General features: G+C 47.8%; 1 protein-coding gene across 1 annotated transcript; it reads right to left on the bottom strand.

Annotated features, from left to right (window-relative positions):
- Nucleotides 1-510: 510 nt before the first annotated feature.
- Nucleotides 511-29,735, bottom strand: ACADM (acyl-CoA dehydrogenase medium chain). The gene is made up of 12 exons (XM_020968534.2): nucleotides 29,626-29,735; nucleotides 28,748-28,823; nucleotides 25,284-25,381; nucleotides 25,111-25,180; nucleotides 21,379-21,479; nucleotides 20,317-20,397; nucleotides 10,312-10,442; nucleotides 9,663-9,771; nucleotides 7,486-7,626; nucleotides 6,110-6,205; nucleotides 5,014-5,262; nucleotides 511-800 (listed from the first exon to the last, which is right to left on the bottom strand). The coding sequence occupies exons 1-12, from the start codon at nucleotides 29,656-29,658 to the stop codon at nucleotides 729-731; spliced, it is 1,257 nt and encodes a 418-aa protein (XP_020824193.1). The 5' UTR covers nucleotides 29,659-29,735; the 3' UTR covers nucleotides 511-728.
- Nucleotides 29,736-60,948: the final 31,213 nt, after the last annotated feature.

Here is a 60,948-nt window from a genome sequence, read left to right as displayed (position 1 = left end):
GTGCAAATAAAGACTGCACAGAAGTCATCAGGAGACCAACGTAGTCTCATATGTAGATTTCTTTACCCTGTTCCCTCCCAAAAAAGGCATTGGTTGGGCACTGCGCCAGATTTCCTCCTGCTTCTAGGGACTGGCGCTCGGGGTGCCATCGACAGAATTCCCATGCCCAGGGCTGATGGGCGGCCCCATTCCAATCACAGCCTAACAGACAAACAATGGGTTCCTGGGGAGGCTGGAAGGTGTTGAACGGACACTGACCAATTATATGCTAGGATCGGGCAATCACACTGCCTGCTTTGCCAATCTTAGGTAAAAAGACTGCACCTCTGAATGTCACAATTAGGCATCTCAGGGAGCAGCGTAAGCCTTGCTGCCTGAGAAATGGGCCAAAAGAAGGTGAGAAGCCCTAATGCTGGGAGATCCCCTTCCCTTGTTTCAAAGTCTACTGCTAGAAACCCCACAAGCTTTTGGTATTGTGGTTTTTAAAATGACCATTTCCACATAATCAACTCTTTTTCTTGATGCTTTATGATTCCAGTACAAGTGCTGTTGAAGAATACACAAGTATTTTAATGATGTTAAACAGAGTGTAAAACTACCATCGTAATGTCTTACTCATTTCTAATTGTCTTCATTTCACCAGCTGATCCATCCAAGCGTCCTCCCTTTGCCGTCTTCTCCTGGGCAGGCGCGCAGCCGAGGGCTGCGGGCCAGGGAGCGCTTCTCAGTTACTTCTTGTACTTGCCGATGTGCTCACGAGCTATGATCAGCCTCTGGATCTGAGCGGTCCCTTCGTAAATCTGAAGGCATTGTAAGCACATCAGTGACTACAGTTATTGGATGTTCCATGAAATATCATTTTCCCATTTTAATGAGCAATCCTACGGTCAACAGATAAAGTCCACTGCAGAAGATTACTGAAAGCCTGTATGTACTTTATGCTTGACAAGCAGTTTGAAAACAAGCCAGACTAAAATCAAACCCTGACTGGAACACTAATGCATTGTTGGTGGAGTTGTGAAATGATCCAACCATTCTGGAGAGCAATTTGGAACTATACCCAAAGGGCTGTAAAAATGTGCAGACCCTTTAACCCAGCAATAGCACTTCTAGGGCTGTATCCCAAAGAGATCATACAAATGAGAGAAAAGGACCCACGTGTACAAAAATATTTATAGCAGCTCTTTTTGTGGTGTCAAAGAATTGGAAATTGAGAGGATGCCCATCAGTTGGGGAATGGCTGAACAAGTTGTGGTATATGAATGTAATGCAATACTATTGTGCTATAAGAAATGATGAGCAGGCAGACTTTAGAAAAACCTGGAAACACTTGTATGGACTGATGCTAAGTGAAATGAGCAGAACCAGGAGAATGTTGTACACAGTAACAGCCACGTTGTGCGATGACTAATATTGATAGACTCAACCCTTCTCAGCTATACAAGGATCTAAGACATCTCCAAAGGCCTCATGATGGAAAATGCTATCTACAAAGAAGAAAGAATTATGGAGTTTGAATGCAGATCGAAGCATACTATTTGCTATTTTTCTCTTCTGTTGTGTTTTGTTTCTACTTTCTGGTGGTTCCTCCTATTAGTTCTAATTCTTACTTACAACATCACTAATGTGAAAATGTTTAATAGAAATGTATATGTATAACCTATATCAGATTGTGCTCTGTCTTAGGGAGGGAGGGGGAGAAAAATTAAAAACTCAAAAGCTTATGGAAGTTATTGTTGATAATTCAAAATAAATTAATCAAAAAAAAAATCGAACCCTAAGGTCCCTCATTGTGATAATGCCGACCTCTCATTTGGAAAGGCCATCGAAGATCTCCCAGTAGCACCTAAGGAGTGCTAGGAAATGTTTTCTTAAAAACTATAAAGCAATTTTAATTTTTCTCTTATTTACAGAGCGATGTTATCAGAAACCCAAACAAAGCATGTGGATATAAACAAAGTTCCTTTTCTTGACATCAGGATATAATGAGAATCACCAAGTTGACTGACTTTTCATGGAAGAAAAACTTGAAACCGATCAATACTATCTGCTTGGGACAGGGAATCACAAAAGCTTCTTCATGTGGCTGAAAGGAGGCAACATATTGTAGGGAACTGAGTTAAGAAGACCTGGGTTCAAGTCTTGGCCCTGACTCATGACTGTTGGTGACTCTGGGCAAGACCCTTCACCTTGGTGCCCAAGAGAGGGCGCTTCCTTCCCCAGTCTAGACTCAATCAGTCAACATTTATTAAGTGACTCTTTTGTGTCAGGGACTATGTTAAGAACTGGCCATACAAAGAAAGGCAAAAGAATTCACCTTCTAATGGGACAGAGTCTGCAAAGCAGCCAGAGAGACGATGAATAGAGGGAAGGCACTGGAATGAGGAGGGGCTAAGGGAGGCTCCATAATTCTTTCTTCTTTGAGGATAGCATTTTCCAATTGATGGGCATCCCCTCAACTTCCAATTCTTTGCCACCACAAAAAGAGCTGCTATGAATATTTTTGTACATGTGTGTCCTTTTCGCATTTGCATGAAGGTGCAGTTTTAGCTGGGACTCACATGAAGCCAAGGAGGTCAGCGTTCCAGGCCTGGGGGACAACCAGAGAGAATGCCCCGAGCTGAGAGTTGGGGGGTCCTGTCAGTGGAACATCACTGGACTGATGGGTTCATGGTGGGGAGTCAGGGTGAGAAGACTGGAAAGGAGGAGGGGGCAGGCTTTGAAAGGCTTTGAGCTCTAAGAGGCGTGTTCTGCATTTGATCCTGGGGACAATGGGGAGCCACATGGTCAGACCCGCACTTCAGGGAAATCACTTTGGTGGCTGAATGGAGGATGGACCGGAGTGGGGGGAGACCGAGGCGGGCAGACCTTCAGAAGCCACTGCAGTGGTCCAGGTGTGGGTGAGGAGGGGGTGCACTGGGGTGGGGGCAGCATCAGAGGACAGAAGTGGATGTTTTAGAGAGACGGCGTAGAGGTGAGATGGACAGGTCTTGGCACCATATTGGATTTGGAGGGCGAGAGAGAGGAATGCAGGCTTTCTCCTAGGCTGGGAGCCTGAGGTACCAGGAGGATGGTGGTGGTCTCTAGAGCGAAAGCAGGAGGGGAAACCCCCATGTTTCTGTGTGGAAGTGTTTATTCCACTCTTCTATTTCCAACTACCCCTTGAGAGTGGACATTCTTGAAGGAGCGTCACCAGGCAAACAAAGGGGGGGAATGGTGTGTGCAGAGTGGAGGGAGTTAATGCCTCACTCTAGGACTCTAGGAACCCCTTTGCTGTCCTTTCTCCCCATCTCCCCAGTTACTGCCTGCCTTCCCTTCCCCTTGATCACTGTTGTTTCTGCTCTACCAGAGCCATCAGGGTGGGGGCATCCTCACCAGCAGCCCTGACCTCCAGCCTAACCTGGGGATAAATGGCTGACTGACTGCCGGGAGGCCGAGCCCCGTGGCTATTCCTGGAGGCCCAAGGAAAGGGAGCCAAGCCGGTCCAGCTTTCTCTCGTTTCAGAGGGACCACAGGATGGAGGACCGTTTCCATGGCAAGGCGCCGGGGTCAAGTGTCATGAGACCTTGGGGACCTTGGGCAAGTCCCTTATCTCCAGACCCCAGCTTCCTTGTCCAGAAATGATGGGTTTGGGCTAAATGCCCTCGAAGGCGCCTTCCGGTGCTCAATCTGCGGCCCTGGGAGATCACTTTCAGTATTTTTCAGCATTCGGTGGTGTCTCCCCAAATGCTAGTCTAGAGCTTTTACACAACACAACATAACAAAAAAAGAACACCTAGCACTTGTATTGCCCTGAGGGGGTGCCACAGTGCACCGCGCACTGGGCCTGGAGTCAGAAGACTTACTGTCCTGAGTTCAAATCTGGCCTCAGACTCTTACCAGCTCTGTGACCCTGGGCAAGTCACTTCACCCTGTTTGCCTCAGTTTCCTCATCTGTAAAATGAGCTGGTGAAGGAAATGACAGAAGACTCCAGTATCTTTGCGAAGAAAACCTTAAGTGGGGTCATGAAGAGTCAGTCACAACTGAAATGACTCAGCCACACAACTTAAGGCTGAGATGTGGAAAATTCACATAAATATTAGATGGTGATAAATAATAATCGATGCCATTTATGTAATGATCTGCATCATGGTTGCCTGTACCAGCAAGATGCTGGCAGAATTCCCAGGGATTAGAGCTAGCAGGGACCATGGCTAAGAGAGAAGGAGGCCAATCCCCTCTGCTTTACAAATGCAGGGGACTTATCAGGAGCTCCTAATTCCTTAGCCAGGAGGGTGACTCGTGGGTTACTGCTGGGGAGGCCCAGAACGGGTCCCGGGCAGTGCCCCTGGGGCCTGCACTGTGACTGTAAGTGACGCTGGCAGCATCCCCAGCAACGAAGCCCAGGAACCCACTGGGCTTCTCCGTGTACACTCTCTATCTGTCCATCGATGTGCAGCCCCTCGAGGCCGGGGACTGGCCTTTCTGCCTCAGCATCCTCAGGAGCCACCCAATGGGAGTCACTCTACCTCGGTCACTCTTATGTACATGTCAAAGCTCCAAATAAGTCACCCAGGTCATCCTTTTGTCCAGTGATCCAGGTGCTGACTTCTTACTTGGAAAACCACTCCTCTGCGCCCTCTGTAAATACTGACAACCTTCTCCAGCCAAGGCTGCTTTGACAAAAGCCTAAAACACCTCCCGCCCTCTCCAAGTGGCCATTTGGCAAACAAATTTAATTTGTGTTTTTAAGAAATGTAAGGGCCCCCATTGGCCACCATGTAACAAAATGAACGGGAAGAAAACCCTCCAAAGAGGTCGGGAATCACTGATGTTGCAATGTGAGCTCTTTCACTGGAGACGGGCACTTAGCCAACATTGCGTCAATGCTCTTCCCATGTTTACTGACTCGAGAATCTGGGAAGAGTACTACTCAATTAATTTAAAATGTGATATTTAATTCTTAAACAATGTGAAATTTACTTGTCAATCTGGCAACATTTTGACTCTGAAACAACGTTTAATTAACTTACCTGGTAAATTTTGGCATCTCTCATTAGTTTTTCTACTGGGTATTCACTATTAAATCCACTGCCTCCAAAAATCTGCACAGCGTCACTAGCCACCTGGTTGGCAATGTCGCCGGAAAATGCCTTGGCAATGGAGGCGTGGTAGGTATTGCGGCGCCCCATATCAACTTCCCATGCGGCTCGTTGGTAAGCCATTCTGGCTAGTTCCACCTTCATGGCCATTTCAGCCAGCAGAAAGGACACTGCCTGGTGCTAAGGTTAGTGAGAAGAAAGAGAGCATGAGAGACATTATTGGTCTAAAAATAATTTTGAGACAAAATGCTAATTAACCTGTTTCCTGACAACAATCCACTGTGCATGAGTTTGATTTCTGGCCAAATTATAAAACATTTTAAAATGACTATAAATTTAACTGCCACTAGCAATTAAGTATTCAAATATACAACCAAGAAAAAAGATTATATATGAACTTCTATTCTTAACAGTCTTTAAACTGTATATTAATTTAAGTTCATTTTTTAAAAGCAATACATTTGGTTTTTTTTCTTTTTTTGATGAGGCAGTGAGGATTAAGTGACTTGCCCAAGGTCACACAGCTATTGAGTGTCATGTGTCTGAGGCCACATTTGAACTCGGGTCCTCCTGACTCCAGGGCCGGAGCTCTCTCCACGGCGACACCTAGCTGCCCCCTCAATGTATTCTTTTCGCGGCTTGCTTCTCTCTCTCTCCTGCCCCTCCCCTCCTACCGGTCATAAGAACATTAATCCTCACCGCCAGCGCCCACTTGTGTCTTCTTGGGGGAGAGGCATTTCCTCAGCTGTGGGGCTAAGGCTGGCCATTCTTTGCCTCTGAGGGTGGGCTGTGGTCACTGAGCACCTTGTTTCTGGGGTTTGCTTGCCCTGTTTCTCTGACCCCTCGACATCCACTGTTTCTTACCAGCCCCACCCCCAATCTGCCATTACTTGGATGAGCCACAATGAGCTGAGTCCCAGTTCTGCCCCCATCTCTAAGACCCCCGGACAGATCCCTCAGCCTCTCTTCCCCTCTGAGGGAGGGCATGCTGTGATTTCCAAGGCCTTCCTGCACTTTGTGGCAACACCTCGACAAGGTGCCTTCCAAAGGTCTTCCTCTCCAAGGCATACTTGGTAGCTTCGTCCAAAGCTCTCTGTGCGAGCCCAACGGCACCGGCGGCAACCTGAGGTTGTGAGAGAACACCATTTTAAAAAGCCGCTCAGTACCCTCTGACCCAGCCATAGCACTTCTAGGGCTTATCCAAAAGAGACCATAAAAATGGGAAGTAGACCCCCAAGTACAAAAATATTTACAGCAACTCTTTGTGTGGGGGCAAAGAATTGGAAATGGAGGAGATGCCCATCCGTTGGGGAATGGCCAAGCAAGTTATGGTATATGAATGTAATGGAATACTATTGTGCTATAAGAAATGATGAGCAGGCAGGCTTCAGAAAAACCTGGAAAGACTTGTACGGTCTGATGCTGAGTGAAGTGAGCAGGACCAGGAAGATATTGTATCCGTTATCATCAACATCGTGTGATGATCAACTGTGAATGACTCAGCTTTTCTCAGCAACACAAAGGACTCATGATGGAAAGCTCTCCACATCCATATAAGGAACTATGGAGTCTCAATGCAGATCAAAGCATCGTTTTTTCACTTACTTTAATTTTCGTGGGTTTTTTCCTTTTGATCTGTTTCTTCTTTCACAACTGTGACTAATATGGAAATAATTTTACGTAATTGCACATACAGAAGTATATGAAATTGCCTACCATTTTAGGAAGAGGGGAGGAAAGGGATGGAGGGAGAAAATTTGGAACTCAAAATCTTGTAACAATGAATACTAAAAATTGTCTTGACATATAATTGGGAGAAAATACTATTTAAAGAATAAAATAAAAGGCTGCTCATTGGGTAACCCCAAACTAAACAAGAGATAGGCCAGGTTCTTTCATGGGAGGGCCATAGGCCATTGGTGGCGCAGGCTCGATGGGATGGGGAGAGAATGATTGACGGCATTCGGCCCTTGGCAGCCGTCTGCCTTCATCCATGAAGATGGAGATTCCTGCCTGCAGGAGGCTGCTCCCTGGGCCTCTCCACTGTCCAGGGAGGGGCCGTGAAGAAGGGCTAAAGTCAGTCCCTCCAGTGGTGCTATTGACTCATTTCCGAAAGCAGGCCTCAAGAAAAAGCTCCTCCTTCCTAATGAAAAAGAAAGTGGATGGCTTGAGGGGGCAGGCAGCCCAGCAGGGTCCTGAACGACAGCCCCCCGGGAGAGTCACCTCCTCACTGCGGCCATTCCTCTACCGATGGCCACTGTTCAGAAGTCAGCAGAGCAGAGCCCTATTCAGGAAAAGCCAAGGCCCACAGAATACAGCACAAGTGAATGGCACCACAGCCACGGAAGGTCATGACACAACTCTCCTAAAGGTAAAAGCAAAGCCATGCCCATCTTCACTCACCAGAGGTCTGGTTCTGTCGAAAGCGCCCATTGCAATTTTGAAGCCGGCGCCCTCCCCAAGGAGGACATTCTCTTTGGGCACAATCACATTTTCAAAGACAATCCCCCTGGTGTCTGAGCAGCGCTGGCCCATGTTTATCTCCTGAAAAGGACAGTGACAGCCAAAGACATTTCCTAAGGAAAGGTTTGGAAACTATTTACATACGGTGTCTGATTTCTTAATGGAGAAAGCTCTGGGAAAAGAACTATAGGTTAATGATTTAGTGCTTGCTCAAAAATAGATAGGCTGTTGCTAAGTCGATTTCTGAAGAACAGCAAATATCCTGGTGGAGAGAGTCCCAATCCACAGGGATCAGGACAGCCTCGAACAATGGGCCCAGTTTAACAGGAGCCAATGGAAAGTCATAGCTAGGTTACCGATGACAAGCGCACACGTATGGGATGACGGACGTGGCTCTAGGTGGTCTGCAGGACCCAGGGCCCTGGGCTTCCAGGGCCTTCTTCTCTGGCTCCTCCCACTCACCCACCTTTTTGCACTGGCATTCCCCAGGCCTCAAACACTCCCCCTCCCAGCCTCCACCTCAGGGAGTCTCTGAAGACTCAGCTCACATGCCACTTCTCCAGAGAGCCTTTCCTGATCCCTCCACCAGCTAGAGCCATTTCCTCTGAGGTCCTCCATCTCGTGTATTCTCATTTATTTATGTTGTCTCCCCCATCAGAACGGAAGCTGTTGGGGCCAGGGCAGGGACTGTCTGCTTTTTCTCTGAAACCCCGGTGCTACTCAGGGGCTGCTGCAAAGGGAGCACTTGATAAATGCTGGGTGAGTGACAACTGACCTCGTCAGACCCTATCTAGAGAACCGTGTCCTGCTATTAACGCCTCTAGGCTGGACAACGCTAAGCCAGCCGGCATGACCAAAACTGCTGGAGGTGACAAGCCTACGAGTACTCAAGACACGTTTTTCAGATCCGACTTTGAAAAGTGGGGAGGATGATTCCAAGAAAGAGGTCCTTGAGAAGACACCGGCATCTCTACCCATCTGCCTGCCTTTCCATCTATAAATTCCTCATCTGGGAGTCAGCGGTATTCTTGGTGAAAGGGAGGACACTGGCAGGCTTTCCCACCTTTAGAGCCACACTTCTGACAGAGTTTAAGAAATGCACAAGCGCTTTGTGTCTACACAAAGCAAATGCAGCCTGGAGTCTTCTCCTCCCCCAAAGTATCTTCCATGCACATGTCTAACCACTAGATAAGACTTTTCAACAATCCTCTGATCAGGAATACTGAACAGGGTGTGACACCGGGAGATGTGTGCTCCCCAAAGGCATCCCTCCATTACAATTCTAGATTTCCTGGGAGAAGGGTTGAGAAGGGATTCCCTACTGATAGCGCCATTCCTCAGAAGCTTCTGTTGGCCTCTCATCCACCCACTTTCAGAAGACTGGGCTTCCAACACTCTGAGCGTCGGAGCCAGGGGAAGGAGGATGTTGCTTGTCTCGATCATGGAAGCTGGACGGGTCCCTCGTGGAGTCAGTGCATCAGTGCAGACTTAGGACAGAGATACAGATGAAGGAGCTGGGCCCAGAATGTAAAACCACAGGGAGGACAGGCTGGATTGTTCTGAGGACCTGACAGTGCTTTGGGGGACAACGCTTCTCCACTTAGACGCCATGACTGAGAACTAGGGACCATCTAGTGTCAGGTGACCGTGGCGGGCGGGTGTCCTGGGCACTGAAAGACAACCCAAGGACGTATGCTGGGAAAGAGAGGAAGGCAGTTCAGGCAGCTATGGGAAGGGAAATGGCGGGTCACTAACAAACAAGGGGAGGGACCCCAGTGCCAAGGAAGATCAGCAAGAAGATGCAGGCAAGAGCCTCCTAGGATAAGAAGGCCTGCGGAGGCCATGGTCTGGCTGGTGGAGGGAGGGCCCACACTTAGGAGAGATCATGGATTTATCCAACTCTCCAGCTAAGCACTGGGGAAGCAGAACATACTCTGGGGGGTACACCCATCATGCGTTGGGGCTGGAGACCATGCCTTTGGAAGATGGGCTGAAAGAGCCGGGCCTGTTCACCAATACCAGGCTTCTCTTCATTCCAACCTAAGACAACCCGTGGTGGTGAAATGCCTCATTTATTCTGAATTATAACTAAACCCTTTGTGGCGTCTGCATTTTACCTTTCTTCCGATCTGGACTCCCGGGGTGTCTGCCTCTACAATAAATCCAGTGAAGGCTTTGCTGGCAGGGGCCTTGGGATCAGAGTCAGTCCGAGCCAAAAGAAAATACCTACAAGAAGACATGAAGGACTCATCAGGATTGGGGCAGCAGCAGAGGGAAGGCAAAGTCTCTGCTGTTCCAACCAGGTCGACGTGCCCATGGCAGAAAGGGTTCCCCATGCCCAGAGGTGACACCAACATCAATGCCCGCTCACGCCTTGTGGGATTCGTGCGTCAAGTGGCTTTGTTTTCCTTTTATGTAGTGTGAGTGTGTCGGTATGCTCATGTGCACACAAATGTGAACACGTCTCCCCAATACAATGTGAATGCCTAGAACCTAACAGGCATCTGATGGATGCTTAATGATTGTATAAATATCTTTTCACAGAAACAAAAACCAAATCCTTTTGGCTTCCTTGCTGTGGGCTAGTCAGTTCGCCAAAAGCCACAGTGATAGATTGGGTCGCCTTTCTTGTACTTTGAACTTGTGACAAGTTCAGGTTAATGATGGTCGGGGGGACAAGGGGAAGAGGGAGAGAGGAGACAAGGATCTGGGAGTTTCCATAAAACAAGGTGGAAGGGAGGGCAGCAGCTACTTCCATGAACGCACCAGTTGGCTTTTCCTCCGTTGGTTATCCACATCTTTTGACCATTAATAACATACTCATTGCCTTTCTTCTCTGCTCTGGTCTGTAAACCAGCCACATCAGAGCCTGCTCCAGGTTCGGTTACACAGTAAGCCTTGAAAACAAAGACATGAAAGTAAGGACACATCAATGGTGAAACATGACCATTGGGAATCCCACCACAAGCACCATGTGAGGAAACAGACCCTATCATTCTAAATCAAGATCTTAGATGGGCCTAAACTACTGAGTTAAAGTTATCAAAGAGTTGGTGGGCACTCCCTCGTCCAACAGGTCTAATGTGGCAAACTGGCACATGCCAGACCCTAAAGGAGATTGTGTAGAGGCCTGTGACAACATTAAGCCTTCTCTTTTCTTTTTAGGGGGATAGTCATTTCTGGGTCCACCTGTCTCTAGGCTGGATTCATCTTGATAAGATGCTGGTGTCAGTGGACATCTTGCAGGCAGATGTATGAGTGCATTCACTGGCCAGCTGTGTCCATCTCCAGCACTGTGGCCCCGAGGCAGATAGGCCTCTTCCTGGCAGACCCTTTCTTTCATCAATATGGAAATGTAGTGTCCAAAGATAAGAAAGGGCACCCAAATCCTTCAGGGACTCTGAGCCTCAGGCCCCTCATCGGTGCTGCTGTGCTCCCACTATTCCGTCACCACCTACCGGTCCTCGGCCCTATCCACAATCCTGTCCTGCCCTTCCCAGCTCATGTTGTCTGCCCTCTCATGCCCTCCTTTGGCATCCCTGACAACAAAGTACAGAGTCACAGCCTTTGAGAGGGGGAAGGGACCTGAGCAGGTGCTACTTCAGAAGCTGGGGCTACTTTTGTTGTGGCCTTTTGAGACACTCACAGGTACTGCATGATGAGATGACCAGGTTCCCCATGAAATGTCTACCATTGCTTTGGGTCCATGACCTTTAAAGAGGAGGCCATCTGCCCTTCTCCAATCTGTGGGCCCACTCCTACTTCCCTTATTCATTCAACCCTTCCTGGCAGCAACGGCTTATTCATTCCATCGGTCACTTCTCCCAGTAACGAGAGAAGGTGGTGTGAGCGGGCCAGCTAACTTCAATTCACGAAGGAAGAGCTGGGTTCTCTCTGACTGCTTTCTCTCTCCTGGGTATAAACTCCCTGCTAGGCATTTCTGTTTCTTCATTTTCACTGAAAAGGCCACTCTCCTTGGAGGAGAACACAAGCCAAGTAGTGGGGTGCCTCTGCCCTCTTCTTGGTTTGAGCTATCACCACCTCATCCACCCCAGGCAGAGGGCCTCTCATCCTCTGGCCCCTTCTCTCCCAACCTAGCTTCCCACACCTCTTTCTGTCGGCCTTTGATGGCCCCAGCTCTGAGCCTTGGCACTCCTGACTCCTATTTCAGAGGCCCACACCACGCTCTTCTCTTTTCCCCTTGTTCCTTGGCCTCATTTCCATCTTCTGGGGAGTTCCCTGACCACTGGTCTTTTCCAATCTGGAACCATACAAAAAAAGGATCTAAATTGCTACTAATTAGATAGAGAAACACAATTTATACCTAGCAAAGAAGCAAAGACGACAAGTGTTCAAGGAGCGGTGGGAAGACAGACATCGGAGTGCCACTGGTGGCCCCGTGAATGGGTGCAGCCATTCCGCAGAAGACAGTCTGGCATGATTAAGCAGCGCGTGCCCTCGGCCTGAGCTGCCTTACTGCTGGACCTCTGCCCAGAGGGATCAAAGATGGCGAAAAGACCGCGCTCTGCACAAAAACCCACAGAGCAGCTTTTTGTGGGGGCGACGCCTGGAAATCTAGAGGCTCTCCTCTGACTGAAAAAGTGCTAGAATAAGACAAATGTGATGGAATAAATGAGGAAATGGAGGCTTCCACAAAGACACGGCTGGGCAAGCCTTCTATAAACTCACAGACCCGAGTTCTCATGAGATACCTGTAAAGCACGCGCTTTGGCAGAGGTGCTAAATGCGTGCCGCTGCCTTCTCCCCCCCTCACAATGATGTGATTGCTCCGGCCTGCCCCTTTTCTACTCAGCCTCTCCTACCTTTGGCCTTTTCCCACACACTCTTCCCTCCCTGGGTCTCTTGGCATCCTTCTCTCCCAGTTCTCCTGCTCGCTCCATCTGTCTCCCTCACGGGACCATCCTTTACCCATCAAGGCCTTCTCTCTGACCCTCTCCCCTTCTTCCCTCACCCTCCTTCTGTGGCTCTGATGATCATATTTATGCCCATTTCCCACATCTCCCCCTTGATCTCCAGGCCTGACTTCCACTGTGTGCCAGGAAGGTTTCCATCCAGGCATCCCCTTGGCATCTCAGACCTGGCACATTCAGAACAGAACTCGAGCTTCTCCCTGAAATCCATCCTCCCTCCAGACTTCCTCTGTCTGGAGCACTACCAGATGCCCAGATGTGTGGCCATCAAGTGATCCTGGACTCTTCTCTGTGAACTCTGATATTCAATCAGGGGTCGAGTCTCTGTCCTGCCACCAGAAGGTCTGAGCAATGAGGTCTTTCACTTCCTCAAGAAGTTCTGGTCCCTCCCCAGGCTTCTGGGATAAAACACAAATTGTGGTGCTGGGCACTGAAGTCTCTCTGTCTCTGGGATCACGTACTATTCTACCTGGGGCAGTCTAAATTCCAAACAAACTGCTGTCCTTTCTTACTGTCCCTCATACATTGGATTTTATCTTCTGCCTTTGAGGTCTTTGCAAAGCCCCTTCTCCAAACCTGGAATGCTCAGCTAAGGCAGGAGGCCCCCCCTCCTCTGGGGGCCCCTCCTGGCCACATTGGCCACTAGCGCTTTCTTCCCGTCCCTGAAAATACCTCATATTTACTGTCTATATTTTCTCATGTTGCTCCCCCCTCAGCAGAAGGCAACCTTCTTAAGGGAAGAGCCAAATTTACATGTGTTGTTTCTGAATCTCTCTGCACTCACTGGGCACACGGCACGCACACCCGCTGGTCTGATTTAGTGAGTGTCTCTAATGTGTACTGCTGTCCATCTCTTTCTTTACATTCTCATGGCTCAGCCCTCTTCATCTGGACTACAACAATGCCTTCCTAATCAGTCTCTTTGTCTCTGCAGCTCCCAGGGAATATTCCCAAGAAAAATGCCTGGTGATGCTGCTCCCGGGCATGAGAATCTGTGGTGGCCCCTGCCTATTCTCAGCAATAAGGGCAGGCAGTATCGATCTCAAGGCCTTGCCCCAGCCCTGTGAGGACTTTACAGATGAGAAAACTATGGGTCAAAGCTAAGTGGTCTGGCTCGGCTGGAGCCAGGTGGTAGACAGTAGTGTGAGGCCACGCAAGAGGCCCTGAGTGAAAAGCGACTCAGTAAGCTCCGTGCTTTAGGAATGGATGATGGGCTGGAGAGGAGAGGGCTGGTGTCGGAAAGACCAATGAAGAGGCTACTGCAATAGTCCAGGTGCAACAGGCAGAACCAGGAGCTCCTGGGTGCTGGCCGTGTGCCTGGGGAAACACCTTGGAAACTGATAAGCCGTGGAAGTGACGTAAAGGGCTCAGAGCCAGTAAACCCAAGGGACTAGAAAGATGAAGAAGTTTAGGAAGAGGGGTGGGAAGAAGATAAGATGCTCTTCTGGACACATTGAGGCTGAAATGCCTCAAAACATGTGCAGGTGAGAAAAGGGCTAGACAGACCCATCTAGCAGGCATCGGAACGGAAGCCATAGGAGCTGACGGAATCCCAGCTGAGTATTCACTCGGGATGGCCTTGAGTGCTGGAAACGAACTGGGCAGACACCTAGAGCAGAGCCAGGCCCAGAGTGCCACCAACACTCTGGAAGGAGGAGGGGAAGGTCAATGTCGCAGAGGGAAAATCCGACTTTTCTATTTCTCTTCCAAGTGCCCTGAACACAGTGGGGGCTGAATAACTGTTTGCTGACCAGAAAGCATTCTCTAAGCAGCTTTAACACGTTGCAACTCTGAAATGTCCTGTACAGCTTGCCGGTGTCTGGACTCTTCTAGAGATGGCTACTTCACAATCCTCAGGACCAAGAGTGCCAAAGCTAAAATGGTTATTCTGTGGAGGCCCTCCCCAGTACCCAAATGAGCTGCCTGTGCTGCCAGAAGACGACCTTCCCAATGAATCCCCAGGAATCCTGACGTACGTGCAAAGGCAGTCACAGAGCCATCCTATTTTAAGATAGCCCTGCTTCATTATTCAAGGACGTGCCTGGAAGGAAGGCCGGCCCATTATGGACACACAGAGTCGTGCCCTGGCACACTGAGGCAGGCCTCCTTCCTACGGCACCAGCTCTGCCCTTCAGAGGAGCTCTGGCACAACATGTACAAGGTCACACTGGCTGAGAAGGCCAGGCACCGCCACCACGTTTCCTGTCCAAAGAACTGCCCTGTTTTCCGGCTTCATCAGGGTATGACATGTTCCACGTAAATGAACTTTAAAAAGTAAACTTGCATTCATAACAAAAACTATCTTGAACTGCAACCATTTGAGCAGAAATCTTCCTAAGACGCTGAGGGCACCTCAGCAGCCAATCCGAAAGCTGCCCAGGGAAATGAGAGCCGTAAGGGATCAGGGATGGGCATTTCACAGGTGTGCGTGACTGGTCCCAGAATCCCCGGCCCGTATGGGGCCCACAGTGCAGCTATGGCTTTGGAGAACCAGGACACCCATTCCCAGGAGGGCTTTGGGAATCACGGCCCCCTACTCAGGCCCAGGGGTGGGGGGGTCAGCATCCCTCTGCTGGCACAGAGCTCCCTGTAGCGGTCATTCCTGGCAAAGGCAGGCAATTCCTGTGCTCCCCAAACCAGTACAATTCTGGCCCCCAGGAAAGCATTTTTACCCCTTTCAGTAAATAGAGCAGCTGAATGGCTACAGAAGCTCTATCGGGCACACTTCAATGAACAGACCAGGCGTCTGCATGTCTGTTCTAGTCAGTAAATACAATCATCTCCAGGCCAAAGGCCTGATTCCAACAAGACAGCACGGACACGCAAGGACGTCATGGCAGTCAGGTGCCGCCCCACAAAGCAGAACCAGGGAAGAAACAACCCAAGGCCACATTAGTAAAAACGTGGCCCACACGAAGTGAGCAGCAGAGATGGCCGGGAGAGCCATGAAAACCCGGGAGTCCCCCGACACCAGCCAGGCTCTCTCCTCCTCCAAGTCTCTGATGATGGGTGGGGTCCCTACCCCAGCCCCCCAAATCTTCCACCTCTTCCTAGGTCCCTCCATCCTTAAAACCCCCAAACCTCATGAGACCTGCTGTCCAACCCAGGAGAAAGCTGTCTCTGGGCCTTGCCTCCACTCCCTCTTCTCTCTTCAGTCTGGCTTCTGACCTCGTCACTCAAGTCACTCAAGGCCAGTGGTCACTTCTCAGTCCATGTCCTTCCTGGCCTCCTGTAGGCCTCTGGCCCTGCAGGTTCCTCGCTCCCATACCCCCTGGAGTCTCTCTGTACCCCCAGAGGGCTGCCGAAGGGTTCTCCTGAAGTGAAGATCTGACCGTGCCTCTAGGATTGCACACAAACTCCTCTGCTCCGCTTTAAATACTTTGCCCTTGCCCTCACCATCTTTCCAGGCCCCTGGTACGGGCATCCCTTCCCCCCAGCCCCCCGACACATACTGCAATCCAACCAAAGCAGCCTTTTCTCCATCTCTAACCCAGGGCTCGGCCTCTCTGGTTGCCACACCTTTTCTATGCCCATCGGCCCTGCCCAGAATACATTCTCTTCCTTCGATACACAGCACAGGTACCGACTTCTGTGAGGGGCCCTTCTTCATCCCCACTGTTTGTGCCCTCCCTCTCTTCCAAGGCCCTGACATTCCTAAAAAGAGGTCCTCCTCATCAGACTAGGTGTTCTTGGGGGCAGAGACCGCTCCAGCACCTAGTGCTGGGCTCAGCACACAGCAGGTGCTTCATAAATGCTTGCTGGATTGAGCTGGGAAATTTCATCTGAAGTCAGATGGCCCTCGCCACTCCAGCAGCTGTCAGGGAGACAAGCCCAGAACCCCAAGAGCTGAGAGGCCCCTCGGTGAGATCACTCTGCAGCGTGGGGTGCTCCAGCATAGAAAGCGCTGGACCTAGCATCAGGAAGATCCGAGTTCAAACCCCGTCTCAGATCCTTCTTAGCTGTTTGCCTCAGTTTCCTCATCTGTAAAATGGGGGTAACAACAGCAGCTCCCTCTCTCCCAGGGTTGCTGTGAGGCTCACAAAAGATAATTGTAAAGCTGGTGGCCTGGTGCCTGGCACACAGTAGGGCCCTGTACAGCTACTACTACCACTACTTTCGTGGTTCTGTCCTGGAAGATCAGGTGCAGGGTTGGCATTGAAATAATTCAAGAAACGCTGATTAAACTGTCCAGACAAGAGAGTACCCCAAGAAGCCCTTCTTTCTGGGTACTGGAAACAAAGTGGAGACCACAAGAAATGGAGTGTGGCGCCCGCAGGACTGTGGCATGAGAAAGGAGGAGGAGCAAGAACTCGCAGGAAGATGGGCATGAATGGATGTCGAGCAAGGCGAGCAGGGCCACAAGAACGCCGGACTATGAGGAAGCCTGACTCCCAGACTCCTCCTGGCCGAGGAAGACGGGGGACCATGAGGGTAGAGCGCTGGACGCACAATCGTTCACACCGAGCTCTCCTCCTCCTCTGTCACAGGGAGTGACGCCTTCTCTCTTGAGTGATGAGGATCACAAGTCTTCCGGTGCTTGCAGACGTCAGATCCAGGAACGGGGCACTCGGTCCTAGCTGGGCCCCCCATATATCACAGGAATTCAGAAGCAAAACCTACATGGTCAGGGCCACATGACAGACCTCCCACCTCACCAGCACACAAATGAGTGAAGGGTGAGTCTGATTCTATTCAGGTACCAGGCTGATGAAGGAATGAGCAGAATTTCTGGAGGGTCAATTTACATTTCAGCCAAAGCTAGAAATGACAATAAAAGTTCAATGGCAACTGTCTTGGACACTAAGAGCATGACGGAATTTGGGAATTAGGTTAGATCTGTCTACCAAAGTGGCCAAGCCAGGGCCTAAAACCCTTGCTGCTCTAAATGATCATCATGAAAATCCCAGCTCCTATTTCTAGAGCACTTTCAAGTCTGTGAACTCTCTGGGGGGTGGGTACTGTCATGATCCCCACTTTAGAGATAGGGAAAGTGAGGCAGGCAGTGATGTGACTTGTCCAAGGCCACACAGCCAGCAAGGATCCGAGGCTCTATCCTGACGCTAGGCCCCTCTCCCCCATGTTAAATATCTAACCCTAGAAACCTGTGAAGTTGTTCATTCTAAAACCCTAAATGACAAGCCCAAATCTGATCAAATACTTATAAGTAAAATTTCATACTGGCAAGCAATTAAGATACGATTGTGCTCCTGTGACGTCTGGGGACAGACCAGACAGCAGCAGGAGGGGCCTTCACATCACCTTGGCCTTCTTCAGCTGAACAACTTTCAGCTTCAGGCTCCTCCCTCGCACTCATTCAAGAAACAGAATATGAACCGCCCCACCCTCAGATGATGAGACAATTAATTATAGGCCTCCCCTCCCAACCCCAACAAGGGCATTTCCCTCTTGTAAAGCCATATTGTCATCCAGAATGCAAACTGTCGGGACTTGTGTGTGGCTAGGAACAGCAATGAAAGGTCCCAAAGCCCCCCTCATTCACGCTGCCCTCAGGGGCTTCCATTTGTCTGGATTTGCATTTTGGAACACTGGGGTAGGCCCTGGGCACTGGGGCACTGGACAGCGTCCAGACGCAGCAGCCAGCAGGCAGTGGGGTGGCTTAGCTCGGAGCACAGCGGGGAGCTGCCATGTACATGTGGAAGGCCCCAATGGGAGCTGGGAGAGATGGAAACCGCGCAAGGAAAACCCCCAGCCCCTGGTGCAATCCTCCGGGGCAGAATGGGCGGAGAACGGCCTGATGGCCTCCCAGCTGCCTTTCACCCTCAGCTTCTGTCACACTGTTAATTATTAAGCAGCTGTACTCCAGGGCACTCTTATCACCATTCAGGCAATTGGATTCAACAAACATTCAAGAGAGACTTGTCAAACAGCTCCTGGACCCACCAAGATAGAGCAGTCTGCTGACCTCACCTAAGGAAGTGTAGGCCTGAGGTCTTTGCCCAGTATTTTAGAGCGGAAGGCTGAATGCCCCGGGGGAACCTTTAGGAAAGGCACTTGGGAGGGCATCAGCACATGGGGGCCACAGGGGCCCTGACCGAGCAAGGAAGCCTGGGGCAGGGCCTGGGAGGGTATCAGGGGTGGTGTCCACAGTTGGACCACCCCCGCTCATGATCACGGAGAGTGTGTACGTGTGCGCGTGTGTTGGGGGAAGGGGGGTTAATGCGGGCCTCCCTAATCCCACCGATATTCTGGCTCACAACAGCTTTAAGGACATTTAAGCAGGCGGGGCTCAATGGAGACACAGAGCTGCCCTGGGAGCCAGGAAGACCTGAGTTTAAGTCCTGACCCTAGAGAGGTCACTGGACCCCTCGGTCCTCAGCCTCAGTGAAGAGAAGGTGCTGACCTTCATGCCAGGGGACATTTCTTTACCGGGGAGCTGCCTGCACCAGGCACGATTCCTAACCTTATCCTAAGAGATGCCGAGGAGGAGGCTTCAGGCCCGAGCGTACCACAAGACACACTGGAGAAGGGAGGGGCGATGCGGGTCTGAACTAGAGGAGGGAGCAGGGGAGGGCAGAGAAGGGGTCGTGAGCAAAAGCAGACTGCCCCCCCATCCCATCACTCCTGAAAACTTCCAAAATTCAGAATTTATGACCACTTGACCAGCAGCTGGTCTGACGGCCACCACAGACAGAGAGATGACGAGAGGGATCTAGTGTACGCAGGAGCTCAGCCACTTCAGAAACACTTACTGACATACAACTCACATCGTCATTCCTGCCTAAGTACTTCTCCCTGGGATGTATTGTTCCCTAATTCTAGTAATTCTATTTGCTGGTGGTCAGTCATTTTTCAGTCCTGCTTGATGACAGAGTGGATTGACGTTTCCTTCTCCAGCTCATTTTTACAGATGAGGAAACTGAGGTAAACCAGGTTAAGTGACTTGCCCAGGGTCACACAGCTAGTTAACTGTCTGAGGCTGGATTTGGTCACAAGAACTTGGGTCTTTCTGGTTCCATGGCTAGTGCTCTATGCATTACGGCACTACCTAGTGGCCTCATATATAAATGACTTCAAAACAATGACATTTCTAAATCTCTACTTTCTTCACTGATATGAGTACAATGGATGAAATGTGACTGTGTCTGCTGCCTCTCCCCTCCAAAGAACAATCAGGCATGAGATTATTCCAGAAGGTTCTAGAGCCCTTGAGTGTGTGGGACTCCCAAGCGAGAGCCTTAGCCCAGTTTTGCACTCAGGTGCCATTTTGTTCGTCGGCTGCTCTGCTGCTAAAGGAAGGTAGGAATGAGCACCTTGGGAGGCATCCTGGTGGAGTCCCAGGCCAGGGTCCAAGCCCCACTTCTGGGGTCTTCTCAGTGGCAGCCCTGTGGGCCAGTGACAGCATGCAGACTAGAGGTCCTCAAAGGCCCCACTCAGCTGCATGCTCAGCATAATGCCATCAACTATCCCAATTTTCAATCAATGGATAGCTTTCCATGTCTGAATTTAATATCAATCCCTTGTTATTCCAAAGATTCCAATCCCATTACACACACACACACACACACACACACACACACACACACACACACACACACACACACCACACACATTAACCCTCCAGCGCTGCCTACAATGACTGCGTCCAACTGGTGCTGAGCAATTTCTGAAATGTGTGTAAGGGTGAAATGGTTGCAAAGGGAGTGGAGGAATAGACTTTGGGGGCTGTCCCTAGATTTCTGGCTGTCTGCCAAGACCCGCAGTCCTGTGTGCAGAGGGTTACTTTGTAATTCACACTACAACTGCAGTAACTATTTCTATCTGAATGACATTAATGACGAGCAGACACTAATGAATACCGCCAGTGAATAAATGTACTCACACACATCAGTGGCTGCTCCGTCATCCTCCCCAGATACTTCTTTCGTTGCTGTTCATTTCCCGCGATGATAACAGGCATTTGCTATGGGAAAAAAGGATGCTTTTAAAAAAGGATGGTGTGCCACTAAAGATGGAATACGGAGACGATCATTCAAGCCCACGGTCTGGGAAGGCATGCCTGGCCACATCCCGGGCAGTTCCCAGGAGGACAGGCCAGGCCCTCTACAGAGTCAGAACAACAGACAACTTTCCTAAATGAATCGTGACTAACGCTTCCTGCTCAAACATGTGGAACACCCGCTCCAACAGCCTTGGGTAATAAGAAGAAGGCTTGCACACGTGGCCAGGTAGTCTGTTTTCTGCACTGTGGCTGGTGACAATAAGCCGCGAGGCCGCTGGACTCTCCAGGCCTGAGTTTCATAAAAATGGCCAAAGTCACAGCAAAGTCACACCTCCCATGAGGCCGCCTCTTCTCATGGAGAGGAGACTGGGCAGCAGAGCAAAGACACAGGCTCCAGCGCTGGCCAGGCCACACCAGACAAAACCAAACTGCTAAATGTAGTGCAGACACCCCAGGCTGGGCGGTGTATCCCAAAAGGTGCCCAGAGAGGGCAGTCTTGAGATGGCCACAGGGGAACACAGGGATCGATCCCCCAGGAGGCCCAGAAGCAGCTGAATTCTTCAGCCATCAATCACAAGTGAAGTTCAGGCCTATCTAGGATGCTAGAATATTTTAAGTAAGAGCGTATGATTCAAAACCCCTCTGTGTTATAAGAGACTGTGGGAGTGTAAACTTTCAGCAGGCCAAGCACTATTAGAGACTACAATATAAACCCCAGAGTGGAATTTATAATCCCTGGGGTCTAAAAACATCCCTTTCCCATTGATACCTCTCTCTAACTTTGGAATGTGCCAATGGGAAAGGACTTTAGAAATGACATTCCAATGACCCACACTGTCCAGTGCAATCTCAAGAGCTTCCTTCAGATAGTGCCGGGCCAGGGCTTCCTCTCCCTGCCCCTGCCCCCTGTTCTGTGGCACAGTCACAGCCAGGGTCACTTACTCCCAAAGAATTCCCTTCGATGGCAGTCTGAAGGCCCGTGCACCCATATGCCAATTCTTCAGTAATCAGGCAAGCATCGAAGCTCCCAAGGCCAAGGCCACCTGTCAACATTGGAAACATAAATAGGGAATGACACGCCAGGGCTTCGGAACACAGGTTTGGACTAGAGGAATTACTCCCAATGAAAACAACATGTTTGCGGAATTAGCTTCCAAAACAGGTGGGGCCCTGGCACAGCCCAGACAGGAAGCAAGGGGGACAAAGGTCCCCACCTACCACAGCCAGGCTGGGCTCACTGAGCAGTTTTTCCGGGGCTCTGTGTGGCAGAGGCAGGTGACCACGGCTCAGAGCCCCAAGACAGCGGAGCATGGAATCCCAAGATCCAACCAGCAGCCCCTCACCAGCCACAAGTCTGAGCCTCAAGCTTCCTCAACTTTACAGGGGATCACAGATGCAGGGTCTCCAAGGTAGTCTGGGAAGGCCAGCCAGCAGAGGTCCAGCATGACTCCAGGGCACACAGACCACACGCTCGTGGGCCTTCCGTCCTCTGGGCTGCTGTTTTTCTTTCCTGTCTGCTGATGTTATTTTCCATGGCAGGGATGCAGGGCCTACCCACAAGCCCACAAGATGGCACCCTCTGGGCATGCCTGGGGGCCCACGTGGGCCACTCTACTGCTGCAGTTGGTAAAGTGTGGTTCCAAGGAGATGTGGTAAGGCCCAAGGGTAAGTCCTTTCTTATGGCCAAGTGCTCCATCCCTGCTGTGCTTCCAGGGGTTGGCACTAGACTCCAGCTCCCCCTCCTCCATGGAAGAGCACAGTGGAGGCAGGACCAGATGCAAGGCTTCTGGCCTCATCTTAGAAGGCCAGGCTGCCTCCGTGATGGAATAGCGCGGGAGCACTCAGTCACCGCCTTGGCAAGCTGTCTTTCTGGAGATGAAAACTCGAATCCCAAGTCACAGCCAATGAGACATGACAAGGCCCTCAATGCCAGATACGCAAGGGTGCATTTTCTGCAGAGGGACCCCACCTATGGGGTTTGATACACACTCTAGCCTAGCCATATGACACAGAAAACAATGGCCAGAGCTTTCAGAAGGAAACTTGGACCAATCCTGTTCAGCATCTCAGTCACATCCCCCTCCAACACCCCTCCCCATGCATTATGTGTCCTCGTGCCTAGGAGCGAGGGAGCCCCAGCACTGTGGTTAGGGAGGAAGCAGGCTCTCCTTGGGGCCAGGCAGTTCCCTAAGACTGGGGACGGCAGAGGCCTTTTCCTCACAAGGTGATAACATCACAAATTTGGTCAAACGCACTGTAACCCGACCTAAAACATGTGTCTGTAACCATTTGGTTACTTCAAAGGGAATCATTCAGAGCCAAAGCATAGGTGACTCCAACTTTGGACCTCCGACTTGGCCTAGCCCTGGTACTCGGTTACCAGACTCCTACTCCTAAGCTTCCTTGGGGCTGGAAGTAAGCCTGCTTCCTGAAGGCTGCAGCAGCATGAGGTCCCCCCTCTGGCAGTGCCCACACAAAAACGGCTTAAGGCTGTGAGTATAGGCAAGTGTTTCTGCTGCCTGAGGAACACTCTGGGAAAGATAAGGACTCAGGTGGTAGGGAATGAAGTGGGGGAGGGGAGTTGTCTCTGGCAGGTTTATTTTATGACCACAGGAACTTCTACAACCATCTCTGAGAAACAGAGACAGAGATGGAGAGACAGAGACAGAGAAAAGAAACACACAGATAGAGACTGAGAGACAGTCAGAGAGAGAAAAAGAGAGACAGAGAGAATGGGAGAGACAGACATAGAAACAGAAAAAGAGACAGAGACAGAGAGACAGACAGAGACAGAATTTCAGAGGGAGAGAGAGAGAAAGAGAGAGAAAGGGAGAAGGAGGGAGGGGAGGAGGGATGCGGAGACAGAAATGAGACAGAGACAGAAAGAGATCTAGACAGAGAGACAGACAGACAGAGACAGAGAGTGTGTCAGAGAGAGAGGGAGAGAGAGGGAGACCAGAGATACAAACAGAGAGACAGAAAGAGACAGAAGGAAAGAGAAAGAGAGAGAAAGAGACAGGGAGGAGGGAGGGAGGAATGGGGAGACAGAGATAGAAACAGAGAGAGACAGAATGTTAGAGGGAGAGAGAGAGAAAGAGAGAGAAAGGGAGAAGGAGGGAGGGAAGGAGGGATATGGAGACAGAAACGAGACAGAGACAGAAAGAGATATAGACAGAGAGACAGACAGAGACAGAGAGTGTGTCAGAGAACGAAGAAGAGAGACGAGGACCAGAGATACAAACAGAGAGACAGACAGAGACAGAGAGACAGAGACAGAAGGAAAGAGAGAGAAAGAGAAAGGGAGGAGGGAAGGAGGAATGAGGAAACAGAGAAAGAAACAGAGAGAGACAGAAAGAGATAGAGACAGAGAGACAGAGACAGAATGTCAGAGGGAGAGAGAGAGAGAGAAAGGGAGAAGGAGGGAGGGAAGGAGGGATACAGAGACAGAAATGAGACAGAGACAGAAAGAGATCTAGACAGAGAGACAGACAGAGACAGAGAGTGTGTCAGAGAGAGAGGGAGAGGGGGACCAGAGATACAGAGACAGAAAGAGGCAGAGAGACAGACAGAGACAGAAGGAAAGAGAGAGAGAGAGAGAGAAAGGGAGGAGGGAAGGAGGAATGAGGAAACAGAGAAAGAAACAGAGAGAGACAGAAAGAGATAGAGACAGAGAGACAGAGACAGAATGTCAGAGGGAGAGAGAGAGAGAGAAAGGGAGAAGGAGGAGGAAGGAGGATACAGAGACAGAAATGAGACAGAGACAGAAAGAGATCTAGACAGAGAGACAGACAGAGACAGAGAGTGTGTCAGAGAGAGAGGGAGAGGGGGACCAGAGATACAGAGACAGAAAGAGGCAGAGAGACAGACAGAGACAGAAGGAAAGAGAGAGAGAGAGAGAGAAAGGGAGGAGGGAGGGAGGAATGGGGAGACAGAGATAGAAACAGACAGAGACAGAGATAGAAACATAGAGAGAGAGACAGAGAGTATGTCAGAGAGAGAGGGGGTGGGGACAAGGAAGGAGGAAGGGATGGGGGGACAGAGATAGAAACAGAGAGACAGAGAGATAGAGACAGAGAGATAGAGAGAAAGAAAGGGAGGAGGGAGGGATAGACAGACAGAGACAGAGAAAGTGTCAGAGAGAGAGGGAGAGAGAGGGGGACCAGAGATACAAACAGAGAGACAGAAAGAGACAGAGAGACAGACAGAGACAGAAAGAAAGAGAAAGAGAGAGAGAGAGAGAGAAAGGGAGGAGTGAGGGAGGAATGGGGAGACAGAGATAGAAACAGAGAGAGACAGAAAGAGATAGAGAGTGTGTCAGAGAGAGAGGGAGAGAGAGGGGGACCAGAGATAGAAACAGAGAGACAGAAAGAGACAAAGAGACAGACAGAGAGAGAGGTATTGACTGAGACAGAGACTGGGATGTCAGTTAGGAGTCTTAGCAGAATGCTGGTTCTCAGTGTGACCTACATGTTCTGACTTAGTCAAGCCTGGCAAACAGCAGGCACTCAACCAGCAGTTTCTGAGTGGAATCTGGAGCTGCCCTCTAACCTGGGCATCACCATCTCCTGGGCAGATTCGTGAGGAGGTGCAAACCACACATCTGTCTTCTTTTTCCTGCCCGTTTCACCCTGACAACTGAACAGTCATTCAAAACAGGCAAAAGAACCAGCTCACCACAACTCTCTGGAATGTGCACGTTCATCAGCCCGAGCTCCCAAGCCCTTTTTATAAGGGGAACAGGGTACTACAAGAAAAGAGTTGGGGAGAAAGTGAAAACACTGAGCCAAATCCCACCCTCCTCCCGCGCCACCCATGCCTCTGGTGCCGTCCAGGGCTCCCACACTGACCTCGCCAGTTCTGTCGTACTCAGCCGCCACGGGCATAATCTCTTCTCTGGCGAACTTTCGAGCTGTGTCTTGGAATTTCTTCTGCTGCTCAGTGAGCTCTACGGGGAGATCAGTCAGTAAAAAGGAGGCCCACAAGGCTGGCCTGGTAGAAACTCTGGGTGTTGAAAGGGCATGTACATGGTGCAAGTGTGGTTGCCTGACCAGGACGCTAATGCAACAGGGCGAAGAAACCACAAACTGAAGTGGGCACCTGGGCATCACTGGTTAACCGGAGCGTGCACCTCCCCTCACAGCCCATCCCGGATTATCCTACACCCAGATGGGCATGGAGGTGAGGTCACAAGACAGCAATGCACCAAAACACAATTCTTCTAATTACTGCTGATCAGTACTTTTCAGTCACATCCAACTCTTCACGGCCCTATTGGAGATTTTCTTGGCAAAGATACTAGAGTGGTTTGCCATTTCCTTCTCCAGCTCATTTGACAGATGAGGAAACTGAGGCAAAGAGGGCTAAGTAACTTGACTAGGATCACACAGCTAGAAAGTGTCTGAGGCCAGATTCGAACTCAGATCTTGCTGACTCTAGGCCCACTGTACCACCCAGCTGCCCCATTCTAATTATTACCATTTCACAAAACAGAGACTCTGGAGTGTTTACTTAGTGTTCAGGCCCTGAGATGTAGACAAGTACAATATATGCCTTCAGGGGCCATCTCTCTGGAAAGTGATGATGAATCAGTACAATCGATGTCCTATGTCTCACAGGAAAACAGGTTGATACTTAATCATCGCTCCCATACACAGATCAGCAGATAAAGAGGCCTGGCAGCGAAGGGCAAGTGTCACAGGAAGGAAGCCTCACGGAAAGAGGACAGCTGGATGCCCACCACCTGCAGGGGCCTGGACAAGTCACGTGACCTTCATGGGTCCCAGTTCCTCCATCTGTGAAAGATGGCATAGGATGATCCAAGAATATGAGAATTCTCAGAATTCAGACAGAAGGAAAGGGCTACGGAGGAGGCGGCCCTTCAGCAGGGCCTGGAAAGACGGCAGAAAAGGAAAGGACCCACTGCAGGCTGAGAGCACAGTGTGCACACACAGCAGTACAGAGACGGTATGTATATACTCCCCAGTATGCCCCGGGGCCATGAAGAGATGTGGGGGAAAGACAAGGAGAGGAAGACCACGGAGGCATTCATGCCAGGCTAAGGCCTCGGGAGCTCTTAGATTAAGAACCTAGGGTGTTCACCTGCAGAACACCCAGTGTTTAAAGAAAAAAGACTTGTGCTCCACGACGGAGGGAGCAGCCCTCTGCACCCCAAAGACAGTCCCTGCAGGATTATTTGAAAGAGAGAATCTCTAGTTCAGACAAGCTTTGAATGAGGTCTAGCACACTAAAATGGAAGTCTACATATAAAGGATTCATACAGAATTCCTCCTGTCTCTTCAGGCTCCAAACGCTGAACTCACTTACAGCACAACTGATGTCAAGCATGTAATGCAGAACCCTGGACACCTCCCAACTGTTTCCATTTGGACTGGAAAATTGACCAAGAGACCAGCACTTCTCTCCTTCTCTACACTGATCTGATTCTTTACTGGCTCAGGATCTACTTAGGGGCTGACGTGGCCCTGAAAAACCTGCCTCTTCACTACAGCAGACCAACTTGTACCACGCTGTTTATTTGCAAGTAATCACTCCTCTCTTGGCCTGAAATCTCTGACCAGGGCACCACCCAGTCTGCTCTCATCACTCAGCACTGGTCATTCCCTTGCTCAAAAAGCCACAGTCCTATTTCTTTGCTTCCTTATTGACTCTGGGGAGGCAGGTGTGGGCCAGAACAGTAGAAATGGAGGCCCCAGGGGCAGCTAGATGGTGCAGTGGATAGAGCACCTGCCCTGAAGTCAGGAGGACCTGAGTTCAAATCCAGCCTCAGACCAAACACTTGACACTTACTAGCTGTGTGACCTTTGGCAAGTCACTTAACCCCAACTGCCTAAAAAAAAAAAAAAGAAACAGAGGCCCCAGACTTGCCACCTTGCCTTTGGCCTAATGCCACACTTTGACCATCTCTCTATGATTGCCCCCAGCCCACAAATGATGCTCCTCCAGAGGGCCAGGATGAAGGCACATGGACAGAAGAGAATGTACGCACAGAGGGAAAGAGGCTGGCTTATCCCCACACACCCAAACATCAGCCACATCTGATCCAAATGCTCTCACTTCATTTTTGTCCTCTTTTCTGAAATTCTACCGGAGATTTATTCTGCTTAATACAAGTCTTTCTGGAAAAGTTGGAAGATTATTTTTCACACCTTAGTGTGAATAATCTCAACCAGACTGCCTGCTTCCTAACACCTGGGTGACAGATAATACAAGCCGGCAAGTTAATTCTTCCAGACATTCTGTCTACTTTATGGAGGGGGGAGAAAACCAGGGCTTTCTGACTCCAAGTGAACTCTCCCCACCATCCCAGACTCCTGCTCACACTGACACAGCTCAACCCCCTTTAACCCCCCCCAGTTCTCAGTCACCCGACTTCCTGAGTACTCCTCAGTCCACTTCTGGCCTGGAGACCCTTACCTGCATATTGTCTCCCCCATTAGATTGTGATCTCCTTGAGGACTAGGACCTTGTGTTTGCCCTTCGTGTACTCTCATGCACAGGGTCTGGTATACAGTAGGTGCTTAATACATGCTCATGATACTACCCTTTTCTGCAGAGAGCAGAGATGCCAGGGCAACTCACATGGGGGGGGTATGGAAGTAGAAGAAAGAGGGTGAAATGCAAACCACTATTTTTGCTCAAGTGCAGATTTCCACCCAGGAAAAGTGGGAAATGAGGTTCTGCTTGCCCATGGGATGGAGAGCATGAGCTCCTCCAGTGAGAGCCCTGGCTTTCCTCCCCTTTGCAGGCTGCCCCAACTTGCTGTGCCAGGGGCTCCCGGAAGGGGAGGGGCCCTCCCCACCTCTCTGTCACTTCCTTGGGCATTTAGGATCAGGCCCAGGTTACTCTAACCCTAAATTCGCATTGGGCGGAGCCTGCCCCCATTCCCAAGGACTTTGTGGATCTCTCCTGGGGCCAGGTTAAATTTAGTGAGGGCAGGAGCCCTCAGTTTGGTAAATGTTCATTGACTGACTTGGACACTCCAGCTTGAAGGCTCTCATCATTGTAAGGGAAACTGTGAGCTCCCAAAAGCAGTTTAGACACAAACTCCCGATACATCGTGATTCCGGTGCGGGTCTGGGTCAGTAAGCCTCCAGGATGTTTGCTGGTGGGAGGGTGTGGTTGCGGCCAGTTCGGTCTTCATACCAGGGGCGGAGAGGAGTAGGTATATCCGACCCAAGTACCAAGGGCTGGCTGCCAGACACAGACACAGACCCAGACCCGATACACAACAACAAAGACACATGCGTGGGCAGCAGCCAGGAAGATATTGACCAGCCCAGGTGATATTTACCAAAGTTAAAACCCGACAGCGCCTCCGGCTTGGGCTCAGTCTTGCTGTGCTGGGACCTCCAGAAGCCTTGTAGCGCCTGTCCAGAGAGAAAGAGACGGTGCTGATCTGGCCGCCGCAGCGGGGAGCAGGGCCAGGGCCAGGGCTGGTCACGGTCCAGTTGCCCCGGCCCAGGGGCTGCCCCGGACAAGGCGCGGGAGCGGACACTCGCCTAGGTCTGCTCCTCCCTGGACCACAAAGCACCGCTCGCTTCTGGGGATCTTGGTCCCCGCGACCTCAGCCCATCAGCCCCCACACCTACACCTGGGTGGCCCTCGGCCACTTTCTAGGCAGGTCCGGCTGTTTTCTGGAGGAAGCCCCGCCCCTGTCCCTTGCTGAGAGCCCAGAGTCCGGGCCCCAAGGTCACCACCGGGGTCCTCCACCGCCCCTTCCCCGGGCAGCCAGCGCCCGTCTTCCCCGTGGGCATTTCCACCAGCCTGAGGCGCCCAAAGGGCTGGACGCTGACCGCTGACCTCTGACCTGGGGGCTGCCCACGCATCTAAGGCACCTGCTGGGGAGGAGAGCTCAACAGAGGAGGAGCGGGAGGTCCCGAGCGACCCCCGCCCATCGCTGGTGGATCTTCAGGCCAGGGCGGATCATGTCCCTGCCTTGGGCCTCAGTTTCCCCATCTGCCAAAGGCAAGGCTAGGTCTGTGCTGCCTCTAAGGGTCTTTTAACTCCTAATCCTGGGCCTTAAGACTCCCTTCGGCGGCCCTTCACTTCCTGCAGTCCGGGGTCCCGGGCACCCCAGGTGGGCCTCGGGCGGAGGCGGACGCAGAGAACTCTGGGGGGCGCTGGGGAAGGGGCACCCCCATCCCCCCCGCCCCGGGCCCCCAGGCTCACCCGGCCCCCGCGCCTCAGCAACGCCGCTGCCATAGCTCCGCCGCCTGCGCTCAGACCCGCTGCTTGGCAGCCAACCTCCCAGGGCCAGACCTCCAAGGGCTAAGTACGCCTGCCCCGCCCACCGCGGGGAGGGGGAGGAACGGGAGTGGGCAGGAGGCCGCCGGGGCACGCCCCGTTGGGCGAGGAGAGTCAGAGCTCCGCCCACTTTGGTCCCACTTTGGAGCGAGAGACCCGCCCCACCGCGGGATAAGATTGGATGGAATGTGGTAAGGACACACCCACCTTGGGAAGAAGACTTACCACCCCCCACCGCCCACCAGAAGTGATAAGCACATTGGCTGGACTCTCGTGGGCTCGGATTGGACGAGGAGAGACCGCCCTTCTTGGGACTGGAGCGGGGCGAGAAGTCATGGGATCACGTGGGACGGGCCTTGCCCTTAGCCTGGGGGGGCGGGGCGGGATGGAGAGCTAGAGCCCTTGGACCTTGAGAGAGTTTGAGCCGGTCCGAAGGAGTTTTTAGAAATTGTTTGTTTGTTGTTTTGGAGGGGAAAACGCCAGGTTCAAGTCTGGGACCCTCCCATCAGCGCCCCAGGCCTTGTAGACCTACTGTGTGGGTCCCACGGCGCCTTTGCACGAGTCTCTTAGATTTGAATGAAGCTGCCCCCTTATCATTTCTTATAGCACAGCGATATTCGATTACAATCACACGCCACAAGTTGTTCGGCCATTCCCCGGCTGAAGGGCATCCCCACTACCAGTTGTTTGCCACCACAAAGACAGCTGCTGTACGCGTTTTAGAGCGCAGGTTCTTTCCTTTCCCCTAATCACCTTTGGAAAGAGACCTAGTAGTGGTGCTGCTGGGTCAAAAGGTCCAGGCAGTTTAGTAACTCTTTGGGCATAGCTCCTGTCGGATCAGTCCACAATCCACTCCTCAGAGAGCTTCCATTCCAACGGGAGAAGCTGAAAAGCAGGGGTGGGCTGGGGCTGTCGCTAGAGTAGATCCTGTTCTGTGTCTACAGTTGGTACACTGTCGTCTTAGTAAATATCTTTGCCTTGAGCCAGTCGTGTTCATTGACTGACTATATATATGTATGCACACACGTACATTCTGATGAGAAACGAGATTTATTGAAAGCCATTTTACCAATAACTGCCGTCTTCAAAAAATAAGAGTTGTGGTTGATTGGGGAAAGTGAGAGCCCTGACTTTGTTGTTCCCTGGGATGTGGTTCTCCTGGGTCCTCTGGAACCTCCCGAATGCTAGTTTATGCACCCCCGGGGCCAGAAAAGTCTGCAGGGTTAGTGTTTCTACCCCCTAGGCCAAAGGCTGAAAAGTCTCCACAGTACTGGAGGAAGGCAGTTTCTTGTCACTTTAGCATAGAATTCCTAAGTGAGGAAACACATCCTGAGGTCTCAAGATTTCTGTAAGTTAGAAGATAGAATGTATCTGTTTCCCAATTTCCTAATTCTTGGAGTCTGAACATTCATCCTATGAGTTTCTATATAGTGAAGGATAGCTGTTCATAGTTGTTCTCTCCCTCTCTCTCCTCCCCCCAGCACTGTACTGTGTTTTCCTCAAGAAAAAAAAACCCAGTAACTTTTCATTCACTATTTTCTTCATGTTTTAAATGTTAAGGATTTAAAAAACCAAAAAAACAAAAATATGGCTTCCCCTTAATCTTAAATCTGCATCATTGAACATGTTACCGCTTTTACTTCAGTCTTTGGAGGATGCTTGGACAAAGAAAACTCTTCTCACACAATTGTGCATACTTCGAAAATTCTTTGGCAGAAGGGGTGTGAAGGATTTGTGAGTATTTAAGCCTTAAGCCACGGACCCAGAAAGTGAAATGGAAGAGTGTGTGGGTGATCTCCTTCATAGGGTTGATGCAACTATCATTTGCATTGGGTGACACGTACCAAACGTAGCCATTGCCCATTGCTCAACTGCTTCCTCCAAAGTGTCTGCTCCAGACTGTGACCGCACATCAGATATGTGAGCCAGAGGGTACTGGCCCTTCTTGGAGCCTGTGGTCTTCCTCATCTTCCTCGTCATGTGTTTTGACTGCTGTCTATTGGCTAATTAGAAAAGATAAACTCATCAGTAGGGGCTTGTGAGCTATAGCTTTTAAGAGAATGGACTTACAGACCCTCTCTTGGGCAAAGGAATAGTCAGCCCCTCCCTCATCCCTGAGTCCAACCTGCAAACCTGTGAGTGCCCAGTGCTGGCATCTATTGTATTATCTTGACAATTATAAGTATGGAAGCTGATCTGAACAGTATCTATGTCACATTCTTATGTTCCCTGGGATGGCCCCCCACAGGCCAGTTTAGCCTCAGCTGCAATAGAATATCAGCTTTCTTAGCAATTTGCCCAGAGCATTCTGACAGAGTTCATCCATGATCATTTTTTTTTTCAATTTCGAGAGTACTTTTCGGGCTTGCCTTACTTGGAATGAGTCCAAATGGCTTGTGTGAGTTTCCTCTGGGCTGCAGGTTTGCCCAGGGCTCCGAAGCTTTAACGAATCAACCCCAATGTTTTTGATTTCTTTTAAGGTAGTCTGCCTGTCTGAGTGAGAGGTGAGTTCAGATCTCCATTTGGAATGCCTTGTGTTTTCCAGGGATCCAAGGAAATATTTTGAGTGTCCTATGTGTTGCAGGGACCTAGAGAAATGCTTCCCCAGCATAGCGTGGTTTCTTACTTGAAGGTTGGGGATGACTTACAGTCAATGCCAGGTCCCTGAACCTGATCCAAGCCCTACTGGGACCAGACTTTCCCTCTGAAGGGGAAGTTTGTTTTCCTTCTCTTTTCCTGATTGTCTTTGGGTTATGTTAGGTCCTTGTATGTGCTCAGAGAAGCAGTGTCGCGGAGAAACTGACAAACGTAATCCTCAAGGCCACTGGCCATGGTAGGAGTAGATTTCAATGGGAGAATGTAAATTTAAGGTTATTTACAGACTGTGTCACCTGGATTGTGATGAAATTCTTTAGTGTATGACACTGGGGATAGCATTCCAGAGGATAATGCCTGAGCCTTCCCCAGTAACTGGAGATTTAGCTAGAAGGAGGCAAACCTGGACAGATATACTTCAAAGTACCCCTGGGAATTTGCTGAGGACAACAAAGGTTAAACAGGGGGGAAGTGGAGGGAGAAGTTTCCTTTAAGAAACTAGCTTGTTAGCTCGGCAATCAGTCTAGGCAGGAGCCAACGGTCTGAGAAGAAGCCAGATCCTGAAAGGGAATGGTTCTTGTTCTGGGGAAGTGGGAGGCCTTTTTTGCTCCTCCTCTCTTCTCTTTTCCTTCTCTCTCCTCATTTCTCCTCTCCTCTTCCTTCCTCCTCCCTCTTCCTCCTCTCTCCTCCTCATTTCTCCTCTCCTCTTCTTCCTCTCTCCTCTTCCTGCTCCTCCTCCTCCTCTCCTGTCCTCCTCCTCTCTTCTTTTTTCCTCCTCCCTCCTCCTCTTCTCTCCTCATTTCTCCTCTCCTTCCTCTCTCCTCCTCCTGCTCCTCCTCCTCCTCCTCTCTTCCCTTTTCCTCCTCTCTCCTCATTTCTCCTCCTCCTCCCCTTCCTCCCCCTCCTCTCTCCTCCTCATTTCTCCTCTCTTCTTCCTCCTCCTTCCTCCTCATTTCTTCTCCTCCCCCCCCCCATTGATTCTGGTGCTTGAAGCAAAGCTACTTGCTAACTAGAAAATCCCATATCCAGGAAGGAAGAGTTCAACAGAGTCACAGAGTTGGAGGGAGGGAGGTAGACAGATGGAAATTGGGAAGAAGAATCAGAGGGCAGGAAGCAGCTTTAAGGAGTGACTGAGAGTCCAGTCGTGGATAGGCACAGACCCAGGGAGCCAAGGTTAGCCCCGGCCCAGCAGAGCCCAGGGAGGAGCGTCATGAATAGAGGGCAGACGTCAAGGACACAAGGACTGAAGGTGAACGGTGCTTTTTTTCTGTAGGCTTTGCTCCTGGGGCATTTAGGGTCTGTGCCTCCTCATTCTACAGATGCTCAGCTCCTAGTTCACTGATAAAAGAAGGAGACGATCAAGAGCTCCCTCTTCTCCCCTCCTGCTCGTCTCGGATGACATCCTCCTTTATCTCTCCCTCACATGGCGAGGCAGTCCTTCTAGCCAAGGCCAGCACCTCCATATGCACAAGGGATCCCATTCCATCCCATGTCTTCCAACAGATTGCTCCCTCTGTCATCCCCAAGCTATGAGTAATACTCATTCTCCATCTACTGGAACCTTCCTTGCTCCCTATAAACATGCCCATATCTCCCCATATTCAAAGACCCCCACTTGGTGCTTCCGTCCCCTTGCTCATCCCACACCCCTTTGGCCTTTTGTAGCTAAACTCCTCGAGAAGGTTGTCTACAACAGGTGCCTCCACTGGCTCTCCTCTCCCTCTCTTCTTAACCACTTGCAGTCTGGCTTCTGATCACATCATTCCCGCAGAACTGCTCCCTGCAAAATTACTGATGATCTTGGAATTGCCAGATCCAGTGGCCCTTTCTCATCCTCATTATATGTCTTTTTTGAATTCTTTATTGAGCAGAACAAACGTTTTCTTTGTTCCTTGACTTGCTAACTTGGGAGCGTGCAAGGGAGTTGAGAACACCTAAATGAACACTAGAAATGAGCCCAATTCTGACATCCCTGGTGTAAACCCAGGGTGGTGGCATGATCCAAACAGACAAGCATTGGGAAGCCTCCAAAACTAAACAGAGTCTATAAATCCAGATTTTTGGTTCTTGGTAATAATAGCTTACATTCATCAAGGTGGCACAATGGGTAGAGCATGGGGTCTGGAGTCAGGAAGACCTGAGTTCAAATCTAGCCTCAGACATTTGCTAGCTGTGTGACCCTGGGCAAGTCATTTACTCTGTTTGCTTCAGTTTCCTCATTTGTAAAATGGGCTAGAGAAGGAAATGGCCAACGATTCCATTGTCTTTGCCAAGAAAACCCCAAATGGAGTCACAGAGTCAGACACAACTGAACAATAATAACAACAATGCCTCATATTATTATTACTTCCATGCAGATGCTCCCCTCCTCCTCTCTTTCATACTGTTTCAGACTGAATATGCCTTTTTATGGGTAGAAGAAGGAACTGGGAGATGACTTTTAGCTATCAAGTTTGAGATCTGCTGGATTATGGAGTGTAGCTTTTTCTTACAAACTCTGCCCAAAATTCCTTATCCTGGTTAGGCCTTAGTAGGAATTTCTATCCTTCACTAACCCAAGCCAGGATAGGCAGTTCTCTTAGTGCTGGGCTAATTGGCCCTATCACCCCTTCCAAATTCTCCCACACCCCCATCACTCAGCAGCCTTTCCTCCTTTGAAATCTGCTCAGCTGAAAATGTCCACTCAGTCCCATGATGGTGGCTGCTAGTATACCAACTCCAGGCCATTCTCCCTTGCTCCTGGAGGGGCTTAGCACTGGGCTTACTCATCTTCCTCTCCTCTCCAGTTTCTGCCCTTCTCCTAGAAGACTTCATGTTCACGTAGAAATTCCATTAACCTCCTGAACCTGCTAATGCCTCTGCCTCCTTCAGTCCTATCACCTGCTCCTTCACACTGCCTCAGCCACGCCTGAAGATAGTCACTGTTACCCACGTATGCTTCACTTCCATTGTCAGAGATTCCAGCATTCCCTTATGTGACCCAAACCTCTGCCTCTGCCTGTTCCTTGCATGCTTTCTCAGGCCGTTAGCATTTGCCTCTGCTCAGTCCCAATCCAATTGTTAGCCATTTCAGTTCTGCACTCTGCTTGGCTCGCAAAGCTGTCACCCCCTGTAACACTGCCTTGCACCTCTTGACAGATCTTAGCCCAGGACTGCTGCCTCCATCTGCCTCCTCCAACCACTTGAAAGAAGCCAGGGATGCTGGAAACAGAGATAAAGAAGGGCAGAGTTCTAGCCACGTGGTACAGGCAGTGAAAATACAGTTGGGAGATGGAGGGTCTTATGTGAGGAACAGCAGGGAGGCCTTTGTCACTAGATTCCAGAGTACTAGGAGGGGAGTAAGGTGTAAGAAGACTGGCCAGGTACAAAGGGGCAACATCTGAAGGTCTCTAAAAGCTGAAGGATTTTATATTTCATCCTGGAGGTGGTAGGAAGACATTGGAGTTTATTATAATAGGAGAGGGAGAAGGTCAGATCCGCATTTTAGGAAGATGAATTTGACATCTGAGAGGAGAATGGATTGGAGTCAACCACATTGGCCAGACATGTTACAGATTTATGTTATCCAACCCCAGCTGGGCCCCTGCTACAGCCTGATGTTCCTTTTAATGTTCCCTAATTGATTCCTTTTTCACTCCCCATTGAAGCAATTCCAAATCTTTAATTCCCTCTTTGAGCCTTCCACATTGCCCCCATCCTCTCTCAGTTAAGGATGTTGACTCTTACTTTGCTGAGAAAATGGAGGCCATTTGACATGAATTTGCTCTCCTCCCATTCTCTTCATCTCAAAACCTCTTGACGTCATTTACCACTGTCCCTTCCCTCCACCAGTCTTTGACAAAGAAGTAGTGGTCCTCTTTGCCAAGGCCAATGGCTTTACATTTGTACTTGATTCTATATGCCCATCTTCTCCAGAAAATTACATCCTTAATAGTTCTTTCTCTGTGTCTGTCACATTTTCAACCTTTCCTTATCCTTATCTTTCCTACTCTTTTCAAACATCCCCAAGTCTCCCCCATCCTTTACTTGATCCTAGCATCCTCTCAAGTTGTCACCCTATACATTCTTCCCTTTCTCAAATTTCTCAAAAAATTTTTCTACACTGGTTGCTTCCAGTCAAGTATCCCACACCTTAAACCCAAGAGTCTTGGAAATACCAACACCCCACGAGCAACCCGCCAAAGAAGGATGAACCAACAAAGGGAGCTTCTATGCTGGATCTGATTTTCATTAACAAGAAAGAATTGGTTGCTCATGTCGAAATCATAGGAACTTCTTGGGAAATTACTACTCTCCCTTCGATTTTGTAATCAGCAGAAAGGAAAACTAGGCATAGTTTGACCCATGACCTATATTTTCAGAGAATAAATTTCAAACAGTTCAGAGAAATAATAGAATCCCATGTCTTACAATTCTTCAGGGGAATTAGCCTAGGAGAAATGTGAAACTCTCATAAATCAAATTTTAAACCCCAAGAAAAGGAAGTGGGAATCACAAGGAACCAACATGGCTTCATCAGGAGCAGGTAATGCTTGACCAACCTCATTTAATTCTCTGTAGGGTTATTAGACTGATAAATCCAGGAAAAATGTGGTAATTATAGTTTACCTAAATTTCAGGAAAGAACTCAACCAAGTTGTTAACGCTATTGTTCCTGAGAAGATGGAAAGATGCAGATTGATAATACAGTCATTTTGTAAAAACAGACTCAGAGTAGCTGTTGATGACTTGCCTTCCCCCTGGGAGGAGGTCTCTGGGGGTTGATTGCCCCAGGAATTTCTACTGTGCTATTTAACATTTTTATCAGTGACTTGGACAAAGTCAAAGATCCAATAGGCAGATGCCACAACACCGGGAAGGAAAGGTAACACCTAGGATAACAGAATCAGGATTCAAAAGGATTTTGAGAGGCTAGAGTCCTGGGCTGAACTGAATAAGAGGGACTTTAACTGAGATAAATGCAAAGTATTAGACTTGAGTTCAAGAAAGTCAACTTCTCAAACATCAGATAGAAGAGGCATAGCCAGCCATTGATTGGCACGAGAGCTAGCTTCCTGCCAGCTCAGCAGTGTGGATAGAACTGGCTAGAGAGTTAACTACTCTACTGAGACTACTGGGGAGTCACAGTCACTAAGACTCACTAGGTCTCATCTGTTGAACTATACCCTGGGCAGACCACAGATGCGTCTCGTGGACTGGGTGCTGCATTTAATTTTTTATTGATTTTGTTTTTGGTTTTTATGTTACAGTCCTTTCTAGAAACATATCTCCTCGCCATGAATTTTCCCTTATAATAAAGAAAAAGAAACCAGTTAAGCAGAACCAACTGACACAGTGAGTGCAGCTGGCAGTGTCTGCAACATAATCTTATACTGATAGTCACCCAACTTTCCAGTGAAAGGAACAAAGTTCATTTTCTTCTCTTTTCTCTGGGCCCAACATTGGTCATTAAAAGGTAACAGCATTTGGTTAATTTTATTAATCTTTTTTTCACTCACACTGTTATTGTGTATATTGTTTTCTTAGTTTTTTTTTTAACTTCACTCTGACTCAGTTTATACAATTCTTCCAGTTTTTCTTTGTATTTTTCATATTTATTTCTTCTGGAGAATATTCCATTACATTCACATATCATAATTTGTTTAGCCATTCCCAAGTTGATGGGTACCCACTTGGTGTCCAGTTCTTTGCTTGAGTGCCATAGTTTAGGAAAGATATTGATAACCTGGAGAGTATACAGAAAAGGGCAACCAGGGTGGTGATCCAGTCAGACCATCATCTTGTCAGATCATACGTGTGTGTATGTGTGTGAGTGTATATGTATGTGTGCATGCGTGTGTATATGTGTGCATGTGTATGTGTGAGTGTGTATATGTGTACATGTGTGTGTATGTCTGTATGTCTGCATGTGTGTGAGTGTGTGAGTGTGTATATGTATGTGTAATCTTATTTGACCCCCACAATAACCCAGGGAAGTAGGTTCTTTTATTATCTCCAGTTTACAGATGAGGAAATGGAGGCAGGCAAAGGTTAAGTTACTTTCCTAGGATCACCCAGCTAGTAAGTGTCTGAGGCAAGATTTAATTGTTGTTAATGTTCAATCCTTTCAGTCATGTATGTGACTCTTTGTGATGGCAAAGATGCCAAGTGGTTTGCCATTTCCTACTCTGACTAATTTTACAGAAGGGAAGGCATAGTGAAGACATGACAGCTAATTAAGTATTTGAAGGGGTGACTCCACTTGTCTGTGAAGGGCAGACCTAGGAGCATCAGGGAGAGGTGAAGAGTGGAAGATTTCACATAAATAGAAGGGAAACAACCCCTTCCTCCAAGTCAATGGCCCCCCACTCCAAAAGGCTTCCCTGGGAGGTGGTGGGGCGGCCCTTTCTGAGCTCCCTCAACAGCATCTGGAGCCCAGAGACAGGCATGGATAGGGGCTGCTGTTCTGCAGAGATGGACAGGCTGGATTCCATGGCGCCCAACTTCCTGTCCAGCTCTGATATTCTGCAAACCTGGGAATGCTTTGTAGTTGCTTAGATGAATATGGTTTGGCATTAATAGGGCTTTTGTTGTTTTCCTCAGTCCTGAACTTGAGAGCAGAAAATGGGCTGCCTGAAGCCCCTTTCTGAAGATGCCTTTAGCAGCAAGCTGGCGTTTCTGGTCTTCAGAAGTGGGAGCAGAAAGCGTGAAGTTTCTGGAACAGCCAGGAGAGGGCAAAGGGAGGCAGCTTATGGCTGCTCTGATTCCACCGCAATTGATCAGGGAGGGAGGTTGTCCTGGTTTCTTCCCCCTTTTTGGGGTCTTGAATCCCTTTGGCAGTCAGCATCTAGGCCCCTTCTCAGAATCATGTTTAGTTGCTTACAAGATAAAGGAGATGCTAAATTCCAGTGAGAGGTCACTGAAAATGAAGATATCTTTTTTTTTCCAATCCCAGCTCATGGACCCCTTACCATCTGAGGGCCCCAGGTGAGAACACTTGACCTCGCTGGTCTCTAGGGCCGCTGGCAAGTCTAAGATTCTTGCCTGCATTTCACTGATTTGCTAAGATCCTTCTAGTGCCAAACAGCAGCTTTAAAAATCATCAACCAGGCCCTCCCCCAATTATTAGATGTTATGTATGAGAGGGCAACAATTTTGTCTGACATAAATGTGATATCCAATTCAATTCAGCAAATAGTTATGGAATGACTTCTCTGTAAAACAGTGTAGCATTGTGAAAAGAGTATTGGACCCAGTACTAGCACCATTGACCTTAAATCCCACCTTAGATGCCCATTGGCTGTGTGACCCTGGGAAAGTCATTTATGTCTCAGAGACTCCATTTCTTCATCTACAAGGTGGTCATGAGAACACTTGCACAATCCATCTCATAATGCTAATGTGAGGAAAGTGCGTAGCAGTGCTTAAAATGCTATAAAATAACAACAATAATAGCTAGCATTTACATAATGCTTTCAAGGTTGCAAAGTGCTTTACAAATATTATCGTACTTTATCTTTACAACTATCCTGGGAGGTAGGTGCTGTTATTATCCTCATTTTACAGATGAGGAAACTGAGGAAGACAGAGGTTAAGTGACTTGCCCAGGGTCAAATCACTGAGGGTTGCATTTGAATTTAGGTCTTCCTGACTTCGTGAACAAGGCTCTGTCCATGGCATGCTGCTCAGTTGCCTAAATGTGAGTTATTCCTATGTTGCTCGAGTCATACTTAGTGTGTGCATACTATCTCCAGTACTTTGGTGGAGGCTTAATAGGATGGCTCTTGGGTTCTCCTTGGAGATTCAAATAACAGAGCTGTTGGATTTCATTTTGCAATGTGTCCAAAGGCAGCAAGAACATAATTTTATGGGATACTTGGTAACTTTGTCTTGCAGTGCTCATAATGAACATAAACAAAACAAAACAAAAAACCTGATACAGAAATAATTTCAGCTTATGCACCAACTTCTGTTGTAGAGGACATGGAATTAGAGAACTTCTGTGGAGAAAATCAATCAAATCCTCCCTCCAAGTTGTACTTTCATTTTTAGTGTCTTTAAGACCTATTGGAAGCAATTTTAGGATGGCAACAATTTTGGAAAATATGAGTGAGGATCAAGAAAAGAAAGAGGTTGAAGGTTGAAAGGCTATCCAGAGGACTCCTGCTGAGTCTATGGACATTTTCTTCAAGAAAAGAGTGTTGAGGCGTTAGATATGGTAAGCACCAAATAACATTTTACAAAAGACATTTATTAAGTTTTTATGGAGAGGAAATAAATCATTACTGGGAGTCATTTCTGAACCAGCTATTGGGTAGAGTCAGACCATTAACTTGTTGGATCAAAGATAAAACTCATGACCAAATTTTTAAAAAAATGAGATGAAGGTCAAGATGTAGCTGCCATGACCTACAGCATTAGACCACTATAATAACTGGGCATATCAATATATGAGGAAATGTACTTAATAATAAATATTTTCTTTCTCCTATTTGTACAAATAAGTAGAAGCAGGTATTAGAATCAAACTTTTTGACCTCAGGAGTGGCCTTTACACTAAAAAATTATTAAGGGCCTCCCTCCAAAGAGCTTTGTTTAGCTGGGTTCCATCTGATATTTACCATCTTAGAAATGAAAACATCTTGGTTTTAACCTCACAGGTCCCATGAAGGGAGCTCTCAGATTCCCAGGGGTCCTCAGAGCATCCTCGAAGAATCACTGAGGCAAAGGACTAGGCATTAACATGGGCTAGTTCCATTTCGGATAGAAATTTAACTCTTATAAAGCAGTTGCTGCTGTAAGGATCTTAAAAGAGCCTGGAAACTATCTCAGCAACCAAATTCTTGCTCCTACTTGCCAAACAGATGCATGGCAGCCAAGGGCTGTAAAATCTTACTGAGGAGGTGGTGGAAAGAAAGAGCACCGCATTTGGAAACAGTTTCCTCAAGTTTGACTCACTGCCGATATGACTTTGGGGAAGACGCTGAATCTCTCTGGGCCTCAGTTTCTTTGTGTGTAAAATGAAGGGGTTGAGCATGATGACATTCAAACAGCCAAAAAAGTTTGTTGGTTGCTTGAGTCAAGGTCCCTCATGACTCAACAGCTACAATACTGTGAAGCTAGTTGTTAATATGGCAGTGAGAAGCAGTGGAGAAGGAAATTATTGTCAGAAACCCAATGGGAACCCAATCAAACTAGAGTTATCTCAAGAGAATTTGGAAGGAGGAGAGAAAACAGACAAAAATGGAAAATATCTGTTGATATTTCTGTAGCAGACTATTTTCTTCATCAATGACAGCAGATTTGGGTGCTAGCCTATGCTGTTCTGCTTGAGGAAATGGAAGGGGGTCCAAGGAAACAGAGAAGAGAAGAACAGCCAGCTGAATGGTTCTGAAGCTGGAGGTGGTGAACTTGTTTTTTTACTATATGGGTGTCTGTATGTATGTGTGTGCACACATATGCATGTCTGTATCTATGTATATATAGTAAGTATATATACTTACAAGCCTGAAGTATACAAGCCTGGAGTGGACAAGCCTGAAGTGGACAAGCCTGACATACGAGCCTGAAGTATACAAGCCTGAAGTATACAAGCTTGAAGTGTACAAGTCTGAAACATGCAAGCTTGAAGTATACAAGTCTGAAACATGCAAGCTTGAAGTGTGCAAGCCTGAAGTATCCAAACCTGGAGGGTACAAGCCTGAAGTGTACAAGCCTGAAAAGTACAAGCTTGAAGTGTACAAGCCTGAAACCTGAAAGCCTGCAATGTACAAGTCTGAAGTGGACAAGCCTGAAGTGGACAAGCCAGGAAAGCTGGAAGGTTCTGTTAGCCAGAGTGGGGCTCTGAGGGAGGTCCAGGAAGGAGGCAGCCCTGGGGTTCAGCAGCAAGCAAAGGGACTCAGGAAGAGTCCAGCACAGAGGTGGCCTTGGAGCCCCAGGGCAAGAGCCCAGAGCTGTGAGAAGAGCCCAGCTGAAGACAACCCCAGAGCTCGGTGGCAGGAGAAAGATCGCAGGCAGAGCTCAGGATCAGGGCAGTCCCAGACTTTTGTGGCAAGAGCCTGGTGAGAAGGTAGCCCCAAAGAGAGGGTGGTCCTTGGCAAAGCCTGGGTCTGGGGCTGCAGAAGCCCATGGAAAAAGTTGAGACCTAAAGCAAGAAAAGAGTGGAAAGGGTCCCTGAGAGCCTTGTGAGGGGGTGGCCTAGAGTTTCAACTGCAGTGGCTGAGCGGAGTCCTTCGGGGGGGGGGGAGCAGAAGTCTGCTGCAGTAGGCTCCAAAGGCCCACAGAAAAGGAATTCCAGGAGTCACGGCCACAACTGACAATAGCCCTGAGCAGCATCCCAGCAGCCCCAGGACAACGAGCCATCTAGACAGCCTGGCCTGGTATTCTACACTCAGGAGACATGGCCAGCCCAAGTAGGGCCTACCCAGAGCACTCTGGAGTCCAAGAGTGAAGCTTGGCCAAGCACAGTTTCCCTCCTCCTTCCTCATCATGGCCCCAGTCTAGACACTAAGGCTGCTGATAGGAACAAACCAAAGAAAACACTATGAAGAAATACCTTGGACTGAAAGATACCCAAAGCGGCAACCCTGAAGAGAAGGGCAACCCCAAAGAAGTATAGATAGAGCCTCCGAGTGAAAAGCTATCCTGGCCACAAGGATCATGAGAGTACCAGGGAGGAGGAGAATCTGAGATACCAAATGGACTAGGCAGGAAGGCAAGGAAGGCTCGCAGAAGGGATACCTCAGAACAGACAGCGAAGCACATCTCCTGAGAGCTGGACCCTTGAGAATTAGAAAGGAGCAAACAGAAAGCAGTGACTCAAGAAGACCATGAGAAACAGTCAAACAAAATAAAAAGACTAAAGAAACAGGAAATGTAAAAAAAAATCTAAAGAACCAACAAACCTGGGAAACAGGTCAGGGGAGAGAACCTAATAATTGGCTATCACCTCTGTCTAGTGCCCTTTGGTCATTCACAATTTCAATTTTTCTGAGATTGGGGCAATCTGTGAGTTGCAGCCACATGGTGTCACCAGGAATATGTTGATATTAAAAATATATATATGTTTTGGTCTCACAAAGTGGCAACTCCCCTCCCCCCCAATAAATGATGGAGGAGAAAACCAGCTCTTTTTCATAAGAGGCAACATATCATAGTGAAAATATTTGGTCTGGTATATTTTCTTTTCTTTTCTTTTCGAGGCAGTTGGGGTTAAGTGACTTGCCCAGAGTCGCACAGCTAGTGAGTGTTGTCTGAGGTCAGATTTGAACTCAGGTCCTCCTGACTCTAGGGCCAGTGCTCTATCCATTGCACCACCTAGCTGTCCCATCTAGTGTATTTTCTAGATATTTGTGGGAAAGGTAGAGTGGAGGAACTGGGCTATACTCCTTCCTGTTACTCCTCCATCTTAACTCTGCCCCCATGATAGTATAGTGAAAAGAGCATTGGTTCTAGACTCAGAGGAGCTGGGTTCAAATCCTGCCTCATTAGTATCACTCCCTGTATGATCTTGGACAAATTACTTAGCCTCACTTTCCTCCTCTGTAAAATGAGAGAGATGTACTACATTAGGGGCTCTTAACATTTTTGTGAGTCATGAACTACTCTGCCAATCTGGTAAAGCCCATGGGCCCCTTCTCAGAATAATGTTTTTAAATGCATAAAATAACACACATAGGGCTAAAAAGGAAACTAATTATATTAAAATAAAATTAACAACATACTTCTAAAAATCAAATTCATGGACCCCAGGTTAAGAATTTGTGGCCCATGAAGGCTCCAAAAGTCCCTTGTAGATCTCAATCGATGATCCTTTGTAAACATATAATCTATGGAGAGTAGTGGGACCAGTGTGGGGAAAGGCCCAGTAATGGATTCTCTAGCAGCTACGCAGACCTGGGACGGCTCCCTACACTTCCAGAGGCCTCTGTTTGAGCTATCAGCTCAGAAGAATTCCTCTCTCAATGAAGGCCTCTCTCAACGTGTCTCCTAAGGTTGTAAGAGTACATGAGATAACAACATAAGGGACAGCACTTGGAGGTACAACCATAATTATGCTAATCACATACATTGCAACGATGACTCACACGCAAAGTAAAAGAGGACACATTCTTTGCACCCACGCCTCTTACAGCTTTACTTGCTAATATAATTTGCTCACATGAAGAATACCCAAGAACATTTATAAGATAATATTCCAATGATGGCAAATTCATATATTACCTAAAAATATAGTTTCCTGTGGTGAAAGTTAGAGCTCACTTCCTGGAGGAAACCCAACTTGGTCAAACTGATTTGGAAGACCAGGGAGGATGGGATGTTGGCCAGTTGGGGTGCATATGTTATGGCTTATTTTCTGGTGAAATCCTTCATATGTGTTTACAGTGACTTGAATGGTGACTTGCACACAGTAGGCACTCAAGTAGTAACTGAATAAATGAATATCTTTCATAATTCTTATGCCATAGTTTATGTTTATATATATGTATTTATGTATATATATGTGTGTGTATATATATGTATTTATGTATATATGTGTGTGTGTGTATATATATGTGTGTATATGTATGTATGTATGTATGTATGTATATGTATGTATGTATGTATGTATGTATAGTAGCTAGATAGCACAATGCATAGAGTGCCAGGCCTGGAGTTGGGAAGATTCATCTGCCTGAGTTCAAATCCAGCCTCAGACACTTCCTAGCTGTATGACCCTGGGCAAGTCACTTCACCCTGTTTGTCTCAGTTTCCTCAACTGGAAAATGAGCTGGAGAAAGAAATGGCAAACCTTCCAGCATCTTTGTCAAGAAAACCTCAAATGGATTCACAAAGAGTTTGACACAGCTGAAAATGACTGAACAACATACATATATAATACATGTACATGTGTTTGTATACATATGTGTATGTATATGTGCATATATGTATGTTTTATATATATATATATTTCTACTATTAATCATGGAGTGGAGATTTTTGTTTATTTGTTTCTCTGGAACTATGCCAGTAGAGGGCAAACTCTGACAGGTTCTCCCAAGACAAACTCTCAATCAGTCAAGAAGCATTCATTAAAGGTCCTTACCCTAAAGGAGTTCACCTTCTTTCTAATGGGGGTAAGCAACACGTGGATAACTATTTACATACAAGATATATTGAGTGTAAGTGTAAGATAATCTCCATGAGAAAGCATAAAGTGGGGTGAAGGGGGGAACCCTGAAAGAAAGGTATCTTAACTAAGACTGGATTTGAGCTGCATCTTACAGGAGTCTAGGGAATCTAAGAGGCACTGGTGAGAAGGGAGGGCATTCAAGGCATGGCAGACAGCCAATGCAAAAACAAGGAGGTGGGAGATGGAGGATGGTGTGTGACCAAAACCGAGGAGTCCCATGTAGTGGGATCATAGAGTGCGTGAGGGGGAATGAAGTAGATGATGTCTGGAAGTCTAGGTGAGGGCCAAGTTGTGAAGAGCTTTAAATGCCAAATAACATTTTATTTCTCACCCTGGAGGTAAGAGTGAGCCGCTAGTGTTCACTGAGCAAGGGCAAGACGTGTTCAGACCTGTGCTTTAGGCAAATCCTTTTGGCTGCTGAGTGAAGGATTGGTTAGAGTGGGGGGGGTTTGAGTAAGGGAGACCAACCAGCAGGAGAAAGGTGATGAGAGCCTGTCCAAGGGTGAGGACTGTGTGTCTTGAAGGCATACATTTGGATAGTCAAATACAGGCTGATGGTGAAGTAACTGTGTCATCCAGGAGTTAGCCTAACTAGTTACTTAATGGTTCCTACCCCAAAGGTTGGTCATATGGTGGCAAATTGTTTTGGCCCCAGAAATTCATAAAGACTGCTTAGCAAGGCACTGAGATGTTTCATCTGAATAGGAAGAACTACCCACATTGCAGAGATGCAGTGTGGTGTAGTGGTTAGAGAGCCAGCAATGGATTCAGGAAGATTTGGGTCCAAGTCCCACTTTTGTGTGACTCTGGACAAATCACTTAACCATTCAGTGCCCTAGGTAAGACTATGCTGCACACCACACCAGGGGTTTCTCCCCCTATGTCTAGGAGCAAGAATTGATATTCTGTACCTCTGCTAGAGAAGTGGACACAAGGTCTCTTCTGGCAGTCATTCAACATCTGGACATAAACTTAGTGGTACCAATGCTATGTAGGAACTGGACTAATCCTATTTCTGAGACAGATGGTATAGAGGAAATTATGCCCCTGAGGGGGAAATGCTTGTATGTTCGTTTGTGCTTATTTTTGAAATAGTATCCGTTTATAAAAATTATTCCATGTTAAATGGTTCAATGGAATTGGATACTAGTCACTGGCTCCTGACAGATGCAGCGAGGGAACACAGCCAGTGACTGGGCCTTGAGCATATAACGGTGGGAGAGAAAGCAATTTCCCCACTCTCTCTGGTCACTTGACTTCTCAAATAAGAGGAGATGTAGCAGACCTGGACCCAAGAAAGGAGGCCACAGCATTCATGTTACACAAAGATCCAAGCTATATGGTCTCTGTACTGAAATGGAGCTCATGCCATCCATCACTCAGTAGAATTCTGGCTGGTTTTCTTGCTTCCAGCAAGGCAGCTTAGCACACCCCTGATCCTATGCATTTCTCCTAACAAAAAAGCATCAATTTAATTTTTTATTTTCAGGTCCACATTTTCTCCTTCTCACCCCTTTCCACTCCCACTGAGAGAAAGAAAAACAAAACCTGTTACAAACATGTAAAACAAGCAAAACAAATTCCTACATTGACCAAGTCCCCAGAAGATGCATATTATTTTACCACGGTGAGTCCACCACCTATGAGGAGGTGGACAGCATATTTCATCTTGAACCCTCTGGAATTGTAGTTGGTTATTGTATTAATCAGATTTAGTAAAGTTTTCAGAGTTGATTGTCTTTATAATATTGTTATTTTATAAATTGTTCTGTTGATTCTGCATGCTTCACTTTGTATCAGTTGATACAAGTCTTCCAAGTTTTCTCTGAAGACATTCCTTACATAATTTCTTATAGCACAAGAGATTTCCATCACATTCATGTAACTTGTTCAGTTATTCCCCAATTGATGGGCATCCCCTCAGCTTCTAATTCTTTGCCACCACTAAAAGAGCTGCATAAATATTTTTGTACAAATAGATCCTCTTCCTTTTCCTTTGATCTCTCTAGGGCATAGACCTAGTAACAGCATTGCTGGCTCAAAGGGTAAGCTTTTTTGGGGGCATAGTTCCAAATTGCTTTCCAGAATGACTGGACCAGTTCACAGTTCTACCAATAGTGCATTGTGTATCTATTTTCCCACAGCCTGTGATCATGTAATTTTCCTTTTTTGTCAACTTTACCCATCTAATGGGTGTGAGGTAGTACTTTAGAGTTATTTAAATGTGCATTTCTCATTTAGTGCTTTAGAACACTTTTTAGAGATGGCTACTGATAGCTTGAATTTCTTCTTCTGAAAACTTCCTGTTTGCTTCCTTTAATCATTTGTCATTGGAGAATAGCTCTTCTTATAAGTTGAAATTAGTTTTTTATATATCTTAGAAAAAAGACCTTTATGAGAAAAATTTTCTACAAAGATTTTCCCCCAATTTTCTGTTCTTCTAATTTTAGCTGCATTGATTTTGTTCATGAAGGAAAAAAAAACTTTTGATTTTATGCAATTAAAACTGTCCATTTTAACTTCCATTAACCTCTCTATCTCCTGTTTGGTCATGAATTCTTCCCCTATCCATAAAAGTGACAAGTAAATTTATGCATATTCCACTAGTTTGCTTCTGATATCACTCTTTCAGTCTAAGTTACGTACCCTTTTGGAACTTGTTTCCCTTGGTATATTTTGGTTTATACCTTGTTTCTGCAGACTGCTTTCCAGTTTTCCCAATAGATTTTTTTTTCAAATAGCTTTTGCCCCAGTAACTGGATTCTTTGGGTTTATCAACCACTTCATTACTGTACTCATTTGCTTCAGTGTATTGTGTACTTAATCTATTCCACTGATCATCCTCACTATTTTTAACCAATATTAAGTTGTTTTGAAGACTACAGCCTTGTGATATAGTTTGAGACCTATTCCTGCTAGGCCCCCTTCCTTTCCACTTTCCCCAGTAAGCCCCTTGGTATTTTTAACCTTTTTTTTTGTTGTTCTTCCATATAAATTTCATTATTATTTTTCTAGTTGTAGTAAGTAATCCTTTGGTAGTATGATTGGCAGAATACTGAATAAATAAATTAATTTAGGTTGTATTGTAATTTTTATTATGTTGGCTCAGCCTACCCATGAGCAATTACTATTTCTCCTGTTGTTAGGAGCTGCTTGTATTTGTGTAAAGAGTGTTTTGTGATTGTATCCATAAAGTTCCCCAATGTGTCTTGACTCCCTGTATTCTCTTAAAGTTGAATTTAAACCCTCCTGGTCAATGCTGTGCATTGTATTCTGCATTCAAGTCATCACCGATATATGTATATAATGAACACAATTAGATATCTGACATTATAGTACTTCAAAGTGCTTTCACAATTATAGCTAATAATAACTAGCATTTACATAGTACCTTAAGATTTTCAAAACACTTTTTCAAATAATATGATGATGTAAGAAACAGAAGACATCAATAAATGAGAGAAGGAGGGGAGAGAGAGAGAGAGAGAGAGAGAGAGAGAGAGAGAGAGAGAGAGAGAGAGAGAGAGAGAGAGAGAGAGGGAGGGAGGGAGGGAGAGCGCGAGCGAAAGGGCCAGGGAAGAGAAAGGCTAGATTAAGCAGTTGTATACCATGGACAGCTCTCAGCTCTCTCCATTTCACTGGGCCTCGTTTTCAGTCATCTCTCTTGTTTCATAAAAATAGTGAGGATAAACGACAGAACTATACACAAGGCATCCCAAAAGTCTTAGTGCTGCAGCTTTAAACCTTTAAATCTGAAAAGCTTTGCAGTAAGACTTTGAGGACCCTAGACAGCTAGGTGGCAGCAGGGCTGGACCTAGCATCAGGAAAATCTGTCTTCAAATGTGGCCTCACTAGCTGTGTAACCCTGGGCAAGTCGCTCAAGTTTGCCTCGGTTTCCTCATCTATAAAATGGGGATAATGGTAGCACCTACCTCCCAGAGTTGTTTTGAGGATAAATTCAATATTTTTTTTGGTAATGTGTTTTGCAAATCTAAAAGATTTATGTTAATGTTATTATTGTAGCTATTATTATTATTAGCTATCCCTTATTACAAATAGTATTTTGAAGAGGAAACAAAGTCAACACATATGATCAATACATTGGGAAAAGTCTGAAAACAAGTGCAATGTGTAACACCTGTTGATCCCCCACCTCCACAAAGAGCTGGGCTAGGGGTAGCCTCTCATAGCTCTTCATTGATTGACCTTTATATTTGTGTCACAGTCACTTTTGATTTTTCTGGTGAGTGGTTGTTCCTTCCACGTACATTATTGGAGTCATTGCATACCTCGTTTTCTTGGCTTCGGACTTCCCTCTACATTTATTCATGTAGATCTCCCGAGCTTTTATCTTCATCACACACATCATTTCTTTACATACTGCACAGGATATCCCAGGACATTCATAGAACACAGCGGATTCAGCCTTTCACCAATCGATGTCTGTCCCGGCTCCTCTCTCAGAGGAGTGACAGGGAAAGACATCCTTTCTTTCTTTTTTAAATCAGCACGACAGAGAAGGACAGCTCCTCTAGACAAATACTAACTTTCTCAATCGCAGAAAGGAGTAATAAGGCCTCCGAGAAACACTGGAATTCAAAGAGAATGATTCCATGTCCCTCCCCCAACCCCATTTCTCTGTAATATAGGTCTGATAACATCAGCTCTCTCTCCTCCTTCCCCAGTGGCACAGAGGAACTGCCCTGAGACCCTGCTATTAAGTTTCTCTGGCTAGAATTGGGTCATTCTGCCAGGTGTTTGACTTTGACCCGGAATTTAAATTCCTCCAGGTCTAGACTTGCCACCAGTTTTTTTAAATTTTTCCCCGAGTGGAGGCACAGCTTTCTGGAGACCACTAAGCTTAATCCGCCTTCTTGGCAGGCCCAGGAAAGTCGAGGCGAGTGGAGGATGAAAGGGGTAGGACTATTTAACAGCGCTAAGGCTGTGGCCCACCTCGGTTCAGTCCTCCACCCTTCCACAATCTCCACCTTCTGTCGCGGATTTCAGGAGTCGGTGCCACTTATCCGAGTCTCTTGGTCCCTGCGTGTCTCCTCTCTCGACCCTGCTGCTGCCACCCTCCCTCTCTCTGTTGCCCCTCAAGCTCATAGTGTTTCCTCCTTCTCCTCTTTCCCCTCCTCCTCTCCCTTTCTCTCCCTAACCCCTTCAGCATCTCCCTCTTTCCCCCTTTCCTCCTCCTGATCCACTTTCTTCCTTTCCCCTCCTCCTCGTTCCCCTGCCTCTTTCTCCTCCTCCTCCTCCCTCCTCCTCTTCTTCCTCTTTCTTGTCAGTTGCTGCGGTCCTCACTCCCTCAGCTGTCCCTCTGGCTCACTCGGTCCTTTCCTTCCTCTCCTCACTCCCCCCCCCCCCGCCTTCCTCGGCTTCTGTGGCCCTCCCTCTGCTTTCTGCCCCTTCGCTGCCTCCCCGATCGTAGCATCTCCTCCTCCCCCATCCCCTCCCATCCCCCCCACCCCCGCCCCCACCCCGCCCCAGCTACTCTGTGACGGCGCCGGCTCTGGTTGGATCGGAGCAGGTGGCTCAGTTCCAACGGGACACCAGAGGCTAGGGGAGGGAGAGAGGGAAGGAAAGAAAGGTGTGGGAATAGGGAGAGGGTGGTGAGCGCGAGCCAGTCGCCCTGGAGCCGGGAATCAGCCTTCCCTCCGGCTGCGGCAGCAGAGGCAGCAGCAGCATCATCAGGCGGAGCACAGGCAGCAGCAGCGGCAGCAGCAGCAGCCGCAGCAGCAGCAGCCCAAGCGGGAGGCGGCGGCGGCAGCTCGGGAGGGCGCCAGCCGAGTGGGCACGGGGCTGAGGCGGGCAGCTAGCCCAGCTGGGGAGGCTGCCTCGCATATGCCATCACAGCCACAAAGAGCGCGCTGAGCCGAGCCGAGCCGAGCCCCAGGCGTGAGCACAGAGCGGAGCGGACTAGGGAGCCAGGCGTGCCAGCCCCGCGAGCTCCCGGAGCTGCAGACAGCGGCCCACGGGGAGCCTAGGGGCAGAGATGGAGGCAAAGAAGCGAGGGCGCCCAGACAACTACGGTGAGTCCTCGCTTCCGCTCTCGCGCTTCCAGACCACCTCGCAGACCCCCGGCGCTCACCCTGCCCTTGCCAGTCACCGCTCTGGCAGGGCAAAGGAGCGGAGGGGGAAGTTTGCTTTTTTTCTTGGTGGGTGAGGAACGTGAGTTCATTAATTGCCTACCGGGGGCGCCGGAACAGGACTCTGAGGTGGGCTCATCCCCTTAATTCGTAGAGGTCTCGGGGAACTCGGCCGCACCCGCATCGCTCTCCTCCAGCTATCTGTTGCACCTGCCTTTCTTGGGGCAGTGGAAAGAGATTAGGGGCGCCTAGTTTCCGTTCAAGTCCTGCTGGGGTGGAGGATCTAGCGCTCCTGGCAAGTCCGAGGGCCGCGGTGACCCCTTGCTCCTCTTCCCTCCCGAGCCTGAGAAGTTCTGCAGGCTGCTTGTTCAGCTCATGGACCTGTTTGGCCTTTCCTGGCAGGCGGGAGAAGAGCGAGCTCGCCGCGGGGCCGAGAATTTTGATCCGGTGTGTGAGGGCGGGGGGCTTTCTGCTGTTGTCCCTCGACCTTTCCAGACGAGCCACAGAGAGTCACGCTCCCACCCCCCACCCCCGTCCTCTTGCTGCTGTTGTGTGGAACCCAGGCTTCCAAAGTTGGAAAGTTGGGGAGGGGGCCTTGCCTAGAAGGGGAGGCGCACCGGGGCTTGCGCTCAGGGGGCCGGTGGGGGTGGGGTGCCGGGGAAGCGAGCCCAGCCGAGCCGAGAGTCTGGCACGGTAGTCTCGGCTGATCGGCTCCTGCCTGTGTGCAGACAGTCCCCTGCGCATCCTGGGGAGGGCAGGGAGCATGCCGGAGGGGAATAGGTGAGGCGTCGGGGAGCGCCGGGCAGAAGAGCTGGGGAGCAGAGGACACCGCCACGAGTCAGGCAGCTCGCTGGGGAGGCAGCCGGTCTCAGGAGAGGGTCTGCAGCACTGCGGAGAGGAGTGGAGAGGGGTTTGCGGCCGGTTCCTTACTAAGCAGGGCAAGGGAACCTGGGTTGGTACTCGGGCACAGGCCGAAGGGGTGACCGCCTCCGCCTTGAAACTAGACAGGTTCTTGCGTCTTGGGATTGTAAGGAGTGAGAGGACAGACCTGGTGGTGGTGGGTTGGCTCTGGACCTGATGAGGCGGGTGGGGAGAGCAGAGGGCTGAGGGACTGGGGGTGCTGCCGCGGACCAGGAAGATGTTGGTCCAGCTGGGTGGAGGCTTTGCTATTCCAAGCAGATCTCGACCTGAAGGAGCCTGGCTTTACTCCAAAGGTCACTGAGGGACACAGCTTTGATCTCCCAGATTCAGGCTGACTTTTCAGTTGTCCCCGAGGATCTCTTCCATTGTGGGAAAAGGCTTTAAGCTCTTGAGTCATAAACCTGGGGAAGACTAGAACAAAACTGAACAGGGCTTACTTTTCTTTTGAAACTACAATGACTTCGCTGTAATTTCCAGGCAAAGGGTTGTTTTTTTTTTTTAATTATCAGTGTTTGTAGAATGTAAGCTTCTTGAAGGCGGGGCCGCTTTCCTTTTCTTTGTCTCTGTATCCCCAGAGTGTTGCTCAGGGCCTTGCCCGTTATAGCTGTCCAGTGGAATAGTTAATGGAGTCTTGAAAACAGTTCACTTCCTCTGTTTTCTGTTAGTATCACCTTCTTGTTACTGAGGGAGATGACCTTTAAAATGTCCCAGGCACAGTGGGCAACTTCCTCCACAACCCTCTTCATGCTCTGGAAAACACTTCATTGAAACCCAGATTGGTGAGGCATCTCAGACCGCACTTTGGTCTCGGAAGAAGTTTCTTCTTTCCTCCATGGAGCCATATGGCAGGTGAGGAAAACAGATTTGGGACATCTGCTGCTGGGGCTGGGCATGGGCAGAGAGGCTGCTGCCTGCCCCCTGGAAACATGAAAAATCTTCCAAAGTTCCCTGGAGAGTAAGTGGAATGAGAGCCCTTGTAGCATTCACTGGTTGTAGGCAACTCCACCTGTAAATGAGTAGACCCAGTATGGTGTGGGCTGGACCACTTATTATCCATGTGACCTTGGGAGAAGTCACTTCACCTCCAAGGTAAAATAAGACGAATGGGTCAGATGATGTTTTAGGTCCTTTAGTCTGCTCTATGGCCCTATAAGCCTTAAAATGAACCCTCTTCAGATAGAAGCTTGAGAAGAAAGCATATAAAGGGACTTTCAGGAGCTTTAGTAGGAGAGACTCTATTGAAAAATAGTGGCCTGGGCTGGCCCCAGGGGCAATGAGTTCTCCCTGCCATGGGAGGGAGGAGACTTTGCCTTGTATGCCAAGACAGGGAGTTTGTCTTATTTCAATTTAGCTCATGTGTTTGTGGAGTGAAGGATGGAGATGATTGCAATTCTAACATGGAAGGGTTAAGTGCTCCCCTGAAAGAATTAATGTCAGAGAGCTTCAATGACATGTATTTTCAAGGACTGCCATTGCAGTTTTGTGGAAGGGAGGGTTTTCTTGTGCCTTGCCTTATTTTAAGGGAGACCAATAATATTTAACTCACATTATTGTATCCTTCATCTTCTTCTCTCCTGTCATGTCAGGTGTTTGATCGGCTCGTTTCAGTTTTCCTGGAAGAAGGGAGATCTTTTCTTTGTCCTTGGAGTCTCCCTAGGTCAGGGCAGGAATGGTTATCACGTTTCTGAAACTATGAAGCAAACTCAATACATTTTAGTCTCTCTACTTGCCTCCATTGAACATTTTGGGTGTGAAAGATTCTCAGTTCCTATCTGCCAGTGACAGCTGACAAGAGGCCTGCTCAATTCCTCCTCCTAAGTCCATTTCGGAGCTAACTCTAGCTGATGGCTAGCGAGCTGCTCCCAAGCTTGAGCTGGATAGTGCAGGTACACATTTCTCAACCTAGTTTGGCTGCGACTGCCTTTGGGAACTTGGCTGGCTAAAGAGCTATTGGACTTAGGGATATTACATGCTGTTTTGGTTGTCTTTTTAAGCAAGCTGCATCTCTGCTTAGGTACACTGCACGGGATGGGGAGGCCATTTGCTGAAGCCAGTAACAGGCAAGTTGCTCATTGGCTTCCCAAGTCCTAGAAATAGAGAGCACATATCTAGAACAGACAGAAATTGACTTAAGGGAAATGCAGTTTCTCCACACCAACAGTGCAATGAGATAACTTGGCAGTATTGCTCAAGTGGGTGATAGCATTAATTCAGGACACCTCATCAAGAAGTCATTTTTTTTCCAGCATGGCAAATTAAATGTTTATCATTTCAGTGTTTATGATGCATTTATGTCAAAAATCTCTTGAGTCCACAAACAAGAAATGTCTTACAACAATCCAGAAAACATTGTCAGTGTCAGTAGAATAAACACTACTCAAATCATTACGTCCTTTAAAAATGGAGCTTCTAAGAAGGAATCCATTGGAAAGCACCCCAGGGGGCCAACTGGGGGGCAACTTGGCTACATCTTCTCTCCATTATTGCCAATAAGTGGCCTTTGCTTCGAGACCCCATGGGAGGGAGAACCCATGGCCCCTGGGGCCAGCCCAGGACACTTTCAATGAGCTCCAGTTATTAGGTTGCTTTCCTCATGTGGAGTCTTAATCTGCCACTACTACAGTTCTGCCCTCTCAGGTGAAAAGGACAATTCTAATTTCTTTTCCATGTGACATCCCTTTAAATGCTTCCCACTCCACATTTTCTCTTGTCCAAGGTAAGCATTCTTGTTCCTTTGACAGGTTCTTATATGGCCTGGTTTTTGGTTCCCTCATCTTCCCTGGTTACCCTGCTCTGCTCATGTTCCAGTTTGTTAATGGCTTTCCTAGAATTTGGAATGCCTTGAGATGTGGTCTGAGCAGAGCAGTACAAGGGACTGTCCTAGGTCTCCTCCCAAACCTCCTCTCTTTTAAAAGCAGGGAAGCCCAATTGTTTCATACTGAGCTTGCAGGAATCTGAAACCCCAGATCTATTTTAAAAAATGAAAACATAAGGTTTTGAGTGACTGGACCCATACCTTCCCTGACTTTCAAGGAGGACACCAGGAAGTACAAGCATTCTCTTTAGGATATGTATCAGTGACTTGGATGAAGATGTAGCAGGTGCGAGATCCATGCTTTTGGCTTTGTTTTTGGTTGAGATGCTGGATGAGCAGCGCTGAAGAAGGCATTTGGAAGTCCCTCCATGATATTTGTGAGCAAAAGAAATGTAGGCTGTATAATAGTAAAGTAAAGGATATTCCTCACTGGTTAAATGAAGTCAAGTGTTTAAGAATGTATCCCTATTGATCTGAAGAAGGTCTTTAGTGGGGTGCCAAAAGGCTCTTTAGCCTTACTATGTCTAATGTTTTCATCAATGCCTTGGATGAAGACCTAGATGGCATGCTTATCAAATTTGTAGATTACATCAAATTTGGAGGATAACTAACGCTTTAGACAGATGATGGAAGAAAGATCTGAAAGAGCCAGTTTGTTACTCTCCTCCTCAGTGGAGGATCTTGTGTCCTCTTTTACTGATAAAAAAAAAATCTGACTCCTGGGGTAGCGAGGTGGTGCAGTGGATAGAGCACCGGCCCTTAAGTCAGGAGGACTTGAGTTCAAATCCTGCCTAAGACCAAACACTTGAGACTTAATAGCTATGTGACCTTGGGCAAGTCACTTAACCCCAATTGCCTAAATATTAAAAAAAATCTTATTCCCTATTTTGTACCTCAAACCTGTCTCTAGCATCATCCAGTCTCTCCCTCTTTGATCCAGTATCTGACTGATCTCCTCTTGCTCTAGGAGCTGGACCCTTCTATCATCTCCCCTCTCTCATCTTCAGTTTCTCCTTATTGATTCTTTCCCTGATACTTAGAAACATGCCCAGGTCTTCACATCCTTAAAAACTATAAACCTTCACTGGATCCTTCCACCTTCACAAGCTATCATTCTGACATTTCTCACTTCCACAGACAAAACCCCAACAAGGCTGGGCATACTTGTTTTGGCCTTCTACCTTCTCACCACCCACTCACTTTTAAAAACCTGGCTCTGTTCTAAGGAAGCTGTTCTCACTCTGGTTGCCAGTGATCTTCTAGTGGCTAACCTAGTGCCTTTTCTTGGCGCTCACTTTTTGACCTCTTTGCCGCATTTGAGACTGTCAAATTCCTGCTCTGACCCCAATATTCTCTCCTCCCCTGGTTTTCTTCTTACCTGGCTGACTGCTTTTCCTAAGCCTTCTTTTCTGGGATCATGATCCATGTCTCAACCCTCACCTCAAGTGTCCCTCAAAGCTCAGAACTGGTTAAATTCTTGCCTCTTCTTACTCAGAGATCTCACCTGCTTTGGTGGGTTTAATTGTCACCCCATACAGAGAATTCTCATGTGCATAAACCCAGCCCTCATTGCTTTCCTGAGCTCCAGTCCTTCTTTAAATGCCAGCTGGCCATCTCCACCTAGGTGTCCTGGAGGCACCTCAAATTCAGTGTTTTAAAATAAAACTCCTTGTCCTTCTCCCAGAATCTCCTTTATTTCTTTTGACACTGTCTTTTTAATAACTTGGTTCTTCACCTCGGAGTTATTTTCCATCACTCTCCTCTGGTCCCTTTCTCTGATTTCAGGTGTCATATCTTGTTAAAGTCTACCTCCCCAGTGTCTTACTTGTCCATTCCCTTTTCTGCCTGCACATGGAACATGCTCTCATTCAGGGGTCCTCTTGCTTGGACCATGGCCATCACCTCCTACCTGCTCTCCCTGAGCTTGGTCTCTTCCCTTCCCAAGCAATTCTCTCTGCATTTTGCTAAAGCATGGCCCTGATGCTCCTGTCATTCCCCCCCTTAAGAGTCTTCAGTAATTCTCCATTGCCCAAGAGTCCTCCGCATGGCCATAAATGTATAGGTGTAGACACACACTTGTATGATAATATAAAGCTAATGTGCTCTCATAAATACATGTATGTTTTCATGTGTGTTTAATGCACAAATGTATGAATGCCAGTTGAGATCACCTGTAATCTTGCTCCAGCCTTCCTGGATTTATTTCCCAACATCCCCCTTCATACCTGATACATTTCAGGAGGCCTCCTCCCTGCTTCTGGCATGTAACATCCCGTCTCCCACCTCAGCCTTTGTACAGGCGGCCCCTATTCTGGGAATCTATAGCCTCCTCACCTTGGGCTCTGAGAATTCTTTCTTAGCTTCTCTCAAGGCTCAGTTCAGATCCCAACTCCTGTAGGACGTCTATCTCCCTAGCAATTCGGGTGCTCTCCTGCCATTAATTGTCTCAATTTTATTCAGAGGTTCCTTTTGACAGGACTTCTTAAACTTTTTCCACTGGTGACCCCTTTTTGAGTTTTGGCAGTGTTCACCATTGATGTATGGTGTGACAGCATCTGCTTTGTGTTCAGAACCAAGACTTCAGTGAAGCTGTGCCACGCAACATGGGCAATCATTGCCCGATACACTCAGATTCATCCACTGTGCACCGAGCTGCAGCTAATGGAATTGCAGGCTAATACACCGAATGAAATGGAATACATGCCCGGATGAATTACAGAAATGGAGGGGACCTTCATTAGCAGAGTAAATTCCTCATCAGGAGCTCCCTACATTGAGGCAAGATGAAATCATATATGTACACATGCACACATGTACACATGTCTATACACACATACTTGTCACATGCACATGTGTGTATGTATATGTCTATTCTGAATTATGGTTTTATTGGTATAAGGGAACTCCCAAGGTGAAAACTCCCTCCACTGATGTAAATGGGAAACTGCTCCATAACTTCTAATTTTAGAGAGTTGCACTGAGGAATTAAATGACTTGGCCACGGTCATACAAAAATTTTGTCTTGGACACAAGACTTGAAACCAGGTTCTTCAGAATTGTGTTAGATCACTGTATTTCAGAGAAGAGCTAAGTCATTCACAGGTGATCATCGTACAATGTTACTGTTACTGTGTACAGTGTTCTCCTGGTTCTGTTCTCTTCACTCCGTGTCAGTTCATATAAGTCTTTCCCAGTTTTCTGAAAGCATCTTGCTCATCATTTCTTATGGCACAGCAGTATTCCATCACAATCACATACCACAACTTGTTCAGCTATCTCCCAGTCTTTGGGCATCCCCTTCATTTCCAATTCTTAGCTACCGCAAAAGAGCTGCTATAAACATTTTTGTATATATGGGTCCTTTGAGGATTGTAGATTCAGAGCTGGAGTGGATGTCAGCAGCCAACCATTCCAACCTTCTAGTTTTACGAATAAGGAAACTGAGGTACATCTAGAAGTTAGGTAAATTGCCCAGGCAGTAAGCATCCAAGGCAGGATTTGAATCCAGGGCTTTTCCTCCTGAGTCAATACGCTTTTCACTGAACTGCCTAACTTCTGAACAGCCTGCTTCCTAATCCGCAAATATTTTAGGATTATGTTTAGCTCCAGCTAGGTGAGAGGCAGTGTACTGGGAGCTGCAGATAAAGTCAAAATGAAAAAGTCACTGCCCTCACAGAGTTTATATTCTAGAGGTGGAGAGGAGGGTTGAACAAAATAATAACAATAATAATAATAGCATTTATATAGTGCTTTAAAATTTGCAAAGCACTTTCTGTATGTTAATCTCATTTAGCCGTCACAATAGCCCTCTGAAGTAGGTACTTAATTTATCCCCACTTTTCAGATGAGTGACTGAGACCAAAGTGACTCACCTAGGATCATACTGCTAGTAAGTATTTGAGGGCAGATTTGAACTTGCATCTTCCTGACTCCAGGTTCCATTCTATCCACGGTACCACCTAGCCACCTAACATTTACACAGATAAGTAAAAAATATTATAGCTGCTCTCACATATTTGAAAGGCGGTCCATATGGAACACAGCTTACCCTAATTTTACACCCCAAGATTGGTGGGGGAGGGGCACAGGCCATAATCAATGGTGGAAATTATAGTGAAGAAATTTTAGTTAAATATGAGGAAGGACCTTCTAACAGCAGGAGCTGTCCAAAGATGGAATAGAGGTTGCTTAATGAGGTAGGCTGTTCCCCAACAGTAGAGGTGCTAAAGCAGAGGCTGTTTGAAATATGGTTAAATGAGAAATGATGAGAACCCTGGGAGAAAGTGAATGTTTCATCCTAGAGTTCATTAGCACCAAAGAGGGGAAGGTGCATTTTGATGTGTCTTTATGAAAATAGATTTCAAAAAGTTTGGTAAAAACAATATGGGCAGTAAGACAGTTCAAGGAGAATGGGCGGCTCTTGTGGGCAAAGTTCTGCCAGCCCAGTTGCAGATAATCCTGATCTAGAAGGCTCACTTGGCTGTCATGGTGTACAAAAGATGCCCAGTCAGAAGAGCACAAAAGTTGGCCTGGCCCTTTAAGAGTGGTTCAGGAAACCCTTCTCAGCATTACCAGGATCTAAGACATCTCCAGAGGCCTCGGGATGGAAAATGCTGTCCACATCCAAAGAAAGAACTATGGAAGTCAAATCACTCTCACTTAATTTTACCTTAAGTTGAATTTTGTTTCATCTTTCTGATGGTTCCTCCTATTGGTTTTAATTTTTACTTACAACTTCACTAATGTGAAAATATGTTTAATGGGTGTGTAAATATAAAGCCTATGTCAGATTGTGTGCCATCTTGGGGAGGGTGGGGGGGGAGAAAAAGGGAGAAAAATTTTCAACTCTAAATTCTGGTCCTCCAGACTTTTTGTTAATTACATAATAAATAATGAAGAGGGGGGAAAAAAAGAGTGGTTCAGGAAGCCAAGAGTCCAGGATAAGCTGAGGCCTGTGGGAGATGCTAAGGACCCAAGAGAAAGCCTTAAAAAAGTTAAAGCCTTAAAAAAGTTCTGCTGAGGAGGTAGAGCAGAAGACAAAGATAAGCTAGGCCATTCATTTGGGTTGTATGGGATGATGATGGAGGAGGCCAGAGACAAAGCACAGCTACTCATTCCCATTTGGTAGCAGTCTTCTCTGCCTCAAACACCACCCACATGGGAGCTGGTGTTACTGGGGAGAGGGATCTGATGGAAAATGGACTGACCAAATGTGGCTGGGAGGAATGGGTGTCAAGACTGGCAAGAACGCTGTCTTCTGTTCTTCCTGGGATCAAGGCACCTGGCCCTGATGAGTTAGGTCTGTGTGATTGTGGAACTGCAGCTGACCTTGGAACAAAGTAGGAGAGGGGCGACTGTGACTTTGTGGCTGGTTCTCACACAGGAGGAGAAAATAGATCCTTCAGACCTTAGACCAGGGTGTGTTGGACTCATTCCTGGTGAAATTGTGGAACAGATTGTTGGAGAGCTAGCTCTTTTGTGACCCAGCCCTTACAGAAGGCACCTATGATCCCTTGAGACTGGACTAGTTTCACTTCAGACAAGTCTCATGGAGATAATAATATCCCACTATTCCAAGGCTGTGGACAAAATGACATCGTATTTGGAAAGCACTTTGCAAATTTTAAAGCACTACATAAATGCTAGTGATTATTATTATTATTATTATTATTATTATT

Source organism: Phascolarctos cinereus, unplaced genomic scaffold (genome assembly GCF_003287225.1).
Source record: "Phascolarctos cinereus isolate Bilbo 61053 unplaced genomic scaffold, phaCin_HiC Scaffold_5;HRSCAF=322, whole genome shotgun sequence".
In the NCBI taxonomy this organism is placed as follows: Eukaryota; Metazoa; Chordata; class Mammalia; order Diprotodontia; family Phascolarctidae; genus Phascolarctos; species Phascolarctos cinereus.
The sequence above is the reverse complement of the archived record's forward strand: the minus strand, read 5'-3'. Positions and strand labels throughout refer to the sequence as shown.

What these genes read in the sequence shown, in the direction of transcription:
- ACADM (XM_020968534.2), bottom strand. Translation starts at nt 29,658, where the DNA reads ATGGCAGCGGCGTTGCTGAGGCGCGGGGGCCGG. An exon ending in TGCTGAGGCGCGGGGGCCGG is followed by an intron (nt 28,824 to 29,625) that starts GTGAGCCTGGGG and finishes CTCTCTGGACAG; the next exon opens with GCGCTACAAGGCTTCTGGAG. An exon ending in GAGATGCCAAAATTTACCAG is followed by an intron (nt 801 to 5,013) that starts GTAAGTTAATTA and finishes CAATGCCTTCAG; the next exon opens with ATTTACGAAGGGACCGCTCA.